The 68418-nt window shown below is 44.6% G+C and overlaps 6 protein-coding genes across 13 annotated transcripts in view; 5 read left to right on the top strand and 1 right to left on the bottom strand.

Annotated features, from left to right (window-relative positions):
• Positions 1–12160, top strand: part of LOC128531772 (Fanconi anemia group A protein) — a 23323-nt gene extending 11163 nt beyond the window's left edge. Inside the window, exons 20-42 of the mRNA XM_053505909.1 lie at positions 496–566; positions 666–761; positions 886–1013; positions 1132–1202; positions 4028–4127; positions 4363–4559; positions 4652–4745; positions 4857–5078; positions 5174–5247; positions 5318–5440; positions 5597–5672; positions 7926–8083; positions 8612–8717; positions 8817–8876; positions 8981–9085; positions 9246–9358; positions 9486–9627; positions 9788–9850; positions 9953–10079; positions 10169–10250; positions 10471–10618; positions 10713–10796; positions 11944–12160. Of these exons, the coding sequence (XP_053361884.1) occupies positions 496–566; positions 666–761; positions 886–1013; positions 1132–1202; positions 4028–4127; positions 4363–4559; positions 4652–4745; positions 4857–5078; positions 5174–5247; positions 5318–5440; positions 5597–5672; positions 7926–8083; positions 8612–8717; positions 8817–8876; positions 8981–9085; positions 9246–9358; positions 9486–9627; positions 9788–9850; positions 9953–10079; positions 10169–10250; positions 10471–10618; positions 10713–10796; positions 11944–12021 (2518 nt within the window). The 3' untranslated portion in view covers positions 12022–12160. The remainder of the gene's footprint in view (positions 1–495; positions 567–665; positions 762–885; positions 1014–1131; positions 1203–4027; positions 4128–4362; positions 4560–4651; positions 4746–4856; positions 5079–5173; positions 5248–5317; positions 5441–5596; positions 5673–7925; positions 8084–8611; positions 8718–8816; positions 8877–8980; positions 9086–9245; positions 9359–9485; positions 9628–9787; positions 9851–9952; positions 10080–10168; positions 10251–10470; positions 10619–10712; positions 10797–11943) is intronic.
• znf276 (zinc finger protein 276) lies at positions 11887–17354 on the bottom strand. 2 transcript variants are annotated; one of them, XM_053505910.1, is made up of 11 exons: positions 17038–17354; positions 16452–16755; positions 16323–16369; positions 15840–16157; positions 15666–15732; positions 15492–15569; positions 14479–14586; positions 14289–14364; positions 13269–13386; positions 12802–12901; positions 11887–12717 (listed from the first exon to the last, which is right to left on the bottom strand). In XM_053505910.1, exons 1-11 carry the CDS (start codon positions 17117–17119, stop codon positions 12516–12518), a joined length of 1500 nt encoding a protein of 499 aa, XP_053361885.1. In that variant the 5' UTR covers positions 17120–17354; the 3' UTR covers positions 11887–12515. The 2 variants fall into 2 exon arrangements, with proteins under 2 accessions (XP_053361885.1, XP_053361886.1); XM_053505911.1 differs by having other exon boundaries at positions 16452–16749.
• A 2585-nt stretch (positions 17355–19939) lies between these two features.
• On the top strand, positions 19940–34094 carry LOC128531662 (zinc finger C3H1 domain-containing protein). 3 transcript variants are annotated; one of them, XM_053505720.1, is made up of 35 exons: positions 19940–20528; positions 20834–21277; positions 21369–21451; positions 21547–21841; positions 22102–22301; positions 22426–22543; positions 22625–22713; positions 22789–22986; positions 23086–23253; positions 23573–23710; positions 23800–23924; positions 24193–24315; positions 24455–24629; positions 25840–25950; positions 26112–26669; positions 26765–26874; positions 27044–27175; positions 27270–27391; positions 27485–27586; positions 28578–28706; positions 28795–28972; positions 29062–29248; positions 29367–29555; positions 29658–29898; positions 29980–30085; positions 30248–30446; positions 30535–30629; positions 30723–30821; positions 30894–30998; positions 31433–31583; positions 31775–31875; positions 31985–32086; positions 32773–32812; positions 32944–33006; positions 33158–34094. In XM_053505720.1, exons 1-35 carry the CDS (start codon positions 20084–20086, stop codon positions 33284–33286), a joined length of 5850 nt encoding a protein of 1949 aa, XP_053361695.1. In that variant the 5' UTR covers positions 19940–20083; the 3' UTR covers positions 33287–34094. The 3 variants fall into 3 exon arrangements, with proteins under 3 accessions (XP_053361695.1, XP_053361697.1, XP_053361694.1); XM_053505722.1 differs by having other exon boundaries at positions 21366–21451; positions 21547–21781; XM_053505719.1 differs by having other exon boundaries at positions 21366–21451.
• A 769-nt stretch (positions 34095–34863) lies between these two features.
• Positions 34864–43063, top strand: LOC128531261 (histone-lysine N-methyltransferase PRDM9-like). The gene is made up of 7 exons (XM_053505050.1): positions 34864–35042; positions 35711–35999; positions 36115–36216; positions 36406–36677; positions 38453–38520; positions 39642–39835; positions 40135–43063. Exons 2-7 carry the CDS (start codon positions 35849–35851, stop codon positions 41157–41159), a joined length of 1812 nt encoding a protein of 603 aa, XP_053361025.1. The 5' UTR covers positions 34864–35042; positions 35711–35848; the 3' UTR covers positions 41160–43063.
• A 3323-nt stretch (positions 43064–46386) lies between these two features.
• LOC128531263 (histone-lysine N-methyltransferase PRDM9-like) lies at positions 46387–56256 on the top strand. 3 transcript variants are annotated; one of them, XM_053505057.1, is made up of 8 exons: positions 46387–46568; positions 50394–50590; positions 50680–50787; positions 51329–51600; positions 52876–52943; positions 53137–53321; positions 54623–55323; positions 55410–56256. In XM_053505057.1, exons 2-7 carry the CDS (start codon positions 50446–50448, stop codon positions 55312–55314), a joined length of 1470 nt encoding a protein of 489 aa, XP_053361032.1. In that variant the 5' UTR covers positions 46387–46568; positions 50394–50445; the 3' UTR covers positions 55315–55323; positions 55410–56256. The 3 variants fall into 3 exon arrangements, with proteins under 3 accessions (XP_053361032.1, XP_053361030.1, XP_053361031.1); XM_053505055.1 differs by having other exon boundaries at positions 54623–56256; XM_053505056.1 differs by lacking the exon at positions 46387–46568 and having other exon boundaries at positions 49433–50590; positions 54623–56256.
• Positions 55416–66911, top strand: LOC128531262 (histone-lysine N-methyltransferase PRDM9-like). Of its 3 annotated transcripts, XM_053505051.1 has the most exons (9): positions 55416–55552; positions 57564–57772; positions 57897–59132; positions 59825–60043; positions 60136–60231; positions 60490–60761; positions 62285–62352; positions 62436–62626; positions 63879–66911. In XM_053505051.1, exons 4-9 carry the CDS (start codon positions 59890–59892, stop codon positions 64895–64897), a joined length of 1800 nt encoding a protein of 599 aa, XP_053361026.1. In that variant the 5' UTR covers positions 55416–55552; positions 57564–57772; positions 57897–59132; positions 59825–59889; the 3' UTR covers positions 64898–66911. The 3 variants fall into 3 exon arrangements, with proteins under 3 accessions (XP_053361026.1, XP_053361029.1, XP_053361028.1); XM_053505054.1 differs by lacking the exon at positions 57897–59132; XM_053505053.1 differs by lacking the exons at positions 55416–55552; positions 57564–57772 and having other exon boundaries at positions 57807–59132.
• Positions 66912–68418: the final 1507 nt, after the last annotated feature.

The following is a 68418-nucleotide window of genomic DNA, read 5'->3' as shown; positions in this document are numbered from 1 at the left end:
TTTACGGGGCAGTGTTGAGCCCCTGACGAAGGCCCTCAACCCTGTCCTCTCCAGAGGGCGCTGTTTTCTTGCTGACCCTGCGCTCGGACATCGAAAAAAATCATTTCACTGTGCTGTAAGGTCCATGTGACAAATAACTGAATCTGAATCCTTATGCCAAATGATTCAGCGATTCACACACTGACTCTCTGAATCGCAAAGGTGATCACCAGGTGATTTACTGAAACACAGGATTGAAGCCAGAATCGAAACAATTCATTGATTTACGGCGTGTAAAGTTAAACAAAAAACCTGCAGCAGCAACTGAACCAAATGAACGACTCAGTGTTTGTGATTCCTTCACCATAATGACTCATTTACAAAACTGAATCATTTATTGATCGAATATCTACTACATACTTACACTTTATAGTATAAATACACATTAGTAACTGTGTGTGTGTGTGTGTGTGTGTGTGTATGTGTGTGTGTGTGTGTGTGTGTGTGTGTATGTAGGGCAGAGAAGATTCCGGCCGCTCTGTACTCCTCCTATACCGAGTCGTGTCTGAGGCAGCAGCAGGAGGCAGGTCAGTCTCTACAACACGACTGTCATCCTCTATGATATATTTTATTTGTAGAAACTATTCAAGATGTATCGTAAGTGTGTGTGTGTGTGTGTGATACAGGTGTGTGTGATCCAAAGGAGCAGGACCCTCAGGAGGGTGTTCACACTCAGTTAATGGAGCTGAGGAGGCTACTGACTACCGAGGCTGCTGAAGGAGGTACACACACACACACACATACACACACATACACACCTTCTCTGTCCTATAGAACACGCGGACGGGACCTTAACGTGACCTAATTTCTGCTGACGGTTGTATGACTGTGTTTTCACACTATCAGAGGTGCGCGCACAGATTGTCAGACTGTCTCAGACGCTGAGCGGTGTGTGTGACCGTCTGGACGAAAAGAGCGAGCGTGAGACCATAACACTGACCCTGGACCCACATACTCCATCACACACACCTCCCGTAAGAAGACACACACACACACACACCGCTGATCTAAGAGCACAATAATATTGTATAAATGTGTGTGTTTATTTATTTTACTGTGTGTGTGTGTGTGTGTGTGTGTGTGTGTGTGTAGGTTGTAAACGTGATCCTGCATGGTTTCTGTGAGTGTGTCATGGCTGCATGTAGGGTCACTCTGCCAAACAGGTAAACACTCTATCTTATTACTTTATTGTGTGTGTGTGTGTGTGTGAATATATAAGTGTGTGTGTGTGAATATATAAGTGTGTGTGTGTGAATATATAAGTGTGTGTGTGAATATATAAGTGTGTGTGTGTGTGTGTGTGAATATAAGTGTGTGTGTGTGTGTGTGAATATAAGTGTGTGTGTGTGTGAATATATGTGTGTGTGTGAATATATGTGTGTGTGTGAATATATAAGTGTGTGTGTGTGAATATATAAGTGTGTGTGTGTGAATATATAAGTGTGTGTGTGTGAATATATAAGTGTGTGTGTGTGAATATATAAGTGTGTGTGTGTGAATATATAAGTGTGTGTGTATATGTGTGTGAATATATGTGTGTGTGTGTGTGTGTGTGTGTGTGAATATATAAGTGTGTGTGTGTGTGTGTGTGAATATATATGTGTGTGTGTGTGTGTGTGAATATGTGCATGTGTGTGTGTGTGAATATGTGCGTGTGTGTGGGTGAATATGTGCGTGTGTGTGTGTGAATATGTGTGTGTGTGTGAATATGTGCGTGTGTGTGTGTGAATATGTGTGTGTGTGTGTGTGAATATGTGTGTGTGTGTGTGTGTGTGTGTGTGTGAATATGTGTGTGTGTGTGTGTGTGTGTGTGAATATGTGTGTGTGTGTGTGTGTGTGAATATGTGTGTGTGTGAATATGTGTGTGTTAGGGCTGGACAATAATTCGATATCAATATATATTGCATTTTTTTTTCAATCACGGTGATACGATTTTTAAACACATTTCCGATATTTCGATATACATTTGAATATATATATATACACACACTGGCCATCTGGAGTACCGGGAGTTTTCCCAGTGTTCCGACTCAGTCAGTACGCAAATATATAAAAAATGACGGAAACCATAATATTACATCTCTTTCCTACTCATATGGATAAGTGCATCGATCGCACGGACGCCGTCGACAAAGAGCGTGTTGTTGCGGGAGAGAGAGGTTGATTTACGACAGCTGTTTATGGGAGTGTAGTCCAGTGCGGGAGATGCATTGTGGGTAATGAGGTCCGGTGTGTGTGAACGCGAATGCGAGATGTAAGCTGGGATATAGAGCCGGAGTTTTGTTTTCTTTTCAGGAGTTTTTAGTTGGATTTAAGAGCAGGATCCACCCGAAAGGTCGTACTATGACCTGAAAATACACGAGCATGAATTAACGGGCTGTTACGCTGCCGCGAGCAACATTACAAATATAGCGGAGAAGCTAACAGTGTGTTTATGTTACTGCGCGTGCGGATGAATTGCCCTCCCTCAATATTAATTAGACACCTTCACTTTTAGTTCACGGAGGGAGAGATATAGATCTTTTCTCGATGTAGCAAATTTCTTTGAGCAAATTAATAATAATTTTAATGAATGAAAAGGAGGAAAAAGAAAAGGTGGAGCTGAAAGTGACACGAAAAAAAAAAAAGCTTTAGAGGTAAATGCTGTGAAATGCTTCAAATGAACAGATTCTGCCTATAACAGGTCAGGGACACCGAGGCAGGATCCAGCAGCCCACCACATCCCACATCATAATACACTGGATCATTAAAGTGGGAATTCATTTTTAAAACCACATACTAGTATAAAAATATAACAAACAAAAAAGTATCACTGAACATATATTGGGTCGTATTTGTAAAACAAGGAAACAAAGGAAAGAACAATAAGTTCATTATTCAAAGTTATTCATATCAGTGTAGTTAGTATGATTGTGAAAGTGTTATAACTCCACCTGGCACAGTTTCACCCCAGTGGAACAATCTGACTACATGTGCAGTGCCATGGAAAAGTATTTGCCCCTTTCTAGAAACCTCTAGCGCCTGTCATAGGGTGTCAATGTTCCGTCCAGAGCAATGTGTTTTTGTTGTTGCTCACTCTTTATTTTTATTTTTTTATTTTTGTTTCTTTATCCTGGCTGTAGCAGTTTGTTTGTTGTTTCAATTTATATAAATAATCAGCCTGTTCTAGTTTAAATGGAAATATATTATAATTATTTTATTTTATTTCTTTTTTTTTTTTTTTCCGGCCTGTCAGTATCACAGATAACACATAGCAGAGTGTATGTGTAGCTGTTCTATCATCATTCACAGCCATTTTTTTTTTTTTTTTTTTTTTTGTTTGTTTCCCATATTATAACAGACAAGACTGGGGGACCAAAGAAAGAGAAGAGAGTAAAAAAAAGAAAAGGGAATAAAAATAAATAAACAAACAAACAATTGAGGGAAAAAAAAAAGGGAAAAGAGAAAAAAAAAAAAAAAGGGAGGGGGGAGAGAATACAATCAAAATTTGCTTCCGCACCTGCCGAAGAAAAAGAGAAAAAAAACAACAGAAGACACAACAGCAGAGAAACCGCAGCCACAACCAACACCTGCACGACTCGCGGCAAACCACAAATCCCAAAACCTGAATTATATTATTATTAATAAGCGTTTAATAAGAGTTTTCATTTATTTGGTAGTTTATTTCACATTTCTTTTTTGTAAAGGATAAATAAAAATGAAAAGTGAACCTTATTCTTTTTGTATTGTTTATATATATATATAATATCGTCCATATCGATATCGGAATTGTATCGTATCGACCAATATTAAGAAATATATTGTGATATAAATTTTTGCCATATCGTCCAGCCCTAGTGTGTGTGTGTGTGTGTGTGTGTGTGTGTGCGTGTGTGTGTGTGTGTTTGATTACAGTTACTTTAACACCCAGATATAGTTGTTGTTGAATTCAATCATTTGTGTGTGTGTTTGTGTGTGTGTGTGTGTGTGTGTGTGTGTGTGTGTGTAGGCAGTGTCCGTGGGTTGGAGTGTTTCTAAACATGTTACTAGGACACACACAGCTGTACACACACATCCTACACAGAGTTCTGCAACTTCTCTGCCTCCAGGTAACACACACACACACACACACACACACACACACACACACACACACACACACACACATGCAATGATTAGTTTACTTAATAACTCTAAGTAATAAAGTGACGGTACACTCACCAGCACTAGAGGGCGCCAATCACTCAGAATACAATCACAGACCCAATTCATCTGAACTGGATATACAGTTTGCTTGTACAGCTGTGGTGATGTGTGTGTGTGTGTGTGTGTGTGTGTGTGTAGGGGCCGTCTCTGTCTCCCGCCCATGTCCTGGCCCTGGCGGTGTTGGTGGTGGAGCTGCATGTGTGTAGGGACAAGTTTCCCCCAGTGGACCTGTCTCACTCCACCTGTCTCACACACTCTACCCGTCTGTCTCCATCCGAGGCCCTGAGTGACGCTTTACCTTCTTCCACTGGGGGCAGCATGGAGTTCTCTCTTAGGTCTCTATCTCACACACACACACATAAAAAAAAGAATATTACTTCATTCAGTTGGGTCATAATTTATAAAGTTTGTGTGTGTGTGTGTGCAGGTTCTGTGTTTTAGCAGTGTGTTACGCTCTGTGTAAATCCAGTTCACGCACTGAGGAGCTCACACACTTCATTCCCTCTCGCCTTTATAAACGGGTACGTACTTCTCTCTCCATCATCCCTCCATCAGCACCTCGCCTTTATTCCTCTAATCGTCCTGCAGGCGTCTTTCACATCATTCTTGTGTGTGTGTGTGTGTGTGTGTAGCTGCTGTTCCTCATGCCAAGGCTTGTGCCAGAGCTGCGGTCAGGTGTGTTAGCAGCAGTGAGACGGGTAGATGAGGAGGGGGAGAAGGAGCGCACAGACGAGGGGGAATGTGTGTGGGCGTGGTCGAGTGTGACCGACCGCAAGAGGAGTGTGAGGAGCTCTGTGACAGCGCTGTGGGGACAAACATCTGTCAGGAACCTCTGGAAACAACCGGGACACCAGGTAGGACACACACACACACACACACACACACAAAGAAATACTTGGATTCCAAAAAAAAAATTAGCAACCTAATGTGTGTGTGTGTGTGTGTTCAGTTGTCGTTTTCTGACTGGCTGATGTTTGAGCTTCGAGTGCAGCGCAGTGAAGATGCGCTGTCTGATACAGAGAGGTACACACACACACACACACACACACACACAGTGTGATATAAATTGAACTCTAACAGTGAGGTGTTGCAGGCAGGTGTACCAGCGGTGGGCGTGTCAGCAGTGGCTCCTCCCCCTGTGTGTGAGCTCTGGAGGCTGTGAGGGAAACACGGTGACGGCGTGTACACACATCGTCAACGCTGTCTTGGATATAGGGTCAGACACACACACACACACACACACACACACACACACAAGCTGCTTATGTGATATCAGACAGATGAATGTGTTTGGAGAAAATGTCTCTGATCATTGTGTGTGTGTGTGTGTGTGTGTGTGTGTGTGTGTGTGTGTGTGTGTGTGTGTGTACAGTGTGTCTCCAGAGATGTATTTCCCAGTTCCACCTCACACAGATTCCTGTAATGTAGACATCCTGGCCAGACTGCAGGTATGCTTATAGGTGTGTGTGTGTGTGTGTGTGTGTGTGTGTGCCTACAATAACAACATTCAGGCGTGAAACGGTCCAAGTTTTAGGGAATAATAAATGGATTGCGCAATGGATTTCTGAGGAAACAGTAATAAGTGCACCCAGGCACACTTAATAATTAATAATAATAATAATATTTACTCCTTTTTATTTTGTTTTATAGCTGTTTATTCATAACTAACGATAATTAAGCAGAAAAGTAAGCGAAGTGTGACCCGAGAACAAACCGTACAAACAGAGAGAAAGAAATAAGGAACTTAAAAGCAGAACGTAATGAAAAAGTCCAAAAGTTCTTTGCCGAAATAAGATCAACAGAGACGCTTAGGAAAAGTTAAAAGAAATAACTTTCAGTTCCGTTTTTTTTGGACACAGAGCACAGATGGCCGGACTTCCTGTTTTAAAGCTAAAAAACGAAGGGGTCAATAGTTAATAATCAAATCCATTACTATCCCTTACTTCACTTTATATTACACTACATAACCAAAATCAATCAGTGAAGGTTGTAACTTTTTGGATATTAAGTAATTAATTAATATAACTATAGTTTATAACTAATCCACAAAGTATAGGTATATTATCAAACGTCAGTGTTTAAAATCATAAAGGTTAATAATCAAATTATGATTTAAGAGGAATATGATTATTTTATTAATCAAAATATTAATGATTAGTCTTTTAAATAAGGAAAAAGAATAATTATGCAACAAAAACTAAAATATTTAAAATAATATAATCTAATGCAATCAAGCTTTGACTAAATTAATAAAATGTACACCCTAACTGTACTTAGTCAGGGTGTTCTTAGACCCTAAGTATTAAGTCCAATAATTATTCATTATAATCTTCAGATCATAAAAAGAATAAATAAATAAAGTATAGTAAAACTAAAAAATTAACCAATAAATTATTTCAATAACTTTAAGAACAGTTATTGAATAGAAATAGGAAAATAGGAATATGATTATTATGTATCTTAGAAAAAGCTTAAAACTTTCTCCGACGAAAACCCAAGTCTTAACCAGCAGTGGTCAATCGTCTGGTTAAGAGAACAGGAACAAACCAAAACAAGATCTTTTAGGCCGACCCAGACATAAATAAATATGAGATGAGAGGGCAAAATTACGTCATGGGGAGGTGCCATATCAATCGGACCTGAGCAAAATTAGCTTGCATCTCATGAATATTAAGTAGTTTCTTGACTAAAGGAGGAGCAAACAATGATGTAATTGCTAAGTGAAGGTATATGAACCATGTAAAATTGGGGAAGTGACGGGATCTTGCAGAATTTTCGTGGAGTGTCTGTTGTCTTCTGGCTGGCCAGTCCAGTGCTGTCCGTTTACTCTTGGTTGCAATAAACTTGTTTGCTCTTTCAGTACTTAAGTAGTTGTTGGGTTTGTGTTTAGAAAATTGGCATAGTTCATAAAACATTTGCCACGATATGTGGAACTCCACTATAAGCTAAAACACCGGTCGTAAGAGCAAAAATATCATCATCAGTCCGAGCTGAGAGTGTGTACGATACCTGAACTGAGAGATCAGTGTTGTTATGTGCAAAAACAATCAAAATGTTGAGTAAATGCGCCGTTACGAACAGTATGTGTGGGATTTAATAATCTACTTTAAAATAATCTACTAATGCGCTACTGTCTCAATGTAAACAAACACCTGCACCAATAGATATTAATTAGAAAAGATAAAGTGAATATTTTGACTGGGATTAGTTCATATTTTCACTTTGGCTGAAATAACAGCGCTGAAGTGGTATAAGTGAATTTTAACACGCTGGAGTGGTTTTAAGACAAAACTTCATCTTTATCCTTTTATCTACTTTTTCCATTTCTCATCTGTGATTCACTCTCCGATTACCGAACAGGGAGTGTATTTGTCTGAGCACCAAAGAAGGACAACTTAGTGTAAACAAGGCGTAAGATACTCAACCTTACAGAATGGGATTTCTTTGTATTAATAAGTTAGACAGAGAGTTCTGCTGTACAGAGAGACACACAGACATGGACGTGGGCTTCAACCTCAAATAATAATAATATTATTATTATTGTTATTATTATTATCACTGATTACATTAAAGAGGAGCAGATTATTTTTAGATTTAACCCTTTAATTATTTCTACAAACTCTTTGACAGGTATGCCAGGATAAATTATATCGTGATAGCTTTGTGTGTGTGTGTGTGTGTGTGTGTGTGTGTGTATGCAGGAGTTGCTGTGGGAACTGCAGTTCACACGCAGGAGTAAAGTGAGAGAGCAGCGTCTCTTCCTGTGGGATCTGATGGATAAAAGATGCTCCATGACCTTTGACCCTAAAAATGTCAGCTCTGAATTGGAGTTCCAGAGAACTCTACAGGCCTGCAACAGGTACACGCTCACACACTCACGCTTACACACACACACACACACACACATGCTCACACACTCACGCTTACACACACACACACACGCTCACACGCACTCACGCTCACACACACACACCCACGCTCACACACACTCACGCTCACACACACACTCACGCTCACACACACACTCACGCTCACACACACTCACGCTCACACACACTCACACTCACGCTTACACGCTCACACACTCACGCTTACACACACACACACGCTCACACGCACTCACGCTTACACACACACACACACGCTCACACGCACTCACGCTCACACACACACACACACACACACTCACGCTTACACACACACACACTCACGCTCACATACTCAGACACTCACGCTTACACACACACACACACACATGCTCACACACTCACGCTCAAACAAACATGCTCACACACACGCTCACAGAGTACTCGGTGCTTACGACTGTAATGTTTATACATGCGAGTACACGTGTGTGTGTGTGTGTGTGTGTGTGTGTGTGAGACAGTGTGATCCTCGCTGTTCCGTCTCCGCTCCTGGTGTGTGTGTGCACTGCTGGAGTAAGAAGCACGCTGGACTGTTCAGCGCTCATAAATCACATCAATAATCACCAGGTCCTTCTCTCTCACACACACACACACACACACACACACACACACACACACACAGCTGTTTCCCTGTTGTTTATTAGTGTTGTTGTTGTTGTTTATTAGAGGAGGGTGTGTGCTCCTGAGGCTTCTCTTTCCAACTCCTTGACGAGCCACTTCCTCTTGGTAAGCCCCGCCTACTTAAAAAAACAACAACAATCATATTCATGGCAGTGCTTCGAATCTGATCTCTGTGTGTGTGTGTGTGTGTGCGTGTGTGTGTGTTGTAGGCGGTCCTCAGTGCGAGTGTGTGCTGCGAGTCCCCTGTTGAGGCCGTTAATGCGACTCTGTCTCAGCTCAATGTGCGCTGTCCCCTTCTGCTCCTGTCCGCCGTGGTAACACACACACACACACACACACACATATATACACACACACTACGCATACAGACACACTTTATACTTACTGTACACATCCAGACTGTACATATTCACACACAAATTAATTTTTATATTAATAATATATAGCCGTGTGTGTGTGTGTGTGTGTGTGTAGCGGTGGTGGGCGTGTCTCTCTCCGGTGTTGAGTTCTACGTGGGAGCGTGTGATTGGAGGGCAGCAGCCTGAAATGCTACAAACACTCACTGACTGCACAAAGTGGGCCTGCAGGTGACACACACGCACACACACACACACACACACTATAGTTTTAACTTCTTGAAACCTGGTAACTAAACAACTTTTTACATTTGTTCACTAGTAATATGTGTGTGTGTGTGTGTGTGTGTGTGGTCAGGTGGGTGAGGGGTCTCCGAGGTGACGTCCCCCTGGCTCCTGCACTGGTGTTAGCGGCGTGTGTGCACGGAGCAATTGAACAGCAGGGCGGCGACGCTGAGCTCGTTAAAGCTAATTTTACTCTGATTCAACGGCGCAGAGAGGTGAGGGGCGCTAATACTAACGAGTACATCTCTTACTATTGAGTGTGTGTGTGTCAGAATGAGCTTTAGCGCCCTAAAACTTCCCTGGTGTTAAAAGTGTAAAAACAGTTCAGTGTAACAGTTTTTTTGTGTGTGTGTGTGTGTGTGTGTGTGTGTGTAGGTGCTGGTTTTTCTGCTCTTCTTCTACATAACAGACTTCCTCTCTGAACACATCTCACCACAGGTAATGTGCACACACACACACACACACACACACACACACACACACACACACAGTATATAATACAGAGACTGAGATTTGTGTGTGTGTGTGTGTGTGGTGCAGGGTGTCCGGAGTGTGTCCGGTGCTAAAGCCCTCAGCGTTTCTCTTATCACACTACTGGCCGACTCTTCTGATTGGTTGTCCCTGTTCGACCAATCAGAGCGCAGTATGGAGCACGAACATCGCTCAGGTGTGTCTGCTAAATTTTGTATTAATCTATCTCACACACACACTAATAATCAATAGTGACGATAAGGTGATGGTGTAAATATTTCCCAGGAAAGCGCAGTACCTACGCGACTCTGGTCTCCATGGTAACCACGGACCTGTGTTCACGCCTGATGCCGTTCGCGTTGTTCAGGTGAGGCGGCAGGTGGTTCATATTTAAATGTTAAACCGAACACCTATCTAATTGTTTATTTACTATTTAGCATGATGGTGCTAGTTAGCTTTAGCGCACTATGTGAGGTCATGTGACCACTGTGTACACCAGAGGCATGATGGGGATTTCAGGAAATAGAGGCGTGACGATGAGGTCACGTCACACTATACTATTCTTACACTCCTGTGTGTGTGTGCAGTGTGCTGGAGGATGTTGATGCGAGTGTGTTGAGCAGAGTGATGGCGGCCCCAGGGTTCCTCTCCCCAGCTGTGATGTCATACAACGCACTGATGGAGCTCTTCCTGCTCGGACACACCGCAGACGTCAGGGCCGACACACTGCAACAGGTCTCTCGCATTGGGACACACACACACACACGGCCCTACTTGTGTGACAATACTGTGTTTAATCATTATTACTGTGTGTGTGTGTGTGTTTCAGGTACTGCGTGCAGCTCAGCGTATTGTGTTAAAGAGCATCTCTTTGATTCGCCCAGGCTCCATCACACACACCCAGTTAAGACAGGTATGTATACCCATAAACACACACACTTGTAGACAAAACTCAGTGTATAGCTTTTACAGGTATAACGTTATGCAACACTAGTTTAAAAACCCTGAACTTTTTCATTTATTAGGAATTAAATTCATAAACAAATAAACTTGTAAACATCGCCAGACTGGCCCTTTACACATGAAGGCACTTAAACAAACCAAAAAAAAACACAGCCACGGCACTATTTATAGCAAACTGTACAAACACTGCTCCTCTTAAATATTTAAAGGATTGAAAACTTTATTCACACTATTTGCTATAGATGGCGCTGTTTATCAGGTGCAGCAGGAGGTGATTTTCCTTCACATTGGTTTACAGGTTTTTTTAGTCACTGTTCTAATGAGTCACATGACCTGCTGCTTCCTCTCACCAGCGCCCGCAGCAGGTCATGTGACTCTTTCATTATAACGTGTGACTGTGTGTGAAAGGTGTGTGGAATAAATGCAGGTAAAGAGAATCAACCAATCAGAGAGAAGCTCACAAACATCATGTCCCTGTGTGTTTATTACAAAATCAGTATATACACCGGTCAAATGTTAAAAAAAAATACTCAGAAAAAAACACACACACTTTATTTACTGTTAGGTGTTTGGTGCCCCACGGTTCTGTTCCAATTCATTTTTCCCTTGTGCACTTTCCTCCTACGCGTCAGACGAGTCGAAAAACATGTACAGAAATAAATAAATAACACTGCTGATGAAAACAGGAAGAATGAAATAATTCATATCGCAAACGATCAGATTCGTGGTTTATTCAGCATTGCCAGATCCACAGTTTTGCTTTGTGACCTGGGGTTGGTTTATTTCTGTTCATGTTTGTGTGTGAGAGGTGTGTAAATATTACACACAGTATAATTGTTATTAAATAACATATTTATTGTGATATAAAATGGCGTAGATGGGTTTGAGGAATATTTTAGGAGTTTGGTGAGGGGTTGATTTCTTCACCTGAGTCCTGTTCCTCATGCTAATCAGCATGCTAGCTCATGGTTTCATTTCCAAGCGACTGTCTGTTTGACAAACACACACTCCTCTACTGCTTTAGGTGTGTGTGTGTGTGTGTGTGTGTGTGTGTGTGTGTGTGTTATAAACAGTTTTTCTCTCTCTTTCTATCTCAGATGGAGGCGGGCTGCACGGAGCTCGACCCCGAGGTGGCAGCTGCACTCGCGGCCCTGTTGACCATTGATGACCTTTGACCTGCTGACTTGCACTGATTAGAAGACGTCGGTGTGTGTGTGTGTGATGAGCTCTCTCTATGGAGGAGGATTGTGGGTAATCATGGGCACGCAATGGAACTCTGGGAAGTCTATTCGACACAACCGGGAACAGGAAGTAAACGGACTGGAGTGTGTTCTGTAGAGTGAAGCGGAACACAAACACAGTGATGCGGTGAAGTGCACTTAATGTGTGTTGAGTGTGCGCGGGAGTGACTGCTCAGCCCACCGTGTGTGTGTGTGTGTATATCTAAAAGACATGTAGGACACTCCTCCTGACAGGTGTTCTAATGAGGACCTTCAGAAAACACACACACACAGAGCTGTAACGAGCTCCCTATGTAGGGACTTTTGAGTGATTTGTAACACAGCCGGTGTGATTAGTGTCACTGTGTGTGTGTGTGTTAAACACTGTAATACACTGTGTAACTGATAAATCTGTCTGCGTGTGTGTGTGTGTGTGTGTGTGTTCACTCTCAGCCGGTGTCTGCCGTGTGTGTGTTGTGTTCCTGTAACAGCGGGTGCACCATGCTCATGTGGACATTCAGGTTGTGCGCTTTCTCGAAGCGCCGCTCACACACGCTGCACGCAAATTCAAGCTCCGCCTCCGCCTTGTGCTTGGTCATGTGATACTTTAGAGACGCTCTCTGACGACACTGGAACCCACACACTTCACACCTGCAATATACACACACAGGGTTAGGCTGGAGCTCAGTAGGTTAGTAAGTGATGTGTGTGTGTGTGTGTGTGTGTGTGTCTCACTGTAGCGGTTTTGCTCCTGAATGTCTCATCTGGTGCACAGAGAGGTGTTTCCTCTGTTTAAACGTCCGACCGCACTGATCACAGATGTAGTTCCTTACCTCTGAAACACACACACACACACTTTACACACTCTACATACAAACACACAACGTTGTGTGTAACATGTACATTATATACACACACTTCAGGTTAAACACGTTACACACTACACATTAACGCACTACACACTATGAATATTCTACTATCATACACACACACTTAAATAAAGCCAAACGTTTGTTGTATGTTTTTTGCCCCACCCCTTTGTTTGATTGCCAGCTAGGCTCCTCCCACTGGGCTGAATTTTAGCACTCCAGTCACCTGTTTAACAAAGTCCTAGCATTGCTGTTACCAAGTGAGAAAGGCTACTGTAGGTTGGGCTATTTCCATATTTCAGCCCCTATACACACACACACACACACACACACCTGTGTGTATGAGTTTGACGTGTCTCTGCAGGTAGCGGTCGATCAGGAATACTTTGTTGCAGCCGGGATGAGGACAGGGCCGCTCCCTCACCTCCCCGTGGTGCTCCTTCACATGCTTCTGTGGACACACACACACACACACACAACGTTAGTAGTGTAAAGTTTCAGTGGTGTTTATTGGCCTGTGACTCCAGCATCTAATCACACTCACAGCTCAGGAACCGGGAGAAGCACACTGAAGAGTATTGTGTGTGTGAGTTATTGTGTGTGTGTGTGAGTGTATTGTCCTGAAGATAATATCTGCATTTGTTGTTTCAAAAACAGTTCTGTAGTGTCTGTAGTCAGGTACTGGTCTGGCCTGTGATGGTACTGCAGATGCACCATAAGAAGTAAATTACTGTACAATATATGTTTCTTTTTGTTCCAATTTTGTAATTACATTTTGAAGCAATAAATAATTTATGATTAAATATTCTCATCGCCAAACTTTTTTTTGCTTTTGTAAGCTCATGGAGAGGAGAACCCTGTTAAACTAACGTCTGCACTGTGACCCTGAGAGTCAAAACAAAGTGGGGAACAAACAGCTTCAAACTCAGCTTTTTCTTTATCAAGTTGCTCTTCTGTAATGACGACCTCTCCGACCGAAACCTTCTCCAAAACGTCAGTCCCTCTCACCCAGCTGTTCTGTACGTAACATCAGATCAGGACTGGTGTGTTCTGTCCATGGGAAGTCAGGAATGAAAATGGTGCAGCACAGTCACCATCAGAACCACACGGTCCGTGCACACTGTGGGCGGGGCATGTGGTCTCTCCGCCTGTCTTGTGTATGTGGAAGAGTGCGGATGGCGCGAGGGGGGTGAGGGGAGGTTCCCAACAGGTTACCACTCGCTTGTGTTGTGTGTGTGTTACTGTTTTGTGTGTATAAAACACCAACACAAAAACAACTTTTATAACAGTGTGTGTGACAATAGTTTAAACTTGTTTTAGGAGCTTCACAAATGACTGTGTGTGTGTGTTGACCTTCATCCCGTCCACTCCTCTGTACACTGCCGTACAGCCCTGATGGGGACATTTATAGATGGTGGGCAGTTCCTCTCTGTAACACACACACACACACAACGTTTAATTTTCCACAATTGTTCGGGACACACACTTGTGTATGCATGCAGTGACTGTATAGTGTGTGTACAGAAAGAGAGAGTGTGTGTACCGCTCTGATTTGATCTTCTTCTTCCAGCCAGGTTTGGGTCCGGGCTTCTTCCTCTTTTTAGGCTGCAGGTTCTTCACATCTTTACTTTTCATCTTGTTAGGGCTCAGTCTGAGGACAGATATACACACACACAGACAGAGCTCCTTAGATCAGACTGTAGATCAGGTGGTCACACTGTGAGATGTAAACCCTATCGGTTTAGATCTAACCCTAACCCGAGCTCCTACTTAATACACTGTTTCCCCAAACAGAGTACATTTACTGACCCTTTTTAAAAATCTTTCGTCCGCGATCAGTTAACTAAATTCTAATTTTATTTGTCTCATACACAGTATGATATGTAGTGAAATTACAACCGTCCTTGACCTAAAAAAAATTAAGTATAAAGTTAAGTATTGTAAATTAGATTATTTTAAGTAAAGAATATGAAACCCTAGGGTAAACCCTAACTGCATCACAGCCGTGCTGATATTCAGTACAACAGCATGACCTGAAGTGTGATATAGCTTATTTCTAAATGTTGTTTTTCCCCCAAAATAAATTCAAGATAAAAATGTTCTTCATCTATGAGCAGATTATCCAAGCATTTATTTTTTTTAATTAAAGCAAAACGATTTGCCAATAAAATGTGTAAATACAGCATAAAATCAGTACATTTTATATAAATAGATTTTGATCTTATATGATTTTATATGTGTAATAATGTTCTTATAATGAGGAACATTAAAGAATATTTCCTTTATTCCAGCCGCCTTTATCTGAGTAAGGTTTCATTTTTTTAAAGCAAAAAAATAAATAAATTTTTAGATTTATTTTCTAATTTCAAGCATTTATTTCTGGAAACCAGAAAAAAAAACTTCCTTTGAAATACTCATAATATTCTCAGTAATAAATATAAAAAGGTTTTCTGTGTTACAGTCTGAGTGCGTCAGTCCCAGCTCCCTCCTCTCTGATGCGATTAAAGGTCTAAATGTATATACAGGTACTCGGGTGTGTCTCTGTGTTTGTCTCACATCGTGTCAGGAGGAGTGTGAGCGCCGTCCTCCTCGCTGCTCTTCCTCACCTCCTCCTCATCCTCACTGGAGAAATTCCTGCAGAGAGAGAGAGAGAGAGAAAGAGGAAGAGACACCTGTTACACACCGAACACAGCTGTGTGTGTGTGTGTGTGTGTCTGTCAGCGGGCTCACCTGTCCGACAGGTCGCTGTCCTCTCCACGCTGAGCAGGTGATGGGAGCTGGTCTCCTCGCGGAGCTCCTGGACATAAAGAGAAGAAGGCGGTAAGAAGTTTGTGTGCAAAGACGCTCCTCACTGCTTTATTAAGAACGTTAACTAATAACACATCGGGTTTGTTTGTGTCTCACCGTCCGTCTCCATGGCGTGTAAGCGACTGTAGGCGGAGCTCCGCGTCTGCTCCGTATGGGAGTGGGCGGAGTTTTCTTCCCTGCTTGTGATCGGCTGGTGGTTGTGCGCGTGTGTGTCGTCCCCTTGTCTCTCCCACACGCCGGTGTCCATGGTGTAGGAGTGTCCGTCCCCGCAGCTCCACACCACCTTGGCCACGCCTCCACACTGCTCCTCCAGCACCTCCTGCAGGCCAGGAGAGAAACTGCAGCTCCCCGCGTGCTCATGAGTCCACGACACTAGCCGCAGCAAACAGTGGGGGTCGGAGGTGATGGGCGGAGCTACGCGAGTCGGGAGAGGGCACGGTTACACGCAAACAAGGTGACTGCGGTCCGATGGGTTATCAGGGCTACCACTAGGTGGTGTTTAAACCCTGAGTCTGCTGCACTCTCTTATTAAATGTGTGTGTTTTTATTTATATGCAGAACTGAAGGCTGAACACTTACAGGACTGATCTGACTCGTCTGTGAACGGCGTCCATGTTGAACTGGACCTGAGAGGAAACATAAAGGAGCTGAAGGAGCACTGTAAGCCGTGACGGGGTCGAGTGCCGAGTGTGTGAGGAGTGTACTCACCCCTCAGCGTTGGTGTTGAGTGAGGGTGTTAAGTTGACTCGGTGTCTGAAGGCCCGCAGGATGCCGTGACACTGGTAGAACTGGGCGTGGCAGTCGGAGCAGACGTAGGGAGAGAGTGATGAGTCGTGCCGCACAGCCACGCCCAGCAGCTGCTGAAAGTCCGAACAGAAGCGCCGGGTCGAGTGTTCAGGTGATGAAGGCCAGGCGACCGGGCCGGGCTGTGACCCGAACGCCCGCCGCAGCTTTCTCGCTGAGAACCGGCCATGACACAACCGGCAGATCTGTGTGTTCAGTCTGCCTGCAGCTCAACACACACACATACACACACACATGCAGAGAGCACATAATTATCCAGTATTATTTACATAAGTAGATCATATAAACACACAAGTGTCCCACACCCTGTCCATGCCCCGCCCACCACATAATGCACAGTTTAAGGAGGGTCGCATCTCACAAGGTGCAGTTGGTGACTCCCTCAGTGAAGGGCGTAGGGAAGGTCTAGGGACCTAGGGTCTGCAGGTAACTGTGTGTGTGTGTGTTCCTCTGTGTCTCTGCAGAGTGTGTGTGTGTGTGCAATACTCACCAGTCTGTGTGCTGTTGTGTGTCTCCGCACTGTGTGTGTGTGAGTGTTTAGCTCGTTTAGCCCGACTCTTTCTCCCCTTCATTACTCAGCACTTCTTCCTGTTGGATCAATCAGCACACCGGAAACAGCGCGCGCACTTTCCTCTCATTAAACACACGCGCGCAACCATAAGAGCCATAAACCCTCCCTGCAGGATGATTTACAGCGATTACGGACCTTATAAACAAAGATAAAATGTTAAATTAAAAGCTGTTTGCGGTGTTTTTTAATGTCTTACACACACACACTGAGGAGAAAGTAAACAACGGAACCCGGAAGTGTTCGTGTGTTAATAAACGTAGAAGAAATGCAGCAAAGCGCCACAGCGCCCCAAGCGGAAATTAGCGGAATTAACACGAACTACTGTATAAGCTTGTCTCAGAAGTCGGAATTCCAAACTTTTTACAAAATGTTTGAAGATTTTTTATAAATAGTTTAAATTATTTGTTATTTATTTTGTTTTAAAGAATGAAAGGCTTTGCTTTGAATGAATAATATAAAACATTCATACCATTTTAACATCAAGTTAAAAATATATATTTTTTTAATTTCAAGTGTAAAATACAATAGTTAACTTCCATCTTTAAATTCCTTTTTGGTTCCTAATGCTCTCAGATGTGAGGCAGAGTAAGGGAAGAAAGATTAGAGTTCTGAGCAAATCTTGGGCTCACAGCGTCTCCAAAACATTGAGATAACTGGACTTTGTTCTTTTTGCTCAAGGCTAAGTGATCATTAATCGACTCTGGTTGTGTTTCTCGAATTAAGAGGTTATTTCACCATCACTTCAGTAGTGAAAGTTCAACTGTGAAACGTGAAACTCTCTACACTTCTGCCAGATGCTGAAACTCTGCAGGTGTCGACTTGCCTTGCTTCAGCACACAAAAAGCAACATCGTCGTCATCATTATCTGCAGACAGGAAAACCACAAACAGCTGCAGAAGAGACACAGCTGCACATACACACACACACACACACACACACATACACCAGCTCGCAGTCTTAAAGACACAGTGATCACTATCAAAATAGAACATTAACCTCAATCATCCACTTCCCCTCTGGTAGTTAAATCATAACATTTGTTAAAATAAAACACAATGCAGTCAAACAAACTTGTATATATAATACTGTATGGGTGTGTCCAGGTTTTCAGTCTCGGAGTGGCAGACAGGTGGGGGCGACAGGACACTGAGGGCATTGCATTAAGAACCAGTACAGGAGTTGGAGAAACAGAATCAGATTTGTTCCTGTATTAGTAAGAATATAGATGATGATAAGATAAGAAGCTCTTCTGTAACCCATGCAATGTGATAACAGCCCACAATAAACCACAAGCGTAATACAAACCTCACTCACTTATACCACTTTATCCTGTATTCAGGGTCACAGGGGGCCTGGAGCCTATCCCAGGAGACTTAGGGCATAAGACAGGGTACAGGCACTATTGACCAGGAGCCAATCTATTGCAGGGGATAGACACACTCATTCACACACTACGGGCAATTCGGGAATGCCAATTAGTCTAATCTGCAGGTATTTGGCCTGTGGGAGGAAACCCACCAAGAATGGGTAGAACATGCAAACTCCATGCACACAGAGATGGGAATCAAGTCTGGCCGGGAATTAAACCCAGACCCTGAAGGTGTAAGACAACAGTGCTAACACGTTGTGACTCTGCAAATGTAGTAGCGGTCTGTTGTCCAGGGATTTTTACTTTAAAACCTAGATGTTTGTGTTATGGTTGTGGTTTATTATGTTTATGAACTGATATTACATTGGTTGTAACTGATATTACATGATATCACACACACACAATGTTGTTTTTGCAGTGACCTCGTCTGCTGTCTTGAACCATTGTGCAGGTGTTCAGTGCAAACATACTCGAGTGTTAAACTCACTTATTTCCTTTTTTTAGGTCACAAACAATCGTGTAAGCATTTCACTGCATATTTACATTTAGGCATTTCACAGACGCTCTTATCCAGAGCGACTTACATTTTTTTATGTCATTATACATCTAAGCAGTTGAGGGTTAAGGGCCTTGCTCAAGGGCCCAACAGTGGCAAACTGGTGGTTGTGGGGTTTGAACCTGGGATCTTCCGAACTGTAGTCAGAAGCAAATGATGAACTAAAAGGACAAGTAGTTTTTTTTCCCTCTACATTCATGAGATTGCTCTGAATGTGTCGTTACGTTTTTGCTCTAAACTGAAATGTAAATAAAATGTAAATAAAAGCAAAGAAGCCTGGGACCTTTGGTGTAAAGTGTGTACTGGGGGCCTGGTCGAGAGAAGAGGTGCAGGGTTTATTACTAATAAATAAAAAAATCTACAGATCTTCACAGAATCACAGAACTCTTAAGCAAGACTGTGTGTGTGTGTGTGTGTGTGATGTCCTGTCATGTCACAGTCAGGATGTTGTTCTCTTACACACATCCAGTGTTTCCAGAATACACACACCAGATCCACCCTGAGCTGAACCGGATAAAGAGCAGGAAAAGGATAAAATATTTGACTGAAAAGTTGTTAAACATTTTTTTAATGTTTTTATACAAACTCTTCACTTGGTTGATTTTGTAATTTAGTCAGTGTTTGTGTTGTTCTGGTTTTCTTTGTGTAATTGATGATTTGATTTGTGTTTGATCGTGTTTAATTTAAATAAAATATTTACACTTAAACAAAACAAAAGAAAAACGTGTGTGTGTGTATATATATATATACAACACACAGACACTGAGACGGGAAATGGAAAGACATGCAAATATCGCGAGAGTCAAATCATTTCCGGAACCCGTGACACTGACATCTCGCGATATCTCCCTCCCTTCTGTTATTCGCGCTGCATGATCGCGGAGATCTCGCGAGACTCCGCTGCGTCCGTCTGTCGAAATTTCGCGAGCGAGCGGATTCTTTCACGGTGCGCGCGCGCGAGACATGAGAGACGGATTAAAATCGCGTTAAACCGTGAAGATGAGAGGAAACTGAGAGGGTTCTGAGAGACTTTGTCGGGGATGGACGCGCGGCTGAGCTGCGGGTCTCCGCGGGAGGACGGGGAGCTGGAGGACGGGGAGATCTGCGACGACGACGCGGAGGAGAAACAGCAGCAGCAGCAGCAGCGACGGCGGCCGCAGAACTCGAGGCCCGGACCCGGATCACGGAAACCCAAAACCTCCACACCGCGATCCAAATCCACATGTCCGGGACCGGGGAAGGAGTTCCGGCCGCCGCCGCCGCTCTTCAGACCCGGGCCCATGCTACATGGTGCGTTCCCCGCGTGCGCCGCCGGCCCGGACCGGTTAGAGCCGCCCAGCCCTCGGACCAGCTTCTGGGAGCGCAGTCACGGCGCACTGGGCCGGCTCCGGTACCGGGGGAGGGCCGGGGAGGGCCGCGGGGACAGAGCGCGTGGGGCCGGGAGGGGCAGGAACATCCACCGGAAAGATTCACCCAACTGGAAACGTATCCTTAATCCGTAAACCTGTTCCCCAGTGAGGGGACTCGAGCTCACAACCTCCTGCTCAGCGGTAGAACCTTAGCCACTAAAGCTAACAGTCCATCAGGTGCTGTCAGGGTGTTAGAGCTGACCAGGTTCAGCCTTATTCGCCTCAGAGTGAGGATTTGAACTTGTAACCTCCTGTCACTATGTGTACGTGTGTGTGTTTACATTCCTTTAGAACAACTGTGTTTGATTTGTGTTTGATGCTGTACTTGATGTGTGTGTAACGCTGTGTGTGTGGTAAAGACGCTTTAACTCAGAGTATCAGAGAAACAGGGCGGCTGGGCGGCGAGTCGCAAACCCATGTACGTCGCCTCCAAGCCGGAGACCTGCGTGGACGAGAGCTTCGAGGACCTGCTGCTGAAGTACAAACAGATCCAGCTGGAACTCGAGTGCATTCGCAACCAGGAGAGGAGCGCGCTGAAACCCGGCGAAGACTCGCCGCACAGGGAGCAGGAGGACACGCCCGCCGCCGGGACGCCGCCGGGGCTGCCGCAGGGGGCTGAGACGCTCCAGTCGGAGCAGCAGGAGATGAAGGCGTTCACCCTCCGGCCGCTCAGACAGAAGCTGCTCACGCCCGCGGAGAGAGACGCACTGAACGCCAAGAGCACCCCTGAAGCGGAGCAGAAAGAGGCGGGGCCTAACGAGGAGAAAAAAGAAGAGGTGAAAAACGAGGCGGAGAAAAGTCTTGTTGAGCCGCCAACGCCGAACGGTATGGTGTGTGTGAGAGAGTCAGGGCTAAAATACATCATTCACAGCAACCGCCTTTATCACTGATGTGTGTGTGTGTGTGTGTATAGAAGAAGAAGAAGAAGAAGAGGAGGAGGAGGAAGAGTCTGACCTGAGCATCTCACTAAGCCAGAAGACCAAAAAAACACGCGGCAAGGTATGCACACACACACACACACACACACACACACCACTGATTATGTGGACAGATAAATGAAGACGTGTTAATGCTCTGTGTGTGTGTGTGTGCAGGATGAAGATGACGAGCTCTCGGAGTTGCAGTTGCGTCTCCTGGCGCTGCAGTCGGCGAGTCGTAGGTGGCAGCAGAAGGAGCAGCAGGTGATGAAGGAGAGCAAGGAGAAACTGAACCGCGCCAAGACCGCGCCCGAGCACTACCGGGTCACCACCAGGTCCGCTTCCGCCGGGCGGGGTCGCCCAGGGGCAGGGGTCAAAGGCCAGGAGAAGGGCAAACCCACTGGTAGACCGGGTACGGACCGGAGCAAAATGCCACCTAAGGGACATCCTGCTAAACACACCCTCAGCCCAGGTTCGGCTGGCTCATTAATATTCACTATCCTCATTAATATCCATCCTCATTAATATTCATCCTCATTAAAATTCACACTGAACTTCGACTTGATAGGGGAAGTCAAAGCTTTAGTATATTGTGCTGTTGTCCCAATGCGTGTGTTAACTTCCCAGATGAGATCACACACACACACACTGCATCCAGGTACGTTTATATTCAGCATAGTTCTTTTAAATGCAACTTTGATTAATAAACCCCCCCGCATGTCCGGTGTAAAGTGTCGAAGCAGGCGTGGAGGAAGCAGCAGCTGCGGACGTGGAAACTCCAGCAGGAGGCGCAGAAGCAGAGGAGCGAGGAGGAGGAGGAGAAAAGGAAGAGAGAGGAGGAGATCCGCAAGATCAGGGACCTGTCCAATCAGGAGGAGCAGTACAACCGCTTCATGAAGCTAGTGGGAGGGAAACATCACTCACACACCAAGGTGAGATACACAAAAATGCGCACAAACTCACAAGATGACAGCCACAAGATGACACACACACATAGATATGCACACTCTTGTATTGTCATCCAGCTGTTAGCTTTACTGTGTGTGTGTGTGTCAGTCCTCAGATCCTGAACACAGGAAGTTGAAGCAGGGACTCGACTCTGCAGGTAACCTGTACCAGTATGACAATTATGATGAGGTCGCCATGGATACGGACAGTGAGACAAATTCTCCAGGTAAACAATCACACACACACACACACACACACACACAGTGTTATGTGTAAATATATTAACAGCATTATTTTATGATTGCAGCTGCGTCTCCAGCACACGAAGTGTGTGGTGGTGTCAGCCCGCTCTATGTTGTTCCAGTGTTCTCTCTAGGCTCCGCCTCTCTCCGGCAGGTAAGCCCCGCCCTTACCTCTATAAACAGGAAATGGTGTTTTGTCATCACTGAGATGTTTCTTTGTTTTACTCAGGATATGGTTCAGTATTGTCAGAGTCCAGTGGGTGTGGTTTCACTGGTACCGCCCCCTCCCCCACCCCCAATGCCACCTCCGGAGGAATTGGAACGCCCCCCAAAACCTCCTTTTGCTGATGAGGAAGAAGAAGAGGAGATGATGCTGAGGGAGGAGCTTCTCAAATCGCTAGCTAACAAACGTTCTGTGAGAGCAGAGGTAGCTTGCGCGCACACACACACACACACACACACACACACACACTCCTGATGACTTTAAAGTGTGTTCTGATCCCTGATTTTTTTCTTTCTTTTTCAGGACACGTCCAGTAACAGCGGCCCTCCATCTCCCATCAGACCTGTAGCTCCGCCCACTATCAGAGCCGCTGCCGCTTCTGTGCCTCTCGGGTTCAACGCTAGCTCCACCCACTCTCGCACCTCCAGCAAATTCGGACGAGCAGCTGCAGCATCCAGAGTCCCGCTGATGGTTTGTTACCATAGCAACACTATCCTTACCACCACTGCGTTGGTATTTTGCTGTAGAGTCTAGTTTGTGTTTCTGTGTGTGTTTGTGTGTGTGGTGTCTGCCAAACCTTTTTCACGTACACAATCAGACATCCCCCAGCCAATCAATCAGGATCTTCTGGTGCAGCGTTTAATTGCTAATAGTGTAGTGGAATGAATGCTTTTGCAGATGTTAGTGTATTTATGACCTGGCTAAAGTAGGACCAGCACAGCATGCGGCTCTGCCTCTCGGGGCTCCGCCCATGTCTGAGCTCTTTTTGACAGGCGTCATGTTTCTGCAGCTGCCGCGTCACAAAGCCGTGGTCATCCGTCTGAACGGGTCTGATGACAGCGACTCGGAGATCGAGGCGTCCGGATCGGCGCAGTGCGTGTTCGGTGGTCTGGAGTCCATGATCAAAGAGGCGAGAAGAAGTGTGGAGGTGAGAGAACAAACACACACGTGCGCACACACACTCTCTGCTCTGCTTCCTCAGCTCACCGTTCTCACGTGTCTTTATTCCCTTGGCAGATCCAGGCGGCGAGACCGAGACCTGTTCCTGTGGCCGAGAAAGAGAACAACCCGCTGAGGACACCGGACACTTTACCTGAGAACAGTGACCTGGGGTACCGTCTCCTGAGGGCGGAGCTAACCAGGTAATTCTCACACATAGACTCGCGCGCACAAACGGCCCCAGAGCAAAACTCCGCCTCTTTTCACGTGAACCTAATGAGTGAACTCGGACATAAAGAATGCTAATGAGCTACGACTGTAGACCAGGACACGCCCCCCCAACCCAGGGGCGGAGCGTCCCCTCTCTCTTTCTCACTCTCTCTATTACAGGACGAGTCGTGGATTAAATGAACTCTTATAGTATTTACATGTTCTGTTATTCTGATTGATTAGACGTTGTTTTGTTCACAGTCATCAGCGGATCAGGAAGTCCGATTCTGCCGCTTCCTCTCCGCTCGGATTTGACTCGGATGCGGATGTGCTGGGAAAACCGGTGGACCTCAGCGACATGGAGGAGAAGCTCGCCAAACACCGGTCGGTGTCTTCATGTTTAATCGTTAATCGCAGACATACGTTTACATTTACATTTAGGCATTTGACTTATAAAAAGTTCGTTAGTGACTCAGGTGCTGAGGGATGTGTGTGTGTGTGTGTGTGTGTGTGTGTGTGTTAGCGCTCAGCTGCAGAAGGACCAGGCTCTGCTCCAGCAGCTCCACCAGCAGGAGCTCAGAAAGAGAGAGTCTCTGAAGCTGGCCGAGGCTAAAGTGATGCGACTGAAGGAGCAGCTGCTCGCGGCGGAGAAAGTCGCCAGCGCTAACAGAGTGCTGCTGCGGAAACTGCAGGAACAGGTACACTGCTCATACACAGCACACACACACACACACACACACACACACACACACACACACACACTGCTCATACACAGCACACACACACTGCTCATACACAGCACACACACACTGCTCATACACAGCACACACACACACTGCTCATACACAGCACACACACACTGCTCATACACAGCACACACACACACTGCTCATACACAGCACACACACACACTGCTCATACACAGCACACACACACACTGCTCATACACAGCACACACACACACTGCTCATACACAGCACACACACACACTGCTCATACACAGCACACACACACACTGCTCATACACAGCACACACACACACTGCTCATACACAGCACACACACACACTGCTCATACACAGCACACACACACACTGCTCATACACAGCACACACACACACTGCTCATACACAGCACACACACACACACACACTGCTCATACACACACACTGCTCACACACTGCTCACACACACACACTGCTCACACACTGCTCACACACACACACTGCTCACACACTGCTCACACACACACACTGCTCACACACTGCTCACACACACACACTGCTCACACACTGCTCACACACACACACTGCTCACACACTGCTCACACACACACACTGCTCACACACTGCTCACACACACACACTGCTCACACACTGCTCACACACACACACTGCTCACACACTGCTCACACACACACACTGCTCACACACTGCTCACACACACACACTGCTCACACACTGCTCACACACACACACTGCTCACACACTGCTCACACACACACACTGCTCACACACTGCTCACACACACACACTGCTCACACACTGCTCACACACAGCACACTGCTCACACACTGCTCACACACAGCACACTGCTCACACACTGCTCACACACAGCACACTGCTCACACACTGCTCACACACAGCACACTGCTCACACACTGCTCACACACAGCACACTGCTCACACACTGCTCACACACAGCACACTGCTCACACACTGCTCACACACAGCACACTGCTCACACACTGCTCACACACAGCACACACACACACACACTGCTCATACACAGCACACACACACACACACTGCTCATACACTACTCATACACAGCAGGATGTGTCACAATGTTAATTATAATTACCTGTGACTGACTTACTTTGTGTGTGTGTGTGTGTGTGTGTGTGTAGGTTCAGCGCGTCCAGCACCGCGTGGTAGTAAAACAGCACCAAGCCCTGAGGATGGAGAGAGAGCTTCTGTCTCAGACAGGAACATTGAGAGGAAACAACACACAGCTCTCTGTGAGCGCGCACTCACACACACACACACACACACACACACACACACACACACACACACACACACACACACACAGCTCTTCTTCTACTGTTCTACCATCATACTTACGTTCAGTTTTCTCTTTAAATGTTTTGTAACTGTGTGTGTGTGTGTGTGTGTGTAGGTGAGGAAACGGCGGCGTGTGGACCTCTCTGACTCGCACTACGCCGATCTCATGGCGCAGAAGAAGCGCCTGCAGCAGCTAGAGAGCGAATACGCGCTGAAGATCCAGAAGCTGAAGGAGGCGCAGGCGCTGCGTCAGGCCGCCGCTCCCATCATCCCCTGCAGCGTCTCGCAGCCCTCGCTCCACGACCTCACGCAGGACAAGCTCACGCTCGCCAGCGACGACCCCGGCGACGATCCTGACCCAGAGGGGGCGGAGACACAGCCTGCTGACACCACCACCACCACCACTACCGGCCGACGCCGCTCTTTCCGCGAGTCCGGCTCATTCACTAAACCCAATCTGAGCCACGTCGAGACTCCGGCCACGCCCACTACACCTACCACGCCCACAGTGTCTGCCAAACAGGCCACGCCCCCTGCAGAGCTGCTCCTGTTCGGGCTGAACGTGGAGGACCTGCGGCTGCGCTATCAGCAGTGTGAGATGCTCCCTGAGCTACTGACACAGGAACTACGCTCACAAGGGGGCGCTCTGCTGGACATCCGGCCCAGTGACAGGGTGAGACTGGGGCAACACTCTTACTGGGGCTGGGGTGCTAAAAGCACACACAGAAAGGGAAAAAAAGTCAAATGAAAATGTGTGTGTGTGTGTAGGTCATTCAAGTGGACTTTGACCCCATGGCTCCTCAGCAGGTTCGGAGCGAGCTGAAGCCGGTACCGTTTGGTCCGTACCGCAGCCCGCTCCTGGTCTTTAGGTCGTACAGGTGAGCAAACTTAATGTCTCTCTCTCTCTCACGCACACACACACGCGCGCGCACACACACACACACAGTATTTAATCAAGGGTTAACTTGAAGGCTTTAAAAGTGAGATGTGTGTGTAGAACTGCTAAACATCCAATATTGCTGTAAAGAACTGTGTGTTTGTGTGTAGGTTCAGTCCATATTTTCGCACTAAAGAGAAGCTCTCTCTGAGCTCCCTCACCTACAGCCACGCCATCGAACCGCGCAAGTGCTTCTGCCGCTTCGACCTGACGGGAACCTGCAACGACGAGGACTGCCAGTGGTGAGACACACACACACACACTCTTGATTCCTTTCCCCCCCCCAACTCATACAATCACCTGATCACCAACATTCAACGTGTGTGTGTATCTTAGGCAGCACATGAGGAACTGCACTCTAAACGGAAACCAGTTGTTTCAGGACGTCCTGTCCTACAACCTGCCTCTGATTGGCTGCTCAGAGGAAAGCTCCACCAATGACATCACTCGATCTACAGGTGCAGCTTTTACACTTCCTGTTACCTCTTCATGACCCTGAGCGGAGACACTGCTGTGTGTTTAATGTACTTGTGTGTGTGTTTTCGTTACAGAGAGGTACATCAAGAAGCTGTTCGGAGGGAACAAGGACCGGATGGGTTCGGACCAGAAAGCGGTGCTGCTCGTTAGTAATGTTAACGAGAGCTTACGGCATGGTGAGACACACACACACACACACACACAGTAAGATCAGTAATGCCTGTCACAATGGGGTTAGCAGGGTGTTGACTAGGGCTGTGCAATGGGGTCTCAACAATCACCAAAATGGTGTAATCGAAAAAGTTATTTTGACCTGCGCGCGCATCCGCACTTTCGCCCTTCCAGAAGCCCGAACTCTCTCACTCTTTACTGTCAGCGAAGAAGTTGCGTATGTGGTATCTAATCGCATTTAAAAATCAGCGCGAGTAAAGATGGCAGAAAAAGAGCCGCCACAGAAGTCTTTAGTCAACAAAAGAGGTAGAAGCGATTCTGTTGTTAGAGACAGTTTGGATTCAAAGAAGTGGACGTGGTTTAAAAACATATTAGGTGCAAGATTTTCTACGCGGTTGTGTCGGCACCGGTTGGTAACATCACAAATCTTTTTAACCATTTAAAATTTAAACACAGACCGACATATGACCAACTAATAAAGAAACAGAAAGAACGACGAACAACCCCCACAACATCCTCGGCAACACAGTCATCCATTAAAGAGACGCTCTTCAGTGCAACTCCGTATCCATCCAGCTCAGAAAGGCACAAAAAAATAACAGATGCCGTTACATACTTTTTAGCCAAAGACATGTGCCCTATTAGGAAAGGATTTAGGAAAATGATAAATACTCTGGACAAGCGTTATGCTTTGCCATCTTGACACCATTAATAATAATTTATTATTTTATCTAATATTTATATTTTATTTATTACTTGTTTTCAAAAGATTGTGGACGTGCACTACATTGATCTTGTTTGCCTTTATTTGTTTTATTTGTCTTAATCTGTTTCAAGGAGAATTTACTGTTCTGTTTAATAAATGCAACATATTTCCAAAGTCAATGAGTAATCGTGTAAAATAATCGCGATTTTAATCATGACCAAAATAATCGTGATTATGATTTTTTCCATAATCGAGCAGCTCTAGTGTTAACTGTGTGTGTGTGTGTGTAGTTCCTCCTTTTACGACTTACAAACAGAGGAGGAAGTGGAAGCCAGAGGCTCACAGACCCTCGCCCGCCCCAAACACTGCAGCTGAGAGCGAGGAGGAGAACATCACCATACCTGCTGCTACTGACGAGGGTCAGTGACACACACACACGTGTATATACATACACTGACACACTCACTGACACCATTCACACTTAACTATGTCTGTGTGTGTGTGCAGAGGGGTGTGTGTCGGAGCACCGGTCCGCGTCGGATGTGTGTGTCACTCAGGACGATAAGCGTTACTTCGACAGTGAGACGGACGACATCTCGAATCTGGAGTACAGCGTGTTGGACAGCCCGAGAGACAGACAGCTGTGGATCAAACTCGCTTACAGATATCTCGGCCAGAGAGACACGTGGGTCACACACACACGCGTACGCGCGCGCACACACTCTGAATCGGCCCGATCTCACATCACTAATACACTCTGTCTCGTCCCGGCAGCCCGGTGACCGAGTGTGTGGACGCGGCACTGAACACACTCTCACGTGCTCTGGAGGATAACCGCGAGGATGAGGAGCTGTGGTGTCACTACCTCACGCTGTTCTCACGCCGCGGCAGCGCCGAAGATGTCCGCGAGATGTGTGACATGGCCGTGGAGCACGCGGCACACTACACCGTTTGGTGGACCGTGAGTCTCTCTCTCGCTCACACACACACACAGTTTAGGTCACTATACATTGTGCAGATCAAAGGTTACCTTTTGTGCAAAAGTAAATTAAATAGTTTTTTTTTTTTTTTTATTAAAGTACCTAAACATTGAGAGCTCTTTTGATGGAAAAGAAGCCGTGTGTGAGCGGATGCTGCAGTTCCTGATGAATGATGCAGGGGGCGCTGTGGACGAGCTCTCCTCGTTCCATCTTCTGGAGACGCTGCTGTACCGGACGCAGCTCAGTGTGTTCACCGGCCGCGTGCACAACGCCCAGCACCTCCTGCAGGTCCGTGTCCCTCTCTCACACACAAACACACACATACTAAAAACACACACAAAGCTTAATGGAATGAGATGAGACACTGTGTTTGTGTCTGTCCTGGTTCAGAGAGCTCTCCTGCCTGAGGGTGAGGGTTCCGTGTCAGGACGTCTCACTCTGCGCCACCGCTGTCTCGCCTGGCTCTCCTACATCCACCTGTGTGAATTCGGGACGCTCCCGGCGCGCCTGTACGACCCGGCTAACTCCAACCCTTCCCGCATCGTCAGCCTGGAGCTTTTCCTGTTCCCCTGGAGCTCGAGTGAGGACGTGCACCTCACTCCTCCTGATCGCCTCATCACACTGTTCCAGGGTGAGACTCCGGTACCAACCGCATCCTGCCTCCAGTAGTGTGTGTGCGCTTATAATGATGGTGTGTGTGTGTGTTCCGCAGATGCATTATCGAGGTGTGTGGATGAGGGCGTGGCTCCGGCTGAGTCAACGCTTGCGTGTTTGCCTCTGCACCTCAACCTGCTTCATCTGCACAAAGTCATGGGAAGGTAAACACACACCCAACACACACACACCATGCTGGAGCACAGGAGCACTTTCCAGATCCCTCTCCTGGAAGGTTGATGTTCTCCGTGATGTTCCTCCACCAGGGGGCACCATCTCTATCAGACTATTAGTTTCTTCTAATTAGGTGTGTGTGTGTGTGTCAGAGTGAAGGAAGCCACTGCTCTGTGTGAGAGCACGCTGGCTGTCGTGCCTCACTGCTGCCCCCTGCTGGAGACCCTCAGCGAGCTGCATGCGGCAGGTGGAGACGCAGAGGAAGCGGCGGGTGTGTGGCTGCGTGCTCACAAGCTCCGCCCACAAGACGCACAAGTGTTCTACAGTCTGTGTAAATGTTTACACACACAGGTGGGAAAGCGCGCACACACACACACACACACACACACACACAGTTGATTATTTTCAGTGACTTTAAGTAATGGAAATGTGTTTGTAGGAGAGACACGGCGAGATCGATACACTCTTTAAGCAGTTCGTCTGGTCTCTCTGTGATGGTCTTCAGGAAGATCTCCATCCTGCTGTGGTCTTACGGTGAGCACCTGAGTGACCCGGTGTGTGTGTGTGTGTGTGTGTGATCGATTTGTGTGTGTGTGTTCTGATGTTTTGTCGGTGTGTTTCATGCAGGAACCTGTTGGGCATCCCGTCAGAGGACCTGCAGCGCCCCGCCCCCTCGCTCCCTGAGCACCTCCAGGATCAGATCCCCTACCTGCACCTCACGCACACGTGAGTCATCTGGACCTTACGCTGACCTTAGGGGACGGGTGGGTACTTAATAACGCCTGTGTGTGTGTGCAGTATCTGGCAGTCGGTGCGAGGCAGTGTGGTTGAGGCAGTGGAGGCTTTCGAGGCGGCGCTGGGAGCCGTGGCAGATCTGGAGGTGGTGAAGAAACTCTGGCTTGAGTGAGTGCAGGAGAACACACACTCACACATACACACGCACGCACCTCACACTCACGGTAAGTGTGAAAGGTCGGGTCCAAAGCCCTGAAGAATCCGCTCCAGTCAGGTCCAACTACTGCTGATCGGGTTCAAACCCAAGATCGGGGCGGAGAACGGGCTCGGTTCCTTCTGATGTTCCTCAGCTTATGATCAGTGCCTGCTCAAGTCCAAAAGTTTGTGACTCAGTTTGATGATGATAGACGTTCTTGTGACACACAAAGGCGTCCAGTTGGGACTCGGGTCGAAGCCCTGATTTAAAATCAGTTTCCAGAAGCAACAGTGTGAAACGTCTAACTGCTAATAAAGTGTCGAGCTAGAATGTTTAACTGAAGTGTGTGTGTGTGTGTGTGTGTGTGTGTGTGTGTACGCTCTAACCGCTCTGCCTCTCTCCCCAGTTATCTCCTCTTTACTAGCAGTAAGCTGTGTGGCCGAGAGCTGCGTGTGCTCAGTGAACTGGTGCAGCGCTGCCTGAACACCACGCCCACCCGCATCAGCCTGCCCTACAACAGCGCCACCTACTGGAGCTGCTATAGCTTCCACAACCAGGTCCCCCCTCTCTCTCACACACACACACACACACACACTATATTACTACCCATCACAGAGGAACCACCCTGCTGTCTATCCTGCGCTCCTCTTTTTCTTCTCTTTCTTCCTTCCTCCATTTAATCATCAGGAATTTATCACTTCATCTCTCTGCACTCTTTCATACAAGTGTGTGTTTGTGTGTGTTACAGGTGATCTCATTCTATCTGAGTTTTCTCCCTCCGTCTCTTCACTCATCGGCTTTGGAAAGATTCAGATACATAATGCCGAGCAACGCTGAACTCAGCCTCAGGTATCTCTCTCTCTCTCTCTCTCTCACACTCACACACACACATGCACGCACACACACTTTTCTACCAGTTTTTCGTGTTAAATCTGTGTGTGTGTGTGTGTGTGTGCAGGGTTGTTCTGCAGGAGTGGAATGAGGAGAACGTGGAGTGTGTAATGCTGCAGACGCGCCTGATGACTGCGACGTTTCCCACCTGTCTGTCTGTCTGGAGGATGTGAGTCTGTGTGTGTGTGTGTGTGTGTGTGTATGTGCACGTTCTTAGATTTATTGTGCGTCTCATCTGTACAGGCGGGCGGAGCCAGGACACTCTCTCTCTCTCTGACACCCTCTTTAAAAACACGTGTGTGTTTTGGTCTTTTGGATAGCAGTGCTCGTCCTTCAGGAAGGCACGTGTGTGTGTGTGTGTATAAGTGGGGCGCTGGTCCGGTTCCTCACCCTGTCCTGTGTGGGTTTTCGCTCCTCTTATCTGAGCTCGTCACTCCGCTTCGTGTCCTGTTTGCTCCTCCCTCCTGAGCCTCTCTTGCTCCCCCTGCTGGTGACTGGAGTCTGGGGGTGATACTGGTTTTTCTCCAGTCTGTTCCTGTCCTGTGAGGATCCCAGTGTCTCTGATCTTTTCAGAAGATGGTGCATCATGCCTTTTATCTTTGCTACTGCTCTTTCTTCTGGAGGATGGGAGGGTAACGGCGCACCCCTCCTCTCACCCGCAGGACGACACTTTTCTGGAGTTGACTTGTGCTGCGTCTCGTCTGTGTTCTTTACGTCTAGATGATGGCAGACCGTCTCTTCCACCTTATACAGGGCTTTAGATCTTCCGTCTCCTCAAAAATGTTATCTATGAGGGACATTAAATCTGTGTGTGTTTTTCACAGACCAATTTTTTCTGTGTGTGTGTGTTTTCAGAGCGGTGGCTGTGCAGAAGCAGCAGAAGGGGAGAGCTGAGGTGAGTATGACTGCAGCATGCTTTCCCTCAGTGTGTGTTGGTGTTACACCCCTGCAGGTTCAGAGGGCTTGACTTGAGAGGAATGTAGTGTTAGAAGAATGTGTGTGTGTGTGTGTGTCTGTGTGTTTTAGGTGCAGAAGCTTTACCAGCAAGCTCTTCAGAAGCTGCTGCTGTGTGCTGCTCTGTGGAGAGATGTAATTCACGCCCATAACCACGTCACACTGAAATACACACCTGATTCTGACTGTTTCTAACTTCTCTCTCTGTCTTTATCTCTCTCTCTCTCTCTCTCTCTCTCTCTCTCTCTCTCTCTCTCTCTCTGTCTGTGTGTGTGTGTTTTCACAGTGGCTCCTGTTCGAAGCCGCATCTGGAGGTAAAACTGACACACTCAACAAACTGGTTGCGAAATGCCAGGATGTGGGAGTGAGTCTGAGTGAGCCGCTCAGTGTACACTCTCACACTCAGGACTCCTGAAGTCTGCAGTCACTCCCTCGTTCCCTCGACCCCTTCCTCCCTTTCTCCCTAAACCCTTAAAATCCCCCCTCACACACACACGTCCCCCCTTTCACACATCTCTCAGACACACACACAGTAGATAGAGCGGCATGTGTGTGTGTGCATGTGTATGTGTGTATACGTGTGTGTGAGAGTCGGCGAGTTGAAGATCATGAACTCTCCAGCTAAGCGAGTGTGTGTCCTCCAAGTCGTCCTCTACGTAAGTATGGAGCTGATCATGCAGCTGCTGCTGCGTCACTGTTTCTTTTAGTTCTGTGTTCCGTGTGTTTTTTTTTTTTTTTTTTTTTATTCGCTCGTCCGTCTGTGGCTGCGCGTGATCAGACTCTTTCTCTCCCTCGACGCCGCAACCCTGACGACGTAGCCGTGTTCTCAGTGACAGTATTTTAAAGATGGGGTCCTTCAGCTAGACCTTTATTTTCCGGACGAGAGTGACTCTACGGTTCTGAGGTTGTTTTAAGGGCTTAAGATAAAAAAATAAATAAAAAAAAAATCAGGATTAAAAACGGCTCCCAGGCAGCAGTATTGTGTGACCAGAGGCTCGGCAGTGCGGCAGCGTGGCGTGTGTGCACGGAGACTGCTCCGGAGACGCTGCACGCGGCTGGAGAACATCGAGCGGCCATCCATGAGCACTTTTATGTGCAAGTGTTTTTTTTTCCTTGTTATTATATATATTAATTAAAAGTATTCAGGAGCGTACAGGAATGCATTTTCAACTGTTTTATTTTGTAATTGAAAAATGTTTCAATTAAATTATTTTGTAAATATATTTGTGCTTTTGTGTGTCGTTTTTTCCCCCCACTTCCTTTAAATAATGTTAAACATAAAGATACAAATAAACTGAACACAAGACGAGCAGCAGTGCTGGAAAAATCCCTGTAAGGAATAAATTATAAACAGCAGTGAGGGAAGTTTGAGGCTGGAGTGAGGTGTGCAATGATGTAAAAACGCACTGTGATGTTCCTGATCAGCTGATTAAGTTTTAATTAAGTTTTGATTAAGTTTGCCATTTTCAGAAAGAAACAATTACAATAAAAAAATAAAAATTATGGGGAAAATATTTTCCCATTTATATATGAAACTTTTTTTTAATGAAAATTTTCAGTAATTACTGTTTTATCAAGTTATATTGGAAATTTTGACTTATATTTAATATAATAAATACTTAAATGGAGATTTATTTGTTTTTTGAAACACTTAAAATATTTTGCTGATAATTTAAAGAGGTATAATTATACTTAAGTTAATTGTATTGTACCTATACTTTACAAAGATTTTTTTATTTTTCCTGATTTTTAAGGTCATGTGACTGACTTACTGAAGTTTGGATTAACTTCAAATTCCAATAAACCCTTTTATTTTACTAACCATGGTAACTCTACTTCCTGATGTCTGTAAAGCTAAAATAAAAATAAACACACCTGAACATTTTAATTTCAAATTTCATTCCTGTCCATCACAAATCACAGCCATCCTGCAGGTGGCGCTGCTCGCGGCTCTTTCTCTCTGTCCGTCCTGAACTGAGAGGAAGCGATGAAGAAGCGCTGCAGCTTTACAGTCTCCTCCGTGATCCCTGCTAACCATTTCTATATCATATTGTGACAGGATTGTTTAGAAATATACAGTAAAATCTTATGGATGTAAAAGTGACCCTGGAGCCGCTGCTCGGCGCGGGTGTGCGAGGGGAGTCACTCCGCGCCGCTGCAGAAATCATGAGGTAAATTCGGGTGGAACTGCTAGCTTAGCCGCTCGGGCAGCAGTTACAGGCCGCGTCTCAAACCGGTCGCCGCGAACTGAGGAGGTGCACTAGATAGTGCGCGAGACACAAGCGTTTCTCTGCGAAGTGCACTACATCCAGTGGAGAGCAGATTGGGATTCAGCCTGATAACTTTCCTACTGATTTATTTACATTAAAATGAATCAAATAAAATTATAGTTGTGATGTAGGTATTTTTGTTCCTGAATAAAAAGCTGAATTACGTTTAAACTTTATAAACATTATTTATATTATTTATCTATCAACTAGGATAGATATTTGTATTATTTTAAAGCAGAGTGTTTGTTTACAAAAATACAAGGCCTTATAATTTAATATTTATTAGTTTATATTTTTTGCCTTTTTTAATAGGTGTATTTTTTATAAATTTTTTTACAAATGATTTTTATGAAATTATCAGATTTGACTGAATATTTAATCAAAATAATATTTACAGAGGTTTTTGCAATTAAAAGTGTCCATTTCTTAGCCAAATTAACTGTGTGTGTGTGTGTGTCTGTTTATAGTAAAACCCTAAGCAGAGTTACTGTTCCCCCTGAAGTTGTTTCGTTTCCGCTGACACTGGAGACTCCTTACACTAATGCTACACACACACACCTCTCTTACAGAAATCTTTAATAAAGCCTGCGCTGTAAAGGAGCCGTGGCTATGGAAACCAGGATGTATCTGAGCACTACAGTCAGAGCCGCTGTTATGGAGAATTGATCAGCAACACCAGTTTGTGTGTTGATCAACTGGGTGAGGAGATGCAGACGGAGGTGTGCAGCGCTTCAGATGGCAGGACATCGATCTCGACGGGACACGTCACTCCTGTGGACCGCCACAGGAACGGAGAGCTCTGGGAGAAAGTTCTGAAAGAGGAAGAAACGGGTGAAGATCAGGATGAAGATCACTTCTGTAAGATACAGTACAGATCTAATCCATACAGGTCTCAGCCCGCTCCAGGTTAGTGAGGCTCTGCTCGTGTTCTTACTCTCGATGAGAGTTAATTTAAAATGTTTTGAATCTGTAGATAGTGGAACCTCCAGCTGTGTGGATGATGGAGACGATCGTCAGGATGGAGAACTCCACATCCTTATTAAAGAAGAGAAACCTAAACACGACGACTTTCTCTGTGAGCTGCGTTTACACTCCAGTGTAAACATCACCGCAGTGCTTTTTACTGACATTTCGTGTGATGTTAGAGATAATCTTTTTGTTCGTTAAGGTTCTGAAGTAAGCTTAAAATTTAACAAAGCTTTTTTTTTTATTTAGAATATTATGTTCTAAAGATTTTTTTTCTTTGTTGTGTCTCTCCTTTCAGACTGTGAAGTTTGCAGATCTTTCTTCATCAGTAAGTGTGAGGTTCACGGTCCAGCTCTCTTCATCCCTGATGTTGCGGTTCCACTAGGAGCCGCTGACCGAGCCAGACAAACCCTTCCTCCAGGCCTGGAGATTCGGAAGTCCAGTATTCCTGAAGCGGGCCTGGGAGTGTTTAACAATGGCGACACTATTCCAGCGGGTGTGCACTTCGGGCCGTACCAGGGAGACACTGTGGACCGAGAGAAAGCCATGAACAGCGCCTACTCCTGGGTGGTGAGTTAGCTTTGTGGGACAGTCGAGTGTTAGTTTAGACGGAACTTGAAGTAGGAACTGTGTAATAAAGCCCCTGTGCCATTGGCGGTGAGTGATGTTTTTCTGTCTCCAGCACGTCCCCTGTAGAACCTGTAACTTAAGACCTGAGTACTGTTGTACGCTCTGTAACCATGACAGATTAATCTCTTTTTATAAAATAAAAATATTTGGACTTTTAAATCTAAATGGACTTGCTAGAATTCGGCTTTGCTTTTCCAGTAACAACACTGCACTGCTTCAGGTGAACACAGAATGTATGAGAGAGGTACCAAAGCACGTGAAGCTTGGGGTCAAATTGAGCCTCCCTCATTCATTCCAATGCATACACTTTTTTAAAAAAATAATTTTTAAAATTCTTATCATAGCTCACATGTAGGTGATGCTCTTTCATGGTTAATTATGATTTAATTAATTTTTTCCCCTAATTTGATCACCATCCAGCTCTCAGAGAGAAAAGGGCCGTCTGCTTTTTTTTCTTTTTTTTCCCGATTTTCTCCCTAATTTAGTCGTGGCCAATTCCTTCCCGTCACTAGGGGGCTCCCACATTAAGGCTACTACTACCATTCAGCAGGGAGGGCCGAAGACTTATCACGTGTTTCCTCCAAACCGTGTGACGCCAGCCGACTGCACCTTTTCGAACTGCTTGCTCACGCACCGTTAGGGGCGGAGTAACACACTCGGAGGAAAGCACTAGCCGCTCCTTCCCCGTGCGCGAGCTTACAGACGCCCCTGATTGGCTGTAGAGCCGTGATTAATGTGGGAGCACAAAGTACCTCTCATCCCTCCCCTCTGAGAGAGCTTAGCCAATCAGCTCTCTCTAGGCCTCCGGCTGTGAGAGGTAACAGCATCACCTGGGGATCGAACCAGCTATCCCCGGATGATAGGGCGAGCGCTTTACCACTACGCCACTCGGAGGCCCGGCCGTCTGCTTTCTTACATTTACATTTAGGCATTTCTTCCATCTTTTCTCTGTAGTTTTTAATTCTCTCCTGTTGTTGCGCAGTTCATCAAATAGACAAGGAGCAGGACAAGAACTCTTTCTTGGTTTAGAGGACAGAGGGCATAGAAGATCTATGGATGAGGAAAGAGAGAAGAGGAAAGTTGCAGTCGCAGTCTCTAGTGGTAGAGAGGAGAAGCAGTCCGGGAGGGACGATAGAGTGCATGAAGACACAGAGGAAGGGGAGACAGAGACACAGGGAGACCTACGCATGAGCTCACAGACTGTGATTGACATAGAACAAAGTATATGCCCCTCTCCCAAAGACAGCTGTTTTCATCAGGATTCATCCCTGCGCACTCCCTGGAGGTGTCAAGATCTTCTGAGCTTCTCGGAGAACTCTCAGATATTACCGTTGGCTCACACTGGAGACGTTACATTCCTGCTCAGTTCTTATGTAGTTTTTTTCCATTACATCAGCATCAGGAGGACATTCCTCTCCCCTGTCACCCAGACTTCTGTTAGGTCTCCGGTCACATGAGGGTTTGTTTTTAATGCAGCTCGCTCTCTGAGGCTTTCTCAGTAAGATCATATTCTCAAATGGGATTTTATACTGATGCTATGTTGATGCCACTTAACTCATCTTTTCCTTTCCTTCCGCACTCATGTTTCTGCTCAGATCTGAAATTCCAGCAGGACTGAGCTGCTGTAAATCTCTGGAGATAAAAAACAAGCCCTTCAGTCTCTCTCATATAGGTCACTATAATTAACTAATTCATTACTTTTATTTTATTTGCAGGTACACAAAAGTGAACAGTGTGAAAAATACATTGATGCCACATCAGAGATGCATTCTAACTGGATGAGGTGAGAAATGTTGTTATAATCCCTATTTATACTCCATATTTTAGGAACAATACAAGAAAAACTGCACATGACAATTTTACGTACTTTTACTGCTTTTAACCATGGACACTGTCATGAGAAGACATGAGGAAGAAACGTTGAGAGGAACCGGAATCCGTCCTCATCTGGATTGGGTGATCAGAGATAAGAATGGATTAATGCAAACAGTTAAACCGTTTCCATCAATGTAGATCAAAGCATCTTCTTAGTGGAGCTGTTCTTACATATCACTTCTACGAGCAGACCACACAGGGCCTCAGCAGTGTGTGTTTCCATGTGATGAAAATTTCAACCAGATGTAGGACGTCAGAATGAATCAGGCAGGTCTGGAGGGCAGAAGAGGTGAGGACCCCTGGTAACTCGGGTCTCAACAGAGAGAGAGAGAGAGAGAGAGAGAACTGTTAGGGATGCTCACTGTCATCCAGTGTATATTTAGTGAAGACTGCAATCAAGGACTCCGGCAAGATAAGCTATGAAAACTCTATGTCCATGAATTTCCCAGATATGCTCCCATACATAAGAACAAATCTAGTCACAATAGGCTTGACTAAACAATTAATTTTTTTACCTAGACTTAAACACTGTGATTATGTCCGAGTCACTAATTGGATCGCTATTTCATAACTGTGTTGGCTTTGTTTAAAAAAAAAAAAAAAATGCTGAGATCCCTGCTTTGATTTTATTATAAGAGTATAAAAGGTACCAACAAACAGCCTGCACCTTTCGATTGAGATAGAACTAGATAATGCTAATGTGTTGTTGTTGTTGTTATAATGCTAATTTGTCATTGGCGTTAAAATGGAAGCAACACGTTTGTGTTTTAAGCATCCACGCCTTAAACATGAACACGCCTAAATCAGGGGAATAAAAATTGCCAATTTAAAAGAAAACGGTGCATGTAATAAATATGTCTAATATTAAATACATCAGGTCAGTTGGATCTGATTAGAAAAGAACAAACTGGGTTTTATCCAGAATCTTATAGATCTTATAGAAAAAAAGTACCGTTTTCAGAAAGGTTTTTTAAATTTCATGTTGATTTCTCCCCCTTGTTTTCTTTATTTTGACTCCCTCCCTCTCAGGTATGTGAATTGCGCTCGAAATGATGACGAGCAAAATCTGGTGGCATTTCAGTTTCAAGGTGGGATTCTGTACCGCTCCAGTCGACCTATCGAACCCGGACAGGAGTTGTTGCTATGGTACGAAGAGGAGTTCACTAAAGATCACCTCGGCCTCACCTTCAACTACATCTGGAACAGAAAGTGCTCCCTTAATGGTTATGTCCATAGCTCACAATTTTTATTAGATTTATTAGATTTCTTTTTAAAATAATTATTATTTTTAGAGTAATATCATTTGTTCAGTTCAGTTTAGCTCTTTAACCAACTTGGTTCAGAGTACGAGGGTGGAGAAATATAAAAAATGTGCTCCACAAGACCAGGAAGCAGAACTACTGAAAGAGAATTCCTTGGTCTTCAGCAATCTGTCATGTCTTCCAGAGACTCAGTAGTTTGATTTTTTTCTGTGGGTTAAAACCAAGTAGAAATGTCAATTCTTATATTTTTCCTGCTGCAGGTATGAACGCAGTCCTTCGAGTTTTTTCCTGCTCCGCGTGTCCACTTTCTTACACATCCAAAATTTATCTCCACAAACACATCAAGAGATGCCACCACGAGGAGTACGTCCGACTTCTGAAATCAGGAGAGATTAAATACGAGAGCCTGGTGGCCTCGAAAAACTCCAAGAAATCCACAGCAATATCTGTTTGTAGTTCTGGTGCTGACGCTCCTCGCCCACAAACGCAGAAAGATCCGCTCCGGTGCACGGAATGTGGAAAGATTTTTATCCAGCGTAAACATCTAAAAGTGCACCAGCGTGTTCACACGGGTGAGAAGCCGTATCAGTGCTCGCAGTGCGGGAAGAGTTTCACGCAGCAGAGCAGTCTCCAGCTCCACCAGCGCCTTCACACTCGAGAGAATCTGTGTCAGTGCTCGCAGTGCGGGAAGAGTTTTACTCAGCAGATTCATCTCCAGGCACACCAGCGCATTCACACGGGAGAGAAGCCGCATCAGTGCTCGCAGTGCGGGAAGAGTTTCAGTGAGAAAGGCAGTCTCAGGCGACACCAGAACATTCACACCGGTGAGAAACCCTACCACTGCTTACAGTGCGGGAAGAGTTTCAGCGAATTAGGGACGCTCACACGACACCAGCGTGTTCACACGGGTGAGAAACCGTACCATTGCTCACACTGTGGAAAGAGTTTTAGCGAAAGAGGAAATCTCCGGACACACCAGCGTATCCACACGGAGGAGAAGCTGCATCACTGCGCACAGTGTGGGAGGAGTTTCACACACCAGAGTACTCTGCAACACCACCAGCGCATTCACACTGGAGAGAAACCCTATTACTGCTCTGTGTGCGGAAAAAGTTTTAGCCAACAGGGCAATTTCCAAAAACACCAGCGCATTCACACGGGAGAAAAACCATACCACTGCTTACACTGTGGGAGGACCTTTATCCAAGAGAGTCACCTCCAACTCCACCAGCGCGCTCACGCTGGAGAACAGACAGATCACTTCTCCGAGCACGATTTCCATTGACAGTGAAGACCAGGATCTAACACAAGATCAAAATTCCACACATCGAATGCGACCATGCTTCTGATATGATTACAGGTGCAGGGGGTTGCATTTAGATAAACACTCCATGTTAAAGTAGAAAATGTAGGAGAAGACCTCTGTGAGACGGAAAGGGAGGATTAGTCAGAGAAACAACCAAGAGCCAAGGGGAACTCTCAACATGATGCTTTTACAACAATTCCTCTCAGGGCTTACACAAAACGTCGATCATGATGCCATGACCAGACAGTTCAATAATGTCCAGATTTTTTTTCGTTTCATTTTATTTGTATAGCGTTTTTAACTATGGTCATTGTTGCAAAGCAGCTTTACAGAATCCCAAAAAAAATGCAATGAAATGAAATGTAAGAAAATGTGTATAAATCAGAATTGTCCGATTTTTCCTGTTGAGCAAGCCGAATGCAACGGTGTCAAGGAAAAACTCCCTGAGATAGCAATAGGAAGAAACCTTAAGAGGAACCAACAGACTCAACAGGGAACCCATCCTCATTTTGGTGATAACCGATAGCAGGGGTTGACAATAAATATAATAAAAGTAACAACGACGAACTTGACTGCATATTAAATTAAGGACAATCTTTGTTCTACTTAACATTTGATGTCTTTAAGTAAAATGAAGTCGGGTTCATTATTGAAGGCTCAGGTAGAAAGCTGTAGGAAATTCCTTAGAGAACAGCTCTCTGCATCAGCCAAGCCAGGACTGCCTTCATGGTAACGTGGAACCATCCCCAGATGGAGTCAGACAGGTCCAGAGGACAGAGGGGATCTGGATCACTGGCAGCTCTGGAGGGACATGTGTAGTGAGAGAGAGACAGAGAGGGAGAGGTACATTAGGTATGGTCACATAATGTATAAGGTGAAGTGTATTTAGTGTGGAGTGCAAGCAGGGACTCCGGCAGGACTAACTATGACAGCATAACTAAAAGGGAGAGTCAGAAGGAAACACAGACATGTGGGGGTACTGGGATGTAAAGTAACCAATCACTCCACTGTCAACAAACCTGAGTGATCAATGAGAGTGGGGAAAACAGCATCTAAACGTACCAGTTCATCATAATACTCTACGTCCATGAGTCCCCCAGATCTGCTTCTTTATCCAAGGCAAATCTATTTACAAAGATGCTTGGCTAAATAAATAGGTTTTCAGCCTGGACTTAAACACTGAGACTGTGCCTGAGTCCGGAACAATAATTGGAAGACTATTCCATAACTCTGGGGCTTTGTAAGGAAAAGCTCTGCCCCCTGCTGTAGTGTGTCTTTGAAGACTGTGCTAAGCGCTCGGGTCGCGCTGAAGTGTTCAGGCCATGCTGAATGTTCGCTTCGGGCTGAAGTGTTCGGAACGTGTGGTGTTTAGGCCGTGTTGAGTTTTGTGGTGTTTTGGTGATCTGAGTTTTGAATCTCTCCTTTAGTGTTCTCCTGCTCCTCTGTGTTGTATCTCTGATGATTCCCCTCTTTAACTGGATGTTCATCTCAAGACAACTTAACTATACCCAGCTTGACTCCTTTTTACATATTATCTCACTTCTGATGGAAACCAGAAACAATTTAGGGGTGAATACCATGGAATCACAATGTAAGGCTTTTTTTTTTTGTAAAATTCCAAAGCTAGTAAACCCTGATCACCTGTACACTGAGAATAGAAAGATGTTGCAGAGTGTAAAATACAGAGGTATGTACAGAGAGACAGTAAGATCTTTAGGTTAGGGTTACGGTGCGTTTCATGTGATTAGTAAGAATCAGGTGACCCCAGCACATGGCCAGGTAACAGTCACACCTGAGTAATGATTATTTCTGTTAGCTCTTATTCTCTGATCTTATGTGTGATGCATTCAGTCTTAATCTAAAAGTGCTGCACTTTGTCATTGTTATTATGTAAACAAAATATTAAAGTTTATATATCACCTTATATACCTTAGTAATGATTTTATTGTATATTTAAGTGTATACATTGTATATTTAAGATAATCTACAGCATGTTTTAATCCACCATTAAGTTTTCTTGTCAAATTCTTTTTTACAATTTTATTTATCATGTACACAGCCATATGATATGCAGTGAACTGCTTATACGACCACCCGTGACCTATAATAGAGTATTTTAATTAAGATATAAAATATGAAATAAGAGAAAATTATACAAATATAGAAAACTAGCTGTAAAATGTACAATAGAATAGTACAAATGTAGAAATAATAAAATAGGATTGAAATAGAAGTGTTCCAGATGTTAAGTGTATACAGGAAAAGTCACAGCTGCATGCAGTTAGTTCCCATTTGTGTGAAAAATGAGAAATGTCCAGTCATGAGTAGAAAAATGTGCAAAGTCACATGTGAGTTACTTTCTGGAGTAAAAATGTCTAAGCTCCTTGGAGCGGAGTCTGAAGTCTCTTAAGCGTCTGAGGTGGTAGAGACGCCATGGTGTTTTTCACCATGGTGTTGATGTGACAGGACCATGAACACTGAGGTATCTAAAGCTGTCCACTCTCTCCACTGGGCTCTTGTTGATGACGGGGGTCTGGAAGTTACTCTCCTGCTTTCTACTAAAGTCCACTATTAGCTCCTTTGTCTTGCTGACATTCAAGTCAAGTAGGCTTTTATTGTCATTTCAACCATATATATTTCAGTATAAGGTCAAACAAAACAGTGTTACTCCTGGACCACGGTGCTACATACAAACAACATAAATTAATGATATAAATTAACAAAAACTAAATAACTAAGGCACCCGACCCATGTTAAGGAGGAGATGGGCGATGGCATTATTAGTTGAGATTCCTAATCTTCTCCAGGTATGCCGTCTCAGTGTAGTTAGAGATCAGGCCCACCACAAACGTGTCGTCAGCAAACTTGATGGTGGTGGAGTTGGTAGTGACCACGTAGTTATACATGTACAATGAGTACAGCAGCGAGCTCAAAACACAACCCTGTGGGGCTCCAGTACTGAGGGTGAGGGAGGCTGAGACGATCATGGAGGTGAACCTGCTGGATGTGGAGGTCCTGGGCTGGTGTGGTTACACGTCGTCTGCGGTTGTGAGGCTGGTTGGATGTACTGTCAAATTCTCTGAAACACCTTTGGAGACGGCTTATGGTAGAGAAATGAACATTCAATTCACGAGCAACAGCTCTGGTGGACATTCCTGCTGTCAGCATGCCAATTGCACGCTCCCTCAAAACTTGCGACATCTGTGTGATTCAACTGAAACTTTCAAAGTGGCCTTTTACAGGTGGCCAGTCTAAAGCACACCTGTGCAATAATCATGCTGTCTGATCAGCATCTTGATGTGGCACACCTGTGAGGTGGGATGGATTATCTCGGCAAAGGAGAAGTGCTCACTATCAAAGGTTTTGACAGGTTTGTGAACAATATTTGAAAGATATGGTTATTTTGTGTATGTAGAAAATGTTTTAGATCTTTGAGTTCATCTCATAAAAAATGGGAGCAAAAACAAAAGTGTTGCGTTTATATTTTTTAGTTCAGTATATTTCATCAGACACAAAATATCACATTCTTTTATATAGGAAGGGAGCAGGGAAGCTATAGTGAGGACATGGACCAAAATGAGTCAGAAAGTCTGATTTATTACTCTGGTTTTTCTAAGAATATTTTATGATGTAGTCATTATTGTTCTATTTTTTTCCCTTTTAGAAGGTTATGTCTGCTAGTTTGTGAGGTTTAAAACTTTTTTTTCCATTTTTTTTTTTTTAATTAAGCTGAAGACAATCAGCCTATCACTAGCTCTGGTTCAGTGATCACACATCAGATTGAGCCGGGGACTGAGACAAGTCAAAAATAAATAGGAAAAAAATCATTTGTTATAACATATTGGATGAAATTTATTGTTTTGCTATCTATTGTATTTGGGTATCTAATACATTTAAAGAGAAATAAATAAATACATATTCAGTTCTGTTTGTAACACTAGAGCAGAAGTGACAGGTACAGGAAAAATTTCTTAATGTTATTTAGCCAAAGCATCAACACAATTTGTTTACAAATTATTTGCATTTTGTTTTATTTAAATTATTAAAGTTCTGCAAATACTGCATAATCTTGAGCTATTTTGATGTGTTGTGATTTTGTCATTTCCTTTAAATATACACTGTAAATAACAATACTTATATTTAGAATGTAGGAAAAATATTTTCAGCAGTTAAAAAAACAAACAAAAACAAAACTGTTTATTTCACCTAAACACTCGCACCTGCAAGAAATAAAAACTTAAGAAAAAAATTTATATTATTTTTTCCCAGAGTTGTATAGAGGGAAAAATAAGGCTGTCTGTGGTTTCTACATTTATTTGGGTGCATAAGATGGCCTGGGTTGGTGTGGGACTTTCCGGCCTGAAATTGTGTCCCAGTCCGGCCCTGTTGGGCGATGATGTGGAACTGGGGCAAGCGCTCGATTGGATTTTGTGCTCAAGAAGTAAAAAGAAAAATAAATCAAGTCTAACAATCTTAAATAGACAAGAATCACTAATTACCTTCAATCAAATCTAATCAAATCAAATTTCAAATTCAAATTTTATTTGTCACATACACAGTCATACACATTACGAAATGTAGTGAAATGCTTATACGACTGCCATTGACCTTAAAAGAGAATTAAAGCTCATAATAAGAAATAAATATGAATAAAAGAAATACGATAGAAAAATTAAATAGAAAAATTGAATTAAACTAGGAAAAATAGAACTAAAAATAGAAATAGAAATATGCTGTACATAAAAATAAAAGAAAGATGGTGTGCAAATCTCATCTAATCTAACCACTTATCTTAATCCAGTCACCTCTTTCTGTAATTCATCTGTTCATTTAATTAATGTCTATCCAGGTTCACACTTTATTTGATCCGTGGTATTTTATTTCTATTTCTGTATATATCTAAACACACTGCTGGACTTGAACTTGAAGTCTGGATGACGCGCCGTGATGACGTCACTGATTTTAGGTAGGAACGCCAGGATGCCACGTGGCTGTGAACATGAGCGAGGAGGGAGAGCGCGAGAGAGAGAGAGAGAGAGAGAGCGCGCGCGCGCTCGCGCGACATGGCGGCGGCGGCAGAGGGAGACAGGAGCGTGTAGTGACTCTGAGCTCCAGCAGGGGGCGACGTGCAGCTTCACCTGGAATAAACACACAGGAACAAAAGAAGTCGCGCTGCAGCAGAGGAGGAGCTGTGTGTCTCACTCTCACACATACACACACACACCCATCAGCTGCACGGTAACAAACACACACACACACACACACACTCACACACTGCACGGTAAACACAGTCCGCGCTGAGCTGATGTCGGTCTGCTGGAGCTGAGGATGGAGCTGTGAGTGTGTGTGTGTGTGTGTGTTCAAAGACTCTCAGGTCTGCTGTGGAAGGTGAGTGTGTGTCTGCACATCCGCGTTTATGTGTGTGTGTGTGTGTGTGTTACACAGATATAGAAATAAAGTAGAACTGAATAGAATTGTAGCTGCTGAATTCTGCACTGACTTCATACTCAAGTGCCCTGGGAAGGAGGGGTAGTGTGTAGGGCATCAGGTGAGGCAGGTAGGGTGGAGTGGGGCGGTTGGGGTGAAGTGGGGTGTAATAGGGCAGGTGGGGAGGAGTGGGGTGGGGTGGAGTGGGGCAGGTGGGGTGGAGTAGGGCAAGTGGGGAGGAGTGGGATGTAGTAGGGCAGGTGGGATGTAGTAGGGCAGGTGGGGTGGAGTGGGGTGTAGTAGGGCAGGTGGGGAGGGGTGGGGTGTAGTGGGGCAGGTGGGGTGGAGTAGGGCAGGTGGGGAGTAGTGGGGTGTAATAGGGCAGGTGGGGAGTAGTGGGGTGTAATAGGGCAGGTGGGGTGGAGTAGGGCAGGTGGGGTGGAGTGGGGTGTAATAGGGCAGGTGGAGTGGAGTAGGGCAGGTGGGGTGGAGTAGGGTGTAATAGGGCAAGTGGGGTGGAGTAGGGTGTAATAGGGCAGGTGGGGTGGAGTGGGGTGTAGTAGGGCAGGTAAGGTGTAGTAGGGCAGGTGAGGTGGGGTGTAATAGGGCAGGTGGGGAGTAGTGGGGTGTAATAGCATGGGTGGAGTGGGGTGTAGTAGGGCAGGTGGGGTGGAGTAAAATGTAGTGGGGTCTAGTAGGGCAGGTGGAGTGTAGTGGGGTGTAGTAGGGCAGGTGTAGTGTAGTGGGGTGTAGTAGGGCAGGTGTAGTGTAGTGGGGTGTAGTAGGGCAGGTGGGGTGTAGTAGGGCAGGTGGGGTGTAGTGCGTGTGGTGGGGTGTAGTGCGTGTGGTGGGGTGTAGTAGTGCAGGTGGGGTGTAGTAGGGCAGGTGGGGTGTAGTGCGTGTGGTGGGGTCGAGTGGGGTGGTTTTGATTTTGTGAGTTATTATCCTGACTCTGGAAGTTTAGACTGTACACTTTGCGTCTGTCACGGTGGAGCGGTACGACTTCATCATCCTCATCATCTCACCATCGCTCCTGTACACCATGCTTATTTATTTATTTATTTATCTATCTCTGATCTATTTTTATATTAAAATATATAAGCAAAAACTTTAAAAGAATATATAATGAGCAAAAAAACCGTTGCAAAATATATTTTTCCCATCAGATCATGTGCTTTAAAATCAGGTAAAGATCACACTAACCATAGGATCTGATAGTGTTATAATGTATATTATAATGTATACTATTAGGGCCTAAGCGCTATGACATCAGCCCTATGTCATCGTTGTGTGTGAAGTGCCTATTTTTTTTTTCTAAGGATTTTTTCCCCCAACATTTGGGGCTTTTTGGGGGTCTTAACAGGTTGGAATCTGCTGCCATTTGGATGTCAGAGAGTCTCACATAAGATTTTGCTGCATAGTTCAACACACTTGCACGTATGCACGTGAAACTTTGTACACATTTAGTATTGCATGTCAAGGGCTTAATTTAACAGTAAGTCAGTTATTTTGTGCACCTGAAGATATTTGATATACTCTTCCTAGCGAATTTATACGATCGCCACCAAACCAGGCCGATGTGACCTAAAGACATTGAGGATGCGAAATTGTAGAGGGATTTTTGATAATTCAAACGGGTCACCTGTGACGTACGCCGAAAAAGGGTTGATAACTTTCCATGGAACATGGTGGTGCTTGGGCCCGCTTGTCTTTGCTTGCAACTATATTATTATTATTATTATTATTATTATTGTTTTTATTACAACACCAATATTAATACCGAACCGTTTTGTACCCGGGTCTCACTCACTGCACCGTGTGTAACCTCAGCTGTGTTAATTAAAACACAATAATGCGTTAAACAGTCACACACACCCCTACAGGGAGTGTCTGCGGGAGTGTCTACGGCGTCACCGTGTTTGGAGGAGGACGGTGTCAGGGCTGGGTGATTAGTTTGAAAACATCACACTGTGGTTTCCCCTTTGAGTCTGGTTCCCCTCAGTGTTTCTTCCTCATGAGGTTTCGGGGAGTTTTTCGCTCAGCACCAGAAAGATTATATGTTATATTATTCTAGGACAGCTTTATAGGATTTAAAAGTGCTTTGTGTGTATTTTAAAATACAAATGATGACACGAGTGATGTAATATACGCTTTTTTCTATCTTTTTGTGTGAGCGATGTTAATGATGTTCCAGACGTATTGAAAAATTTACATTAATAAGTAAATGAAGGGTCGGCACAGTGGTGTAGTGGTTAGCACTCTGGCCGCCTAAGAACTGGCTTTGTTTTTCCAAGGGCTAGAGAGTCACATCATTTCATCATTGTGTATGTCTGTGTATGTCTCTACTTTCCCACCAACCATTTGCTTTTAAAAATGGCCGTCACACTATTTTAGTTGGTTGTGAAAACCCCACCCCCTGACGTAAGCAGTTCTTGGTTCTGGTCTAGCAAAGTGTGTGTGGACCCGGTGTTTCTGTCTGAGGGCCAACGTTTTTACTATCTGTCTGAAGACAAAGAACTTCCGAAATCAGGCACTGGCTCCGAACTAGCTCTGGAACTGCCTTGGTGGAAAAGGGATAACAGGTGCCTCTAGTTCTTCAGGGTCTGAAGGTTCCTGTGCTCTTTGAAGCCTACTGAGTCAGGGACTGTTTGATTTTTGGTTGGTCTTTAAGGTTAAGGCTGAAGGATAAGTGTTGCTGAAACGCCGAGGTGTGAGACGTCGGCATGCAGGAAGCTCAGAACCTACAGGAGATTAAACACACAAACACACACACACACACACACACATATATGCGTGCAGGAGCACACTGAGATAATTCAACTCACACTCCGACATCGCTCTTATCTCCATGTAAAGGTTTACTGCAGAGTGAAGGGACGTTATTTTAGTGTTAGTTGTGGTAAAAGCTACACCGTTTATAAGACCGTGTGTGTAACCTGATCAGGTTATGCATTTGTGTGGAGCAAGGATTAGTGTTTGGTGTTTCCATGGCAACCGTGAGGGCACGGATCCAGAAAGCTGCTCGAGTTAATTATTTCCGTCTCAGCGGAACCTGATCTGAGTATAATAATTACACACACACACACACACACACACACACATGGCGAATAGAGGAGTGTGTAAAGTGCTCACCTTACCCCTCAGTGTGACAGGTGTACTCTATAACACCTGCACTAACACTGCGCCGACTGCTTTATTACCGCCAGACGCTGAGTCTGCGTTATTCACGTTGCTGAGTCCGACCCTCGATACGTTATTTTTCGTCTGATTTAACGTGAGCCTGTTCTTGAACACTGCGCTTCGCTTTTAGTGGCGTGACCTCCGTGTTTCAGCTGAGACCACATAGCTCAACATACATATGATACAACGTGTTTCCACCACGGGAAAAGTCTTCAGGGCAGACGAGTTCACGCTTCTGCTCCGTTTCTCAGGAACGTGACAAGCTGTGCTTTTGTCTCATTAACTTCAAAGACAGAGAATATAAAGATCGAGAGAGAGCGGCAAGGGAGTGAGTGTTTATAGCTGCTGTTATGGCAGTAACACACAGGAACTCGCTCGTCTCACAACATTAACTAGAACTATAAACGGATAAACAGTGATAACATCGATCTTTATTCCCATTCAGTCTCAGAGTTCCTTCTCACGGTATCAGCACAGGGAGAGTTTTATTTCTTATGTTCTCTCTCTCTCTCTCTCTCTGTAGTAAAGTCACACCACTCTGTGTAAAATGTGAGCGCATGATTCCTAAAATAAAGTCCTGAGTCTCTCATCAGTTCTCTGTTCCAGGACACACGGCGTGTGTGTTGTTCCAGCTCGTGCTGATCAGCTGGGTGAGAAGATGCAGACGGAGGTGTGCAGCACTTCAGACGGCAGGACGTCGAGCTCGGCGGGACACCTCGCTCCTGTGAACCGGCAGAGGAACGGAGAGATCTGGGAGAAACCTCTGAAAGAGGAAGAAACTCATGACGATGAGGATTTCCTCTGTAAGCCCGTCACGCACACTCTCTTTCTGTTTCTCTGTCTCTTACGTCGCGTATGATGTCAGTATGACAGTGGAGTTGTTCACCTGTAGATGGAGGAACGTCAAGCTCTCTGGAAGACCTCACCCCTGAGGACCAGCAGAACCTGGGATTGCAGATCATTCTAAAAGAAGAAGAACCGGAACATGATGACTACCTCTGTAAGACACCCGGACACGCATGATTCGATCACTGGGTGATGCTGTAACCTCTCGCTGCCGGAGGTTTAGAGAGAGCTGATTGGCCGAGCTCTCTCAGAGGGGAGGGATGAGAGGTTCCTAGTGCTCCTACATTAATCACGTCTCTACAGCCAATAAGGGGCGTCTGTAAGCTCACGCAAGCGGAAGGAGTGGATAGCGCTGTCCTCTAAGTGTGTTACTCCGCCCCCAACGGTGCGAGAGCGGGCAGTTTAAAAAGATGTGGTCGGCTGGCGTCACGTGGTTCGGAGGAAACATGTGATAGTCTTCGACCCTCCCGACTGAGTGGTAGTAGTAGCCTTAATGTGGGAGCCCCCTAGTGACGGGGAGAAATTGGACACGACTAAATTAGGGAGAAAATCGGGGGGAAAATCCCCCAAAAAAATTTTCAGTTTAGTTAGTCTTAAACTAAAGTGTGTGTGTATTACATATGTAATTCACCTGGTTATGAGTAAAGTTTTGCTGTTGTCCCAAATCTCAGAACCCTGTGTGCTTCTCCTTACAGACTGCGAGGAGTGCAAAACTTACTTCGTCAACAAGTGCGATGTTCACGGTCCGGCTCTCTTCATCCCCGACGTTGCGGTTCCACTAGGGGTCGCTGACCGAGCCAAACAAACCCTTCCTCCAGGGCTGGAGATTCGGAAGTCCAGTATTCCCGACGCGGGCCTGGGAGTGTTTAACAACAGCGACACTATTCCAGTGGGTGTGCACTTCGGGCCGTACCAGGGAGACATGGTGGACCGAGAGGAAGCCATGAACAGCGGCTACTCCTGGGTGGTGAGTTAGCTTCTGTTGGATGTGATTGACCTGGCATTAATCCGGGCGTTTGGACCTGATAGCGTAGAGCCCACTGCATACAGAGCTGTGACTGTTCCAGTGCTCACCTGAACTGATCGTACAGTGTCCTGATGAGATGATTTAATTTGTGTTGCAGTTGGTGGTTGGAGTCAAACTGTAAGTACTGGACTGTGTTTGTGGTTTTTCTGTAGACTTCTGTTTTTAGTTTCTCATCTTTTCCTATGAGAACTGCACAGTCCAAAAAGGCCAACCTGGTGTCTTCTCTGGTGAACTTAATATGCGTGTCAGTAGATTTAATATTCTCTGTGAAGGTCTGTACTTCTCGACTCTCAATTTTCACCCATGTGTCATCTACATATCTGAACCAATGGGTCCCTCGAAAGGAGGTGCTTTCTTCTTTACTTCCTCCATGCATAGATTAGGCACAATGGACGACACAGGGGGCCCATGGCACAGTCATGTTTCTGCCTGTAGTTGTCCCCTCTGTAGGTGAAGTAGGTGGTGTTGAGAGGTAGGTCCAGGAGAGAACAGACCTGGTCTGGGTTGAGACTGCTTCCAGTGTTAAGGATGCTGTCCTCTTGCAACCTCCTTTTCAACGGCTTTTATGGCGCTCATAAAGAGCGATGTAACATCACAGGAAACCATGGTTACCTCAGCATCCAGTTTTAGGCCCCTGATCTTGGAAACAAATTGTTCTGAATTCTGGATATGGTGGTCAGTGTGTCCCAGAATAGATGCCAACTGTTTAGCAATGCTGTATGTAAAGGAATTAATACTGCTGACCGTAGGCCTGAGGGGAACTGTTTTGGTAAGTCCATAAAAGCAGCACACAGTGGCTTCTTCAGGGTACAAGCGGTGGTAGGTCACCCAAACAAACATCACACACACGGTCTTTTTCACATTAGGGCTACAGGATCGTTTTAGAGAACACATGACTTCAAAACCTGATTTGTTCTGATCAGTGAGAACACAATCGTTTCCCGCTCAGTAACATAGCCCGAGTCCATTGGAAGAGGAGGTCTCGAGCATTGTACCACGCATTCTGACACGGATCAAATCGGATCCGATTGTACCTGAAAGCGGAAGTAGATTGTCGTTAGGACACGATTTTATAAGTGCCGTCTGTCTCCTTCGGAATCTCGCTCACAGCCAGACCTCAAACCCCGCCCCCCACCATTCTCAGTGCTAAACCACGCCCCCACCTGCTGCAACACTGTATAAAGGAATAAATGATAAGGTTGTGATGTTTTGCAGGTCTACCAGAGCGAGCAGTGTGAGAAATACATCGATGCCACGTCTGAGATGAATTCGAACTGGATGAGGTGAGGAAAGCACCAATGAAGGATCTGGTGTGTCTAGTGTTTTTGTATAAATGCAGAATTATACTGTTTTGTATTTATCAGGAACTCTCAATCTTTCCTCACACTAACTGGTCTGTTGTTTTTACTCCCCCCCCCTCTCTCTTTGTCCGTTATTTCTTATCTTTCACTCTGTGTCTCTTCCTGATTCTCTCAGGTACGTGAACTGTGCTCGTAATGAGAGAGAGCAGAATCTGGTGGCGTTTCAGTATCAGGGTGGGATTCTGTACCGCTGCAGTCAGCCGATCGAACCCGGGCAGGAGCTGTTGATGTGGTACGAGGAGGATTACGCCAAGGATGTGACCTTTGATTTTCTCTGGAACAAAAAGTGCTCAGAAAACAGTTGAGTCCAAATGTTTTTATTGCTGATTTCAAAAGCAAATTTGTGTCCCCAACGCCCCTGACCGAGCAGCACCCGGGATATTAGAGCAGCTTCAGGTCTCGCAGGGGAAGTTCAATCATCAGTTCCCTGGATCCTGAGGTCAGCTTAGAATAAGGAGAGCTCTGGTTTGTGTTGTCTTAGTAAGGACTGCAGACCAGTGGAAGAGAAAAGGGGTAAAAAAACACAAAGATTACTTCAGTAATCATCACCCCCCACAATCCCCAAATTTCATCTCCCAGGGGTAAAACCTGTACCAAACAAAACCGCACCCAAACTTCTTACATACCCCACTGCAGGTTCAGGTAATATCACCCCACCCCCCAACAATGATTACAGTGTATTTAAACCAGGGGCAGGGACCCATCAGAATGGAGCATCCCATCTCGGGGCCAAGAGAGCAGGAAAGAATATCAGACTTGTATCACTTTATTCTCAACACTGAAACATTAAAAACCTGTCTGAACACATGAAATAGCACCAGATTCCTCATTCCCTTTTATAACCAGCACTGTTCTCTCTGGCTCCTTTTTAAAATTAGGAACCATGACCATCCCAGTTTGTGATCGCAAATGTAATCATACCACCCCAAACTCGACCAATGCCATCGAGATCTCTGGTCAAACCCCATGGCCTTTAATTTAAAGATACAGTCATGATCGTTGACCTTAATGGTAAGCACTGTTTACCCAAAAAGTATGTGCACATCTGACTATCACACCTATATGTGTTTCTTCTCCAAAATGTTACAAAAAAAAGTTACAGGTACAGAACATCTGTTTGCTGTAGCGCTACCAAACCCTTATCCAGCAGGACAATGCCTCTGTGAGCTCCACAAAGCCAGCTCCCTGCAGTCATGGTGTGTTAAGAGTGTGTTGGAGCAGTCAAACTCGAGTGTCCTGCACAGAGCCTTGACTGAACTCAACCCCATTGAATCATCAGCTCTGGGATGAACTGTAACTGGTGTCTCTTCGAGATCAGCGTCTGGTGGACAGCTGGACTACAAAAGATGCAGTTAAAGTGAAGGTTCACTGTGGATTGGAATTGGAATCTCTGCAAATATTGCTTCAGATTTAGTAAAAAAAAAAAAAAAAAAGCTTTACCAAAAGATTAGGTATAGATGCAGGACATTGTAGAGATCCTCCAGTCTCTTTTCACACTGTTTCTGGTTTAGCGCTCCATCCTTTATCATGGAATTGATAATAGATGGTGTAGTTTTCTTAGCTCTGACCAAAATTGTTGACTCTTTTTTTTTTTTCTGCAGATATGAACTACACCTTTCTCCAAATCTTCACTTGCTCGTTATGTCCACTGTCCTACACATCTGAAATTTACCTCCACAAACACATCAAGCGTTGCCACTACGAGGAGTACCTGAGACGCCTAAACTCAGGAGAGATCGTCGGCCTCCCGGTTAACTCGTCTCAGGAGCAGCTAGAGAGAAACAATTACCACTGCTCTTTCTGTGGGAAGGGTTTTACTTATCAGAGCGCTCTCCAGAGACACCAGCGCTTTCACACGGGCGAGAGGCCGCACAAGTGCGCGCAGTGTGGGAAGAGTTTTACTCTCCCGGGCGGTCTCCAGCTTCACCAGCGCATTCACACCGGAGAGAAACCGTACGAGTGCCCACAGTGTGGAAAGAGCTTCAGCGAGAAAGCAGCGCTCCGGAGACACCAGCGGATTCACACTGGAGAGAAACCATATCCCTGCTTACAGTGCGGAAAGAGTTTCACTGAGAAAGCAGCGCTTCAGAGACACCAGCGCATTCACACCGGAGAGAAACCGTATCACTGCCTGCAGTGCGGAAAGAGTTTTAACCAGCAGAGTCATCTGGAGAAGCACCAGCGCATTCACACCGGAGAGAAGCCGTATCACTGCTTACAGTGTGGGAAGAGTTTCAGTCAGCTGAGTAACCTCCGAAAGCACCAGCGCACACACGCACAGAAACTCTTTTAATGACTGAAGGTTTTTTTCTTTCTAAAAGAAAATCTGATTTTCATGCATTAACACACACTATTATTTTTCTGAACACGTGTTTCTAAACACCGCAGAAGGCCGGGATCAGGACGGCGATGAACACAGCTCACCGAGCAGCCAGGACGACGTACAGGCCCGAGTCACACCCCACACAGCATGACTGAAACGGCGCAGACGCTGGCCGTATTTAAATAACTATATGCAAATATAGAAGAAGGTATCTCCTACTCCTGATCAGACATGATTGTTTAAACAGATAATTCTGTATAGTAATAATCTGGTTTTGGAAAAGGAAAAAAAATCTCTCAGGGTGTTTTCACATTAGCGATCATTTCCAAGAAGTCTGGTTCGTTCAGATCAGTGAGAACGCAAATGTTCCCACTCAGGAGCCACGTCCAAGTCTCGAGGATTCTCTTGAGTATGACACGGCCTACTCTGACACGGATCAAGCCAGATATGGAACCAATCATACCTGAGCATGGAAGTAGATCGCTGTTTAGATGCGATGCCATCTTTGCTGTCCGTCTCCTTCGTAAATCTCAATGTGTTGCACGCTCTGACCTACACAGCCAAAGCTGATACAGGAATAAGGCACATGAGAGCGCCACTCGTGCCTTTTTTTTTCTTAATATATCAATAATATTAGACATAGCACGGAGGTTAACTTCTTCGTTGTCTTGTGTTTAATGGTGGCTCACAAACCAATTAGCTGCATACTGCCATCTGCCGTATCGGAGAGAAAATACACAATTGTACACGTGTACAGAGAATAATAATAATGTGAACGCTGGCCACCAATCGTGGGAGGAGGAGCAGTCATTTTTGAGCATGGTACAAATCAATCGTGTCCTAAAGTGAAAACGCCTTGAGAGTTTTGCTGTACTAATAAACTCACTCGTGTTGTCAGTGATTTGAACTTGATGTAATTTGAACGCTCTTTTATTCGGTATTATGTTGGCAAATATATTTATGTATTATTGAACTGTAATATAGTCCTCTGTGAAATGGATGGTTCTGGTCCTGGAGTGAAAGAAGTGATGACTCCTCTGCTTGTTTAATGTTCTCATTATAGGAAATTGGAGGAGGTGTGATTTTATTATCTACCTGTTTCTAGCTGCTCCAGGAAATCTCCTAGTCTTAAAAAAAAGCACAGTGCAACTGAGAAAGTTCTCATTTTCCTGCTCTTCTTCTCTGTTCTTTGCTGTATAACATTAATGTTGATATTTGTCATCGTTTAGGATTACTCCGATTTCATTCAGCAGATTTATTACAACAGATTCCTGGTTTTGTCTTTCTGATTTTTATTCCGTTCTGTTTTGATTAACAGAGTTTTGGAATCCGGGACCAATAAACCCACCACAAAAAATTTGCGACATGTTTGTTGTACAGAGATCGGCTTACATCATGTAGCGATCCAGTTACCCAAAGTTTTTTTGCTTTCCCATCGTTACAATTTAAGGCACAGAATCACAGGCCTTGTCCTACTGCAAAAAAACGAATGTAGACTGAATTTGCCTGTTCCTGTATCCTCACAGAAAGACCTGCTGCACTTCACCACGACCTAGAAGGAGCCCTCACCGTCCCTCCTAAATCCTAGGTTCAGCTATCAGACACCTCTCATAACCCTGGTGTTAACACTTCCTGGGGGAGTGGGATTGATTCCACTGAAACTGAAAACACACACCCTTGTTTGTGTTTTAAAAACACAGACCACAATCCCCGTGTGATGGCCTTGCCTCAGATCTCCAGCCTTTAGAATCACCGCCCTAATCTCACCTGCTCCTGCAGACCTTCCACTATGAAGAGTTTTTGGTGCAATAACCTCACCAGCAGAGATGGCTACATTCTGCACATTGGTGTGTCCTGGGGTTTTCTTCGCAACTGGCTAAGAAAACCTTCTGGACACCATAGCTGTACAGGGGGGTAGTCCATTCTAATGGTGTTGGATTTAATGATGCAAGTTTAAATACAATTTTAAAAATGGTTTCTGCCCAAAGTCACATCAACAACAGTTCAACCAACAGGTTACTTATTAGGCCACCAGTGTATACTGGATGGAAGCATACTAAGTATTAGGACTAAGGTACTGTGCTACTTTCAGAAAGAGTGTAACCAGTGTGTCAGGCAGCATTAATGAGAAGTTATGTTTCATAGGAAGAATTAAATTTTTTTATTAAATATAGATTACAGGGCAGTGATTTTTTTTCCATATACATATGTATTTTTAGGAAGTTATGGTCAGAGCACAGGATCAACCATAATACAGTGGCCTGCTGTTAAGCACCTGACAGGGGCAGCGTGATGGCGCTGATGATTTGAACCCCTGACCAACTGATCAGTAACCCAGAGTCACTGAAGTAGACCGCTTGAGGAACCCGCCACTGCACTGTCTCCAGATGAGGGACTGCTGACCAGTTTCATCCTGAAAAGATTCAAGGTCCGTGTACTAATGTCTCTTGTGTGTATGAGTATCTCAGGGGTTTCTGGGTTGCAGTTTCTCTTGATGACAAAACTCACAAGTCTGTTAATTCTGATGCATTTCTGTATGATGTTCAAGCCAGAGTTGAGCAGTGCAGTTACCTTCAGATTGGAAACATCTAGACATGGCCACAGACGGACCTTTCCTTTGCTTCTTGGCTGAGGGAGCTGAGAATTGAAAGAACTGAAGAAAGGGGTTGGTTTCAGCTAGCGTATTATACCAGCTTTCAGTTCCAGCTTCTAGTTAAGCATGGTGACTAACCATGCATGGTCAGCAGTGGACACTAACATCACTCAGATGTTTGTGTTAGTGCATTCCAGATAACTTTGCAAGCACCGTGGTGGATAGAAGTGTGCAGTATAGTGAGGGAGAGCCACTCCACCATGCTGCATATTTCACTGACAATGGACAAGAGGAACAACTCCAAGCATCAGAAGAAGCATTTGGTAAAGGACTAAAGGGTAAATGCCATAACGAGCAAAAGCAAAGTTCATAGCTGTATTAGTGATCAAAGCTGGAGTGATTTGAGAAAGACAGAAGAGGACGAGGAAGGAACTTGATCTACAGGGTTTCATCTATACAGTGTAACGATGCACAAGTCCTGAAAAAAATAGTGCTTTATATGGTGCTTTTAACAACAGTCAATGTTACAAAACAGCTTTAATGGAAATGTGTATGGATTAAAATGACCAGATAGTTCCTGATGTGCAAGCCGAGGGCGACGGTGCTGAGGGAAAAGCTCCCTGAGATGGTAATAGGAAGAAACCCTGAGAGGAACCAGACTTAACAGGGAACCCATCCTCATCTGGGTGATAACGGATAGCAGGGATTGATCTGCACTCATACTGTGTGTTAGGAGGCTGGAAGTTCAGTATAACAGTAGATGTGGAGAAGTTCATATGGAGTCCAGTTCGTTAGTAAAGGCTCGGGTACCAAGCTATAGGAAACTCAAGTCCTGAATTATTGAGCGACTGCAGTCACAAGTCCTCAGAGAACAGCTGTCTGCATCAGCAGAGGCCAGGACCGTCTTAAAGTGTGGTAGAGTGTTCTTTAGATTAGACAGGGATGGTGTAGGTTCAGGTTTTTACTGAGAAAGGCTAAGTGATTAGTTTAGCAGCTCAGAAATGTGAGATTATGATGATGATGATGAGTCATTATTACTTCCGGGATTTAATAATGTTCCACGAGGGGGCGATGTGCAGCTGCAGCTCTGCCGTACACTGATCAGAGGAACAGAAGAAGAAGACGAGCTGCAGCGGAGGAGGAGGAGCGCATCTATTTAATCATCGGCACATCAAAGACTCCGGATCGAGTTTTAGTGAGTTTGACTTTAGTTTTAGTGAAGCTTCTCTTTCTGTCTGTATCTGAGGTGATTAACTGTGTTCGCCTGTTAATACTGAGGTGATGTGAGTGAAGCTGCTAGCTGCCGCGTCCCAAATCAATGCCCACTTCCTATTGGAGTGCACCACCTAGACGGCGCATGCGCACTACCGAGTGCACTTCATATACACGGGGAACGGATTCTGGAGACGGGAACATTTTTCTATTCTGCTGCGGTGTTAGTTAGGGGTTTAAATTCATTAAATTTATTTCCCTCATTATTTATTTACATTTTGCTAAATTAATGTGGAGCAATAGTGAGTTTGTTTAATGTCAGATTTGTCACAGAGTTTCAAATTGCTGCAAATGAATGATATAAAAAAAATTAATGAATTATAATTTAATTTAATGATCACTGCCAGCTCTGAGGAAATACATGTTTTAATTAAATCATTTTCTAATTAGATTTATGGGAATAAACAGCGGAATGTGCTTCATTAAGCATATCATTATAAATCATTAATCATTTTCAACAAAATCTACATAAATGTCGCGTCTAAATTTATAATGCTTTATTAAATGTATAATTATTTACACACACATATTTGGGTGTTTATTATATTTCTAATGATAAACCAGCGTAAAGTTGAACATAATGCTGATAAACCCAGTAACTCGTCTCCGAACCAGAACCCGCTCCTCAGCCCTGCAGCCGGTTCTCCGGACCCTGGCGCCGTGTCCCCTGTGGTGAGGAGATGCAGACGGAGATGTGCAGCACGTCCCATGGGAGAGCGTGGAGCTCGGTGGGACACGGCGCCCCCGCGGACCAGCAGAGACGCGGACAGGTGTGGAGGAAACCTCTGAAACAGGAGGAAACTCCTCACGAAGACGAGGACGAAGATTTCTTCTGTAAGTCGGTCGCGTGTTGTAGAGACCTGTGCACGTGTGTACTGTAACACCTTTACTGTTCTGGTTCTCACGTGAACGTTATGAACCGTTAGACGGAGGCGCGTCGAGCTCAGCGGAGGACGGAACGGGAGCGGGAGGAGGATTCCAGATCCATCTGAAAGAAAAACCCCAACGTGATGAGTACCTGTGTGAGACACCAAACACACACACACACACACACACACACACACACATGAATAAACCTCCACCTTTAACTTTTATAAAGTTTTCCAGTCATTTAAAGTTATCCAGATAAAAAGTTAATCACTTTTTGTTAAATTTTTTTTTACATTTATTAATCATTTTTGTGTAACACTTATGTATTACACATGCGAGATCATCAATTGAAACAAAAATTGTTGTCTTAAATAAGAAATATTTGTTTTTTTTGCATGTTTTTTTTCCAGATTGTGAAGATTGCAGATCTTTCTTCATCAGCAAGTGCGATGTTCATGGTCCGGCTCTCTTCATCCCTGACGTTGCGGTTCCACTAGGGGTCACTGACCGAGCCAGACAAACCCTTCCTCCAGGGCTGGAGATTCGGAAGTCCGGTATTCTCGACGCGGGCCTGGGAGTGTTTAACAACAGCGACACTATTCCAGCGGGTGTGCACTTCGGGCCGTACCAGGGAGACACTGTGGACCGAGAGAAAGCCATGAACAGCGCCTACTCCTGGGTGGTGAGTTAGCTTCTGCTAAACCTTTGGTGTTCTTATAAAAGTCACATGACCTCTGGGCTTCTCTGTTTAAAAAGAGGCTGATTAATCCTGATTCCTTTAGATGAATTGAACTGAATTGAGAAAAACTCATCTTTTCTTTTGAAACGGAGGGAATTTCAGGGACGTCACAGTGTGTAAACCCTAGTGGTATTTCAGCAGGAATGTCAAAAGACTTTTTTTGGAGATCTTGGAGATCTCTAAGGCCATGTCCACTCGTAGCTGGGTATTTTTAAAAACTGGGATTTTTATACTTAATTTTTTAAAATAACTCCTGCTATAAGGAGCGTCCCTAATCAACAGGGGGCCAATCAGAAGACTAGACAAAATGTCATCACCGGTTGCGCTTTGTAGACGTCTGACGGGTTGCTTCCAAAACCACCATCGCTGTCTGCGGGGTGTGGTCTATGTCGTCAGAGTGAGCTTCGTTAGTACATTCAGGCACCTTTGTTTGTTAACGTTATGTGAGAGTAACTAATGTAAAAAGTCCAGTAAGCAACGTTAACACAGTCACTTGTTTATTGTACTGGTTTACTATTACACAAAATATCCTCATAAACAAAGCTGAAATCAAGGAGACTAGCACACAGACAATGACGTCATCGGCACACAAGGTATCGTTACAACAAGCCAAAATCTCCGCTTTCAATGACCAGAACTGTGTTTGCATGTGGATGAAAGGCCAAAACCGCAGATAAAAATCTCTGTTTTTAAAAATACTCAGCTATGTGTGGACATGACGTAAGCCTAAGGAGGATAAAGCGTTCCCTTTAAACAAAAATGTCCAGCATTAGTTTGTCTCTAGTTCTGTCAGTGAGGGAAAAAACAATAAAGCATTTACATTAACATTACATTTAGGCATTTGCGGAAGCCCTTATCCAGAGCAACTTACACATCAGAGCGGTTAAGGGGCCTTGCTCAAGGGCTCAACAGTGGTAACTTGTTGGTTGTGGGGTTTCAACCTGAGACCTTCTGAACCGAAGTCCAGTACCTTAACCACTGAGCGACCCCTGTGCATTTCAGAATCAAATCTGTAAAAAACTAAAAAAGAGAGAGAAGGTGAGCTTTTCTCATCTATGTTTGCATGCGCACACACACACATGCATGCACAGTGGAGACCCATGTGACTGTCTAAAAATGGTCAGAAAACAAACTTTCATGACGAGGCAAAAAAAACAACCGGAACCATTGAAACAACCTGACCGGTAATTTTATTTATTTAATTAAATCATGTCAGTTAAATTTGTCTGAATGAATCAGGATTAATCAGCCTCTCTTTGATCTTGGGTTTGATCAGAAGAAACAAAAGGTTAGACGACTTTCATAAGAACACGATTTCTAACAGGAAGCGAACTCATCACCACAGTCTGGGGCAACAGACTGATGATCTTTACAAACATCACACTCGTTATTGTTTGTGTGTCGTTTCATTGGCTGTGTTAATGGATAAAATATTTTAGTGTATAATAATTTTTTTTCTCTCTCAGATTTATGAAGGCAAGCAGCCTGAAAAATACATAGATGCCACGTCTGAGGTTCAATCCAACTGGATGAGGTTGGGGATGTGGTCTTCTGTTCATTATAACTGATTTGACAGTATGATTTTTACTCACTTATTTCTGTCCGTCGTTCTCTCAGGTATGTCAGTTGCTCTCGTAATGATAAAGAGCATAACCTGGTGGCGTTTCAGTACCGAGGTGGGATCCTGTACCGCACCTGTCGACCCATCGCAACTGGGCAGGAGCTCTCTGTGTGGTACGATGAGGAGTACGCTAAACGCGCCGGAATCACGTTTGACTACATGTGGAACAAAAAATGCTCCGGGAATAGTTACGTCGAAGAATTTTTATTATTATTATTAATATATAATATTGAAGCTTATTCTTAGATCAAATCTGATCAATTATTTCTGATCAGTGTCCCATTTTCTTATGCACTAATTATTTACTTAACAGTAATAATATAAAAGATGCCTGGCTTTGGACTTTCAAAGCAAAGCGGCAAGTAATTATTTACTGAAAAGGTTTCCCCCGAAAAACAAGAATTGAGAAAGAACAGAAGAGGTGTTAAAAAAAAAAAAAAAAAAATTTTATTTAATGCAGCACACAGATTTAAATCCTGACTTGGAGAGGACTCTGGTCTTCTGTCTAAAATAGCTCTAATAATCAGACATTAATGTGTCGTATTAACATATAAACATCTTATTTGATTATTAAATTAATAAAAGTCGGGAATATGTAATCCAGCGGTTTTCCTTTCCCTTTAAGTCAATTGTTGACATTTGACCCTCAGTGTCTTGTAGCTGAACACGTTTCCCCAGGGCTGCACTCAAAAATCCACTGATAAGCCTTTCCATAAGAGTGGAACTACAGTAAGTGGAGAGTGGGATGTTGTTTTAAAAAGTCCACGTGGGTGTCTGATCAAATGCCCACACAACCTTTTGGCCACATAGCGTTGAAACTGCAGTTCTTCTGCCGGAGTCTGATTGTGGCCCACGCGGAGTTGACTGCAGACCATCTGGCCCCGAGGCCCTGTTTGTCAGTTCAGACATACTCTTGAGATGAGGCGCATATGTCCAGTAGATGGGTGTCTGCACCCAGTTTACGGTAGTCCACACTTGTGAGAAGTTTAAAAGTCACAGGTGGACCCCAGTACAACTGTTTGTGGGTCTTCTTGGCAGAGCTAGACAGCCTGGCTGAATAGGATGCTCTGACTCACAGTTGGCGGTTGTACTTGTTTTAAGTTTTACTGATTCTTAAATTAGACCTCGGAGCGCTGTACACATCTTTCGAAAGCCTGAGAAGGTCATGTTTCTAAACCCTCTGCTGGTATCATTAGGTCTCACCCTGAGCAGATACGATTCGACTTGGAGCAGCTTGCAGACAAATTTACACCATAGTGTTTACTAGCTAGCAAAACTACCTTGTAGCTACTTATATAACCAACTGCAGAAGAACACTATGGTTTACAGTATTTATGGTAATGTTTTTATTATCACAATTAATTGGACAGTTTCTGAGTTTTATTTCTCAATCTTGTTGGTTCCTACCTCATCTTTCACATTAATTTTCTTTACCCCAGACACAGAAAACAACCTGACACAAGTCTTCACCTGCTCCTTGTGTCCGCTTTCCTACACAGTCCAAATTTACCTCCATAAACACATCAAGAGATGCCACAATGAGGAATATGTGAAACTGTTTAGATCTGGTGAGATTCGTTCCCCTTCTGCTGAGAGCTCTCAGAAACATCTGCAGAGAAGCAATCACCACTGCACGTCCTGTGGAGCGGGAATCACTTTCCAGAGCAGCCCCCAACAGCATCAGCACCTCCACGCAGGTGAGAGGCTGTACCTGTGCTCGCTGTGTGGGAAGAGTTTTACCCTACAGAGTAGTCTCCAGCTGCATCTGCGCATTCACACCGGAGAAAAACTGTTCGAGTGCTCAAGGTGTCTAGAAAGCTTCAACGATCAGATTGATCTCCAGACACACCAGCGCATTCACAGAGGAGGCAAGTCGTACGAGTGCTCGCACTGCGGGAAGAGTTTTAGTGAGAAAGGAGCACTTCAAAGGCACGAGCATGTTCATACAGGCGAGAAGCCGTATCACTGCTCGGAATGTGGGCGGAGTTTTACTCAACAGTGTAACCTGCAGAAACACCAGCGGATTCACACCGGAGAGAAACCGTATCACTGTTCGCATTGCGGAAAGAACTTTAGTGACCGGTGTAATCTCCAAATACACCAACGCATTCACACTGGCGAGAAACCGTATCACTGCGTGCATTGCGGGAAGAGTTTCAATCAGCAGAGCAATCTCCAAAAACACGAGCACATTCACACGGGACAGAAGCCGTACCGCTGCTCTGATTGTGGAAAGAGTTTCACTCAGCAAAGTAATCTCCAAAAACACCGGCGCATTCACACAGGAGAGAAACCGTTTCACTGCTCGCATTGCGGAAAGAGTTTTAATCAACAGAGTAATCTCCAAAAACACAAGCGCGTTCACACAGGAGAAAAACCGTATCACTGCTCGCACTGTGGAAAGAGTTTTAGTGACCGCTGTAATCTCCAAACACACCAGCGCACAACTCATAGATAACCTGATGAGTGTTTCTGGACAAACTTTGTTTTTTCTGTATGTTTTTGTAAAGTTTTGTAAGGAAGGATTGAGGGCTCCTGTTCACTTACCATAGAATTGTAGGCAATTGGTCACAAAAGGGTCAGTACCTCTTGATCACACTCTAAGATCACAGCCCCTCCGTTTCTCTAGGATTGCAGTTGCTCAGTCTTTCAAAGGTTGGAACCTGACAATCCCTCTGGGATCACAACCACAAGGTCACTCTAGGATTGTGTGATAAATACATTTATCTAGAATCTCAGCCCCTAACTTACTTTATGGTTGTTGTTCTAATCTTATGGATTACTGGTCACTTTAGGATCATAGCCCCTCAGTTTTTCAAGGGTTGCAACCTCACAGTCACTCTAGGATCATAACCTCATAGTTACTCTAGGTTTGCAGCCCTTCAGTCACTCTAGGATCGCAAGCCTTGGTTACTCCAGTCAATTTAGGACAGGGCTCTTTAACTCCTATCCTGGAGGGTCCATTGCAGTTTTTTAATTTGTAACACGTAAACACCCGCACTGAACCGAAATGAACAGATTAGTTCAATCAGTTGAGTAGTGTGGAGTCCTCTACACCTTCACTCACTATAGTATTGCTACCTCTTGGCCACTTCAGGGTCACAGGCAGCTTGATCACACCAGGATTGCAGTCCATCAGTCACTTTGAGACCACAGCCTTTCGGTCTCTCAAAGACCCGAGCCCCTCCATCATCACTTAAGGATCATGGCCCTGTGGTTAGCTCATGATTGTGGCCCCTTGGTCACTCTAAGATGACAGTCCTTCCTTAGTCACTCTAGGATCAGAACTCATCCTTTGTCACTCTAGGACTTTTGCTCATGAGTTTTGGTCACTCTAGGTTTGCAGCCCCTCAATCATAATGGATCTCAGCCCCATGAAATGTTAGGATTGCAAGCCCTCAGTCATAATAAGACCACAGCCCTTCAGTCACTCTAGGATTGTGGCTTCTCACTTCCTTTAAGATTGCAGCTCCTTAATCTGTTGATCATAGTTCCTCAGTCACACAAAGACCATGGCCATTCACTCATTCTAGACTCTAGAATTGCAGCTGCTCAGTCACTCCAGGAGCCCTTAATTTCTCCAGGATCCAGAATGGCCCCCTGGTCACCCTAGGATTACGGCCCCTCACTCACGCTATGATCATGGGCCCCTTGGTCATGCTAGGATTGCAGCCCCTCAGTGATTGTTCCATAGCAGCCCCTTCAGTCATTTTAAGATCACAGCTCCCAGTCTCTTGGGGATTACAACACTTTTGTCACTTTAGGATCACAACCTTTTGGTCGCCATATTATAGTAACCTTCAGTCCTAAGTCTTAACCCCTTATCTCAATAATATCACATCTTCCAGTGTCTTTAGGATCATAGCCTTTAAATTATTCTATCGCCTCAGCCCCTCCTCAGTCACTCCATGATTTTTGCCCTGTCTTGTTCACTTTTGGCTCATGGCCTTTGAAACACTAGGATTGTAGCCCCTTGTTAAGTGTAAGCTTTTCACTCTCTTGAGGATTGCGGACCTTCAGACACACTAACCCTTCAGTCAAACTAGGACTGCAGCTTTTTTGTCTCTTTAGCATTATACCCCCTCCTCAGTCACTCTAGAATCGCAGCTCCTTGATAGGATCAAATCCCCTTAGTCACTCATAAGGTTTCTGGTTTTAGTATCCATGCCTAAAAAATCAGGCTCTGTAACCTACTAATAGCACTTATATTTTGAAGAACCCATAAGGAAACAACTAGTTTTCCTTGGTGACTGGGAATAATATTTCTTGTAATATCTTAAACACCCTAAACATGGCTTCCCAGACTTTATATTTTGTAGAATATATAATTTATAATGGAGTAAAATGCGATTTTAGGATACGGCCAAAATACTTTACAGATTTTAGAGGAAAGTTTTAGATCATAAGTAAGACAAGACAAGATATGCAGCAACAACACGATCTGAACTGACCTGGAACGTTCAGAAGAGAATCGCAATTTCTTTAAATCGATATATAATGTTTATTTGAGAGTAATGTTCAAATCTTTGCATGTTATACAGTTATAGTGCTCTTGATTTTGTGTTAAAGACAAAGGGGTTAATATATTGTTTATTGATTTGTTTGTTTGTTTAGAACCACTGTAAGTAGCATGGTACATACTTGGTAATCTGAAGTTATAAAATAGTTTGTTTGGAATAAGAATCCTTCTGTACTTTACACTTTATTTATTTCCAGTTTGTGAATGTACCTTTTATACTTGGTACTGTGTAAACTGTGACGTGAGTAATAAATTGATGTCTGAATCGGTTTCTTTTCTTTATTTCAATATCGTATGTTAGGGCTATGTAAAGTCTTTTTGAATTGCATTCAAGTTTCTCTCTCTCTCTCTTACACACACACATTTTCTTTCTAGCGCTTATACTGGGGACCTGGAGCCTATTCCAGGGGACCCTTGACAAGGTGGGATACACGCTGTTCAGGGTGTCAATCCATTGCAAGGAACAAGCACACACTTACTTAATTTGGGAACACCAATTATGCTAATCTGCATGTTTTTGAAGTGTGGAAGAACAAAAAAAAATAAGTACCCGGAGGAAACCCAACAAGCACGGGGAGATCATGCAAACACCAGACAAACAGGCCCAAGGTGGGAATCGGCCCCTCAACCTCGGAGGTGTTGCCACAATTTAGGGAAAGTTAGGGAAAGTTACACTGCCGTAAACACTAGGAGTGTGACGAGATCTCGTGAGATCAAATTTGTGACAATATCCTTGTGTTATTGGCATTATGGAGTGTAAGGGAGAGGTAAGGATAGAAGATGCGCCTGCAACATTTAAATCGTTGGTGTGGCAACATTTTGGATTCCTTGTGGAAATAAGAAACGGGAAAGAAATGACGGACAAGACAAAGACAATTTGCAAACACTGTAAGAAATGAATACCGTACACCTCTGCTAACACAAGCACTATGCAAAAGCATTTAGAAAACAACCACAGCTCGTTACTAAAAGCTTGCGCCTGTGAAGAAAACGGAAAGCGATTCAGTTCGCATGAAAGGGCAAACAACCATAACAAATGCCTTCGCAGCTAAACTTCCACCATCCAATGCAAGAGCCACGGCAATAACAAGAGACATCGCGTTTTCATTGCAGCCGATATGAGACCATTTTCAGTGGTGGAAAATCTGGGATTTCGGCGACTCATCCACACACTGGAACCGAAGTACGCCATCCCTTATTCTTAAAAAAGAACATGACCATATCTTAGGCTGTTCTGTGTAGGTCATTACCTCATTACCAAGGTCTTAGCTCTTTTTCCATGCGTAAGAAAATTTTGTTCATTGTTTTGCACTCTGAGTTTTAAAACAGCGCTGCTTTGATTGTTACACTAATAATGGTTAATTGCATGTAAAGGGATATTTGTGTTTATTATTTATTTTTATTTATACTATTTAATTTTATTGTGCAGTTAATTGCCTGTCAGTTTGTGGTGTAAACAC

The sequence above is a fragment of the Clarias gariepinus genome, chromosome 10 (assembly GCF_024256425.1).
Source record: "Clarias gariepinus isolate MV-2021 ecotype Netherlands chromosome 10, CGAR_prim_01v2, whole genome shotgun sequence".
Taxonomy (NCBI): domain Eukaryota; kingdom Metazoa; phylum Chordata; class Actinopteri; order Siluriformes; family Clariidae; genus Clarias; species Clarias gariepinus.
Note: the sequence above shows the minus strand (reverse complement) of the source record. Positions and strands in the feature narration are given on the sequence as shown.

Excerpts from the sequence above, each read along its gene's own strand:
- znf276 (XM_053505910.1), bottom strand. The coding sequence starts at position 17,119 with ATGAAGGGGAGAAAGAGTCGGGCTAAACGAGCTAAACACTCACACACA. Across the intron at positions 16,158-16,322 it reads AGACGAGTCAGATCAGTCCT|CTCCGCCCATCACCTCCGAC; the intron begins GTAAGTGTTCAG and ends CGACTCGCGTAG. Across the intron at positions 14,587-15,491 it reads CACACTCCTCCTGACACGAT|ACTGAGCCCTAACAAGATGA; the intron begins GTGAGACAAACA and ends ATCTGTCCTCAG.
- LOC128531662 (XM_053505719.1), top strand. The coding sequence starts at position 20,084 with ATGGACGCGCGGCTGAGCTGCGGGTCTCCGCGGGAGGACGGGGAGCTG. Across the intron at positions 28,707-28,794 it reads ACCTGCTGCTACTGACGAGG|AGGGGTGTGTGTCGGAGCAC; the intron begins GTCAGTGACACA and ends GTGTGTGTGCAG. Across the intron at positions 33,007-33,157 it reads GTGCTGCTCTGTGGAGAGAT|TGGCTCCTGTTCGAAGCCGC; the intron begins GTAATTCACGCC and ends GTGTTTTCACAG.
- LOC128531261 (XM_053505050.1), top strand. The coding sequence starts at position 35,849 with ATGCAGACGGAGGTGTGCAGCGCTTCAGATGGCAGGACATCGATCTCG. Across the intron at positions 36,217-36,405 it reads TAAACACGACGACTTTCTCT|ACTGTGAAGTTTGCAGATCT; the intron begins GTGAGCTGCGTT and ends CTCTCCTTTCAG. Across the intron at positions 39,836-40,134 it reads CAGAAAGTGCTCCCTTAATG|GTATGAACGCAGTCCTTCGA; the intron begins GTTATGTCCATA and ends TTCCTGCTGCAG.
- LOC128531263 (XM_053505057.1), top strand. The coding sequence starts at position 50,446 with ATGCAGACGGAGGTGTGCAGCACTTCAGACGGCAGGACGTCGAGCTCG. Across the intron at positions 50,591-50,679 it reads TGACGATGAGGATTTCCTCT|ATGGAGGAACGTCAAGCTCT; the intron begins GTAAGCCCGTCA and ends GTTCACCTGTAG. Across the intron at positions 51,601-52,875 it reads ACAGCGGCTACTCCTGGGTG|GTCTACCAGAGCGAGCAGTG; the intron begins GTGAGTTAGCTT and ends GATGTTTTGCAG.
- LOC128531262 (XM_053505054.1), top strand. The coding sequence starts at position 59,890 with ATGCAGACGGAGATGTGCAGCACGTCCCATGGGAGAGCGTGGAGCTCG. Across the intron at positions 60,762-62,284 it reads ACAGCGCCTACTCCTGGGTG|ATTTATGAAGGCAAGCAGCC; the intron begins GTGAGTTAGCTT and ends TTTCTCTCTCAG. Across the intron at positions 62,627-63,878 it reads CAAAAAATGCTCCGGGAATA|ACACAGAAAACAACCTGACA; the intron begins GTTACGTCGAAG and ends TCTTTACCCCAG.